At 38.9% G+C, this 60,985-nt stretch overlaps 2 protein-coding genes across 2 annotated transcripts; one reads left to right on the top strand and one right to left on the bottom strand.

Annotated features, from left to right (window-relative positions):
• Window positions 1-35,754: 35,754 nt before the first annotated feature.
• srsf10b (serine and arginine rich splicing factor 10b) lies at window positions 35,755-52,552 on the top strand. Its single transcript, XM_069895091.1, has 6 exons — window positions 35,755-35,894; window positions 38,245-38,349; window positions 45,915-46,018; window positions 47,132-47,303; window positions 47,386-47,445; window positions 50,917-52,552. The coding sequence occupies exons 1-6, from the start codon at window positions 35,830-35,832 to the stop codon at window positions 51,131-51,133; spliced, it is 723 nt and encodes a 240-aa protein (XP_069751192.1). The 5' UTR covers window positions 35,755-35,829; the 3' UTR covers window positions 51,134-52,552.
• Window positions 52,553-53,641: 1,089 nt separating this feature from the next.
• Window positions 53,642-54,082, bottom strand: pnrc2 (proline-rich nuclear receptor coactivator 2). The gene has a single exon (XM_069896308.1). It carries the CDS (start codon window positions 54,080-54,082, stop codon window positions 53,642-53,644), a length of 441 nt encoding a protein of 146 aa, XP_069752409.1.
• Window positions 54,083-60,985: the final 6,903 nt, after the last annotated feature.

The following is a 60,985-nucleotide window of genomic DNA, read 5'->3' as shown; positions in this document are numbered from 1 at the left end:
TGGCACTGTGCTTAGGAAGTGTCCAAGTGTGAGGCCAAGGTGCGGGATGCACAAACCAAGAGAGGGGTCTGGTACCTAATGGATGACCTCCATTGCCTGTTTCCAGATGTTGGTGGTAAGGGTGCTTACATTTGGCAGCCAAACTGGAGAAACTAGGCTTGCGAGTCAGTGACCAAATTTATTTTTCTACCCTCCTCTCTGACACTCTGGAGTAGCTCCACAGCACAGTGACCCTGTTTGGTAGAGAGGGGAGGGGGGAAGCTGGTGAAGTGTTGTCATTGAATTTGATTATGTGCCTTTTCCATCAAATGGAAGGCTCTTGATCAACTTGATGATATTGTTTTTCTTTTTAACATGCCTTTTTGTACATTTTTTCTCTTTTCCTTTTTTTTATAGTTAAAACATGTACATAGATTTGTTGATAGATTTAATAGTGATTACAGAGTAATGTGACTTCTGAGGGGTGGAATGTTTTGTGTGGAGGAAGTGTAGCCTCCCTGCCTGTCTGAAATATATGTATTGCAGGTGGTCATGTGTCCTCCCTGTCTGAAACTTATTTGGATGTCACATTACCTGTCAATCAAGGTTGAACTCCGGCCACCCTTTAGTGCACACCTTGCAGTTAGCTAATTTAAATCACCCATAATTTTTTAGCCAGAGCACAGATTAGCACTGTATATAACACACAGCACATTCTTTCTCTCTGCCTTGTGGTCCAAGCCCTGGACATTGCTCCACACCAGGTTGCTACTGTGGACATCGCTGGAAGTGTCGCAGGTAAGGTGTGGACTACACAGAAGCTGAGCCGTAGTATTGCGATAGATCAGTTCTTGCATAGAATCACACCATTGTTGGTACAGGGTTACTGTGTGTGTGTAAAGACCCTGTTTGTAGTGTGTGTACTCAAGTGTGGGAGTGAGTTGAGTATAGGTTAATTATTGTTGGAGTCGAACTGGAGTCCGAGCTAAATATCTATATCATTGCTTAAGTGAAATAGTGCCGAGTACCATTTAACATTCAACTGTTTGTCTCCTGCGTGTAAATTAAAATTATGTGTGATTGCAACACTTGTGTCCAGACTCGTCTCTCTATGAATCCAACAAACCTGATACTCTTCCCAACATGACAGTTTCCCACTCACCAGAGGATCCAGTTCCTGTACAATCCCCTTCCCACTCTCCAGGGGATCTAGTTCCTGTACAAACCCCTTCCCACTCACCAGGGGATCCAGTTCCTGTACAATCCCTTTCCCACTCACCAGGGGATCTAGTTCCTGTACTATCCCTTTCCCATTCACCAGGGGATCCAATTCCTGTACTATCCCATTCCTACTCACTAGGGGATCCAGTTCCTGTACAATCCCTTTCCCACTCACCAGGGGATCCAGTTCCTGTACTATCCCATTCCCACTCACTAGTGGATCCAGTTCCTGTACAATCCCTTTCCCACTCACCAGGGGATCTAGTTCCTGTACTATCCCTTTCCCATTCACCAGGGGATCCAATTCCTGTACTATCCCATTCCTACTCACTAGGGGATCCAGTTCCTGTACAATCCCTTTCCCACTCACCAGGGGATCCAGTTCCTGTACTATCCCATTCCCACTCACTAGGGGATCCAGTTCCTGTACAATCCCTTTCCCACTCACCAGGGGATCCAGTTCCTGTACTATCCCATTCCCACTCACTAGGGGATCCAGTTCCTGTACAATCCCTTTCCCACTCACCAGGGGATCCAGTTCCTGTACAATCCCCTTCCCACTCACCAGGGGATCCAGTTCTGTACTTCCCTTTCTTCTAAATGTCCATTCCTGTTAATCTTTAACACCTCAATTTGTCTTTTATCTGGTCTGAAGATTCAATCTTTCCCAATAATTATAACTTTTCAATTGTTATCTTGCAATTCATTTTTAAAAGATGATTAAAAGCAAAAAGTAACATTGGACAAATATTTCCATTTACATTCAGATAAACATTCATTCCTCAAGCCTACCTGTCACTTAATGAGAGTGAATGATCTGAATTTAACCTCAGCTCTACGTTTGTATTAACAAACAAACTTTCACCCACTTTGTTCACTAAGAAGTTTATCTACCTTTGCCTTAAACTATTCAAGGACTCTGATTTCAGCAACATTTGAAGTAAAGAATTGCATTGGTTCACAAAATTCCTTCCATTTGCATTAAAATTCTTGTTTTAAAATATGATCCCTGGTTGTGGATTCTCTCACAAGAAGTAAGATCCATTCCACGTTCATTCTGCCAAAATCTTGGCAGTGTTTGAGATCCCCTCTCAAACTAAAAACCATTGTCTTCCCTCATAAGAGTACCGATTCATTCCATCTTCTTTTCCTTCTTGGACTGCATCCACTGAAACATAAGAAATAAAATAACCTCAGCTTACCTTGGCTAAAATGTGAAATTGTTTTATTTATCATATAAAGTATCAGATGAAAACTCTTGACAGAAATACCCCAGGCTGATATCTAGCCTAGTTACCGCTCAGGAATGTTCTTGTCGGTTTTCAGAGAGATTTATTGTTCCAGGACATCCACAACTTATTCCTTTTTAATTAGCCTTGCTGACAAAACTTGCCCTTCAGGGTTCTCCAGATGATAACCTTTTTCTTTCAGGTCACCAAAGAATTCCTTTTTGTTTCTCTTATTCCAAGTGAAACATTAGACAGCCAGTCCTCTCCTCTTGCATGAACCACAAGGGCTTTGACTAGGCTTTCTTCCAAAAAGGGCTTTCCACAAGCTTGCCAGCTTGTCCTGTTCCAATCCCAGCTGCTGTGGCTGAAACACTGTAGAAGTGATCTCTGCATCTCTCTTCTCTCCCTCTCTTTCTCTCTGAGAGAAAGCCTGTTTGACTCTCTCTGCTTGCAAAACCACATGACCCTCTTAGAACAGCAAATTCTCCTCCAGACAATCTGTGGCTCCAGCAAGATCTTTCATCTGTTGCCTTTTTGTAATCAATAGTCCATTAGTGAAGTCTCCTGAGCACTCTTCAACACTCTTGCAAAAGCTGTGGAGATTATATCTCTAGCATTAGCAGAGCTCCAGTCTTTCAAATAAGATCTGTTTTTTAAGTGTTTGTATGTAACCTACTCAAATAAAACTTTCCACATTTATCTCCCAAAAACATATCTATATACTCTGTCACAATACCTTTAATATAACTAACTATTTGATCTCTCAAATATGATTTCAATGTATCTCAGAGTAGAAAGTTATAGTCAGTAGAGAGGGACTTAGTCACACAGAAAAAATCAATCTGAACCAACAAAACCACAGAACTTTGATCTTTTAAACAGCATTTGATTGAAATACCATCTATTTCATTTTGTTTGTTTATCAGGCATTTCAAATAAAATAATTAAAGGTGAATGATCCGAAAGCAGTCTAGCAGCGTATTCTGTTTGGATCAGTGGTTCTCAACCTTTTTCTTTCCACTCACATACCACGTTAAGTATTCCCTACGCTATCAGTACTCTGTGATTAGTAAGGAATTGATTAAGGTGGTATGTGGGCGGAAAGAAATGTTTGAAAACCACTGTTTCAATCGTACCTAATTGACTTGTTATGTACACGCGGTTTCATAACTCCAAAGGAAATGGGCCAATGACAATTTTTCTCAAATAAGCTATTTCAGTAACAATTGGGTCTCGAGCAGTGATTCTCAACCTTCCCTTCCCACTCACATATCACCTTAATAAATCCCTTACCAATCACAGACCACTTATGGTATAGAGATTACTTAAAGTGGTATGTGAGTGGAAAGAAAAAGGTTGAGAACCACTGATTTGGATGATGCTACTTTCCAGTTTAGCTGATAATGAAAATAAATCAATCCTAGAGTATGAATCATATTGTTTAGAATAGAAAGAGTAATCACTTTTTCTTGGATGCTACCATCTCCAAACGTCTATTAAATTCAAGTCTTTCATGAAAGCCAAGGTAGGTTTGGCCTTCATAATTTTTTTAACTGATTCCTATAAAAATAAAAATCCCCTCCAATTAAGATATTTTCATGTCCTTGAGTAAGTATCATAAAGATATTTTGAATAAATTTCTCATCTTCATAATTGGGGGCATATAAATTCAAAAGCATCCAGAATTCTGAATATATTTGACAGTTTCTCATAACAAATCTCCCAGCTGGGTCTATGGTTATACTTCCCACTCCCCTGTAGTAGTAAAGGAGGATGCTATTACGAGTGCTACTCATCCTCTCTTCAATTTTTCATGTTCTATCACGGAAAGATGAGTTTCTTGGAGGAAGGTAATATCAGCATGTATTTTTTTAAGATGTGCCAAGACTTTTTCATTTTTATTGTCCATTTACCCCATTAGCATTAAGACTTACAAATTTAATTGATCTGTTCATAATTTTTTTATTTCATTATGATGTAAATCTTCCATGATTTCCTATCTTAGTTGACATTGAGAAGAGGTTGTGAGCTGCTGTCTTCAACCACTGGAGACCTTTTGATTAAGGTTGTCTCACGGTGCTATTTGGCAATGAGTTTCAGCCTGATGAAGGACTTGTCACCTGCTGTCTTTGTCCATTGTGGTGGTGGAGGTCATGGGTTTTGAAGGTGGGCAAGTAACATCAGTAGTTTTTCTAATGGTACACACCGCTGCCTATGTTTATTGTCACATAGTGTAGTGAAAATGTTCACCCATAATACAGCAAGGAAAATATAGCATGGAAGAGCAGAGTTACAGAGAAAGAGTACAAGGCAAAACTGATATAATTTTAGATGTTAGGAATAGGATGAGACACTGGTCACTAATTATGCAGCCTCTGAACTGACCTTGTAGCTACAGCATTAATGTAGCAGATTCAGTTAACTTTCAGTTCAAAGGTGATCCCCAATGGTTAGGGGTTCAGTCATGGTATTGCTATTAATTATTCATGGTATGTGGTTAGACTCTGACTTGCTGGTGATGCCTGAATGTTGTTTGTGTCTTGCAGTAGATGTACATATGTGTGTCTTCATTTGCTGAGGAGCTGCACTCACCGATTGTTTTTAGCTAATTATTTTAGATTGTATTTTTGCTAAATAGAAAGAAACTCCAGCTGAGACTCAGAGAAAATCACTCCTGATGCAAAATGGTGCAAAAGGTAGCAGGGCTGAGTTGCCTGTTCCTTTTCATACTTTTATATTTTTCTTCACTGGATCTGCAACCTCTGATTCCTGGAGCAAGGTGGAGACATGAGGAAAATAGAGTATTCAGCCCAAAGCAAAGTACTTATACTGATGAAAAAAGATCACTGCTGCTTTCTTGAGAATTTTTTTTTAAGAGGTACAGCTACCACTGCAAGGATAAGTAAAAGAATGTGGCTAAGGTTCCATTAATTTTGATTAAAAAACTGTAATTATAAATAGAGCACTAAAATCGGGATATAAATCCAACACTCCAGTAGTTATCATGACATTCACTGACAACACTGCATTAACCAATGAACCAAAGTGGGGGGGGGGGGGGGGCCGCGGATCCGGGATAAAATTTTTTTTAATTAAAAAAAAACAATGAACCAATGAGTTGGGTGAATGGTTCACTGAAAGGTCAATTTAATTAGCAAACATAATTTGTTCCAGTAGTGGCTGGATAAGAGAAGCCAAAGAGTAGCGGTGGATGATTGCTTCTCATACTGGAAACCTAGGACTAGTTGTGTGCCTCAGGGATCAGTGCTGGAACCATTTTTATTTATCATATATATCAATGACCTGGATGATAATGTGGTAAATTGGATCACCAAATTTGCAGATGACTCTGAGATTGGAGGTGTTGAGGACAACGAAGAAGGTTTTCGAAGTTTGCAGAGGTGTGATAGTACAGATTCTATCACCAATGTGTATAGGTACAGATGAGTAGGATGTCTGCGATTGGCTGAAAGTATTCTGGACTGGTCGACCTACTTGTGATATGTTCCAGTCTTTTAGTTAATAATAGCCTTGGTTTGTATCAACAAGTCTTTGGTTCTTTTGACACGCACTATGAGGTATCTGGACCAGCTGGAAAAATGGGTGGAAAAATGGTATATGGCATTTAATGCAGACAAGTGTGAGGTGTTGCATTTTGGAAGGACAAACCAAGAAAGGCCAAGCATGGTAAATGATAGGGCACTGAGGAGTGCAGTACAACAGAGGGATCTGGGAATACAGATACATAATTCCCAGAAAGTGGCGTCACAGATGAATAGAGTGGTAAAGAGAGCTTTTGGCATTTACTTTCTTAGACATTTAGCATGGTATCAGGCCATTTCAACCCAAGAGTCCATGCCACCCAATTTACACCCCATTTAACATCCACCACCAGTACGTTTTGAACGAAGATGGAGAGAGAAAACCTCCAGAGAAATCCCATGCAGACACTGGAAGAAGGTGTAAACTCCTTACTGACAACGTGGCCTGGCACTGTAAAGGCATTATGCTAACCACTTCTCCAACTGTGCCGCCCCTTACATACATTACAGTAACAGGCCATTTTGGCCCATGAGTTCATGCCACCCAATTTACACCTTGGCCTTCAGGAATCAAAGTATTGAGTATAGGAGTTGGGATATTATGTTAAAATTGTATAAGACATTGGTGAGGCCAAATGTGGAGTATTGTGTGCAGTTTTGGTCACCTAACTATAGGAAAGATATCAATAAGATAGAAAGAATGCAGAGAAGATTTACTAAGATGTTGTCTGGACTTCAGGGACTGAGTTACAGGGAAAGGTTAAAGAGGTTAGGACTTTATTCCCTGGAATGTAGAAGAATGAGGGGAGATTTGATAGAGGTATTTAAAATTATGAAGGGGATGGACAGAGTAAATGTAGATAGGCTTTTTCCACTGAGGGTAAGTGAGGTACAAACTAGAGGATATGGGTTAAGGGTGAAAAGGGGAAAGTTTAAGAAGAACAGAAGGGGGATCTTCTTCACACAGAGAGTGGTGGGGGTATGGAACGAGCTGCCAGCTCAAGTGGTAAATGCGGGCACAATTATAACATTTTTAAAAATTTGACAGGAATGTGGATGGGAGAGGTATGGAGGGCGATGGATTGGGTGTAGGTCAGTGGTTCTAGGAAAAATAAGGTTCAGCATGGACTAGAAGGACTGAAAAGACCTGTTTCTGTGCTGTAATGTTCTATGGTTCTATGGTTCAAGAGTGGGATAAACGGAAATCACAGTAACTTTAAAAAATTCAGCATTATTTTTTCCAGAAAAATTAAATGCATAAATATATTTTATGTACAAAATACCATCTAAATCCTGGTGAAACATTACACAAGCAGATAACGTGTTCATAAAGCAGGAAATAACGAGATCGACCATATCATGTCCCACATTTCTGCCATGCCATTCAAATCGCCACTCAACTAAGACCGGTGTGACTTGTTAAACAAGGATGCCATGTATAAATTTCATAAGCTTCATCAAATATTTACAAAATGTATCTTCTCATCTCCACAACAAAAAGAATTTATCATATTTACTTTCAGCAGATTTAAAGTTCAAAGTCAAATATCAAAGTTTAGATATTTTGACCACATTGTACTACATACAACCCTGAGATTCTTTTTTCTGTGGGCTAGGCAGAATTCCCATTTATTAGTAGTGCAAAACACCGTACTCACAAAGGTACGTATACATGTAAACAAACAGAAATGTAAACAAACTGCAATACAGAGAGAAAAAAATCAATAAAGTACAAAAGTAAGTGTCCTTAAATGAGTCTCATTTGAGAAATCTGATGGTGGAGGGATTGCAGCTGTTCCTGAACCTGGTGATATGAGTCTCATTACGAGCTCAAAGGACCCCAAAACCCAGCAGCAATAGATATTCACCAAGACAAATGGATACTTTAACAAAAGTTGCTTTTAATTATCTTTAAACATGAAACAGAATCAAACTTTAACTTATCACTATTAACTTTCTTAACCCCTTCTAATTTTAAGCACACATGTATGTAATGTGTGTGTAAGTTTAGAAAACTTCTTTAGTTTACAGCCCAATATCACTTCTCCACTTTCACTGGTTGCAGGCAATTCTTATACTATCCACAGAATTTAATATTTATGAATTTCACCAGGCTTTGATGCTTGAAAGGTAAATGGTTACCACTCAAGAAGGTTCTTGTCAGTTTTCAGGGAGAGGTTTGTTGTTCCTGGACACAAGCTGATACCTTTTATTCAGCCATTTCAGTGTCTTGCCGAAGAAACTTGCCCCATCAGGATTTTCCAGATAATAACCTCTTTTTTTCAGGACACCACAAAGTTCCCTTTTGTTTCCCTTATTTCAAGTGAACCATTAGGCAGCTAGTCCTCTCACCTTATATGGACACAAGGGTTTTGACCAGGGTGAACTAAGCACTCACAACCTGTTTTCAAAATGGGGTTTTTCAACAAGCTGACCAGCTTGTCCTGTTCCAGTCCCAGCTGTTGCAGCTGAACTGTAAAAACTGCAGAACTGAATTCTCTCTCTCACTCAGCAAAAACCACATGACCCTCTTAGCAAACTGCACTCAGACAGCCTGCAGCTCCAACAAGTTCTTTCATCTATTGCTTTTCAAAACAACAATCCACTCTTGGCCACTCTTCAAAGTTTTTGCAAAGGTTCTTGGAGCCAGCCTGTCTAACTTGAGCAGAGCTCTAGTATTTTAAATGAGATTTGTTTTGAAATATTTGTATGCCATCTACACTAAAAAAAATGTGCCACACTTTATCTCCCCAAATCATATCTATATACAATATAAAACACAAAATATTCTGTCTCACTTTCCCCCTACAAAGAAATTTTAACTCTTGAGTTAAAATTCAGTTTATAACTGAACTGACTTTAAAATCAATAGAGATAATAATACACAATATATGTTATAACAATGTAACCCAATGTTAAGAGTATATATTTCTATTTTAACATCTTGATAAACAATCTGCTATCACATTATTTGTACCTCTATTATTAATTTGCAGATTATATTCTTGCAATATTAAACTCCAGTTTAACAATCTTCTGCTTTTATTCTTCATTTTATTCAAAAACACCAGAGGATTGTGGTCAGTAAATATCACAATTGGTTCATGAGAGGTACCGAGATAGTCATCAAAATTCTGCCAACCAAATATTATAGACAACAGTTCCTTCTCAATAGTGGAATAGTTCCTTTGAATTTTTTTAAAAAGTAGGCAACTGGATAGTCAATTTCATTATGTTTTTGTCATAAAACTGCACCTGCTTCCCTCTCATTGGCATCCACTGCTAAAGAAAATGGTTTGTCAAAATCTGGAGATTTTAACACAGGGCAATGGCATAGCATCTCCTTTAAAATTTGGATAATCTTGCAAACAATTTGTTCAATTCCCTTAGATGTTCTTCCCATGTGTCACTTTTTGTGACCAAATCATCAATATAAGCATCTGTATGTGTCAACCCTTGGATTACCGAATTAATCATTCTTTGGAATTTTGCAGGGGCATTTTTCATGCCAAAAGGTAAAACATTATACACATATAAACCGGATGGAGTTACAAAACCCAAATATTCTTTCCTCTCTCAGCTAGTGGCACATACCAGTAACCTTTCAACAAATCCAACCTATTAACAAATTTAGCTTTCCCAATTTTATCAATACAGTCATCTATTCTCAGAATAGGATAAGCATCTGTTTTAATTACTGAATTAACCTTCCTGTAATCTGTACAGAACTTAACAGTTCCATCTGGTTTAGGTACCAGAACTCAAGAAGTACTCCAATCTGAGTTTGAAGGTCTAATAATATAATTTTTCAACATATATTCCATCTCCTGATCCATGATTTTACTCTTCTGAATGCTTATTCTATATGGGTGTTGTTTTTTGGGACTTGCTTCTCCCATGCCCATGTCATGATAAATCATTGATGTCCTTTTTGGCACATCGGGAAACAAATTTGTATATTTCAAAATTAATTCTTTCAACTGCATCTGTTCTTGTGACAAGATGACCTAAATTTTCCAAAATTGTGACAGGTGCACAGGAACCATGGTTTCTTTAAGGTTACCCTCGCAAGATTCTGTTTCCACAATCTTATGATCCATAACTTCCTCAACTCTGTCAACAATTAAGACCTCTGATACAGATTGTTCTCCACTACCCTTATCCTCATAATAACATATTTTTGTGACAAACCTGAATTTTATTTCTTCAATCTGTAGTGTTAACAACATAGTTAACATGATTCAGTTTTGATTTAATTACATACGGTCAAGAAAATTTAGCTCTCAAACGATTGTCATGTGTTGGTAACAAAATTAAAACTTTTCTTCCTGTCTTAAAATTCCTCACTTGAGCTTTCCTGTCAAATAAATGCTTCATTTTACCCTGAGCCATTTCTAAATTCTCTTGTGCCAAAGTCCACACTTTTTGTAACCTATCTCTTACTAACCACAGAGCACTTATAGCATAGGAAACCAGGAAGAACCAGGAAATGGGTTTAATTTATTGTCCATTGTAAGGTGGCCTAGACACCATGAGAACAATGAGACCTCCTCCACTTTGGTTTCTATGATGCATTGACAAATGTATTGTGAGCTGTGTAGGTAGTTTCTCCTGCTACATTATTTATGAGTTCACTCTCAAACCATCCTGATAAGGAGATCAGTTAAAGTTTGCAGAGCAGCATACCACAGATCTCTTTTAAATACTTTATTGGAACCTCACTACAGAAATACAGTACCGCACCACAAGAAAATACAAGCACCTGCCCCAGCATCTTGAATGTGCCATTTTGAAGACAATTAAGGATAATTAATAAACAGTGGCCTAGCCAGTGACCACCTGTAAATCAATCAATAAATCATTTGAGATGTAGGGAGGCTTTCAGCAGAGTAAAGCGTGTTTCAAAGAGTACAAAGTGAAGAACAGAGTCATGCCTCACAATAACACTAACCTGGGTTTAAACCTGATCTCAGTTAAACAAGAAAGTCTGCTGTGATTGTACTGTGATGCATTAAAGTGCTGGAGAAGGGATGTAACCAACGTCCGAAACATTGCTGAGTTTCTCCAGCACTTTTGTGCATTAATCCTGACCTCAGGACCTGTCAGTGTGGAGTTTGCATGTTCACCCTGTCCCCATGAAGGTTTCTATGGTTTCCACCCAGGTTCCAATAACAGGACTATTGACCATTGTAAGTTGTCTCTCGAATGTAGGAGAGTGGTAGAGTTTTTGGGGAATTGATGAGAATATGGGGTGAATTTAAGAAACTGGATTAATGTAGGAGCAATACAAATGGGGGATCAGAACAGACATAGTGGGCCAAAGGCCCTGTCCTTCCGGGTTGCACGGTTAGCGTAGTGATTCGTGCAATGCTTTTACAGCACCAGTGACTAGAGTTCGAATCCAGCGCTGTCTGTAAGAATTTTTGTATGTTCTCTCCATGTCCGTGTGGGCTCTGGTTCCCTCCCACCATTCAAAACATACTGGTGATTGTAGGTAAATTGAGTTTAATTGGATGGCATGAGTTTGTGGGCGGATCAGGCCTGTTGCCATACTGTATGTCTAAATTTTTAAAAAATCTCTGACAGTGAACCACTTATGATGTCATATCAAATTGCCAAAGGCATGCAATAAAATGTTGCAAGCCATTACACTGTAAAAGGACATCCATATGTTGTACCTTATGCACTTTAATCCTCATATGTATCTGCTGGCCATTCTCTACAAATGGTTAATCCTGTTTGCAGTTGTCTTGCAAGCCAGCCTTTTAAGTAACTCTCATGCTGACTGATCAGGTTAACTACTGCTGATTCTTTGGAAGGTACCCTTACAACAATCTAACCCTTAACTGTAGACTCACACTCTCTCTCTCTCTCTCTCACACACACACACACACACACACACACACACACACACACACACACACACACACACTCTCTCTCTCTCACTCTCTGTCTCTGTCTGTCTGTGTCTCTCTGTTTCAGCACTCTTACAGTCCATTTTGATTAACATAATCTTCCTTTAGTTTTACTATCTAACATTCTGATATAATAATTTTTGAAGTACAACTACTTACATAATTTACACAATGCTTTCATAGGATTTTTAACCTCAGCAGTGTATAATTTGTTTGTACATTTAGAAATATCTTTTGAGGATGAAGCTGATCACATCATAGCCATTCTGTTATTTATGCTGTACCTTGTCACACAGCACAGGTGTTTAAATTAATAAATACTTCCGGATTTCACTTCCAGGATCAGTGTTTCAAAGGTTGTACCCTGACTTTGGGATAGGGATTTTAGTCAACTTTACCATTAGGTTTGGTTTATAATGAGTTATGCATTCCTTCTGCAGGCTTCTGACTGCACTGGAGCATGTGAATAGAAAAGGATAAATGGTCATGAAGGGAATCTTGTGGCTGGTCATGAGTTGACAAGTAAGATCTTTCAAACTGCCTCTCAAACTGTTCCTTCCTTTGGCTTAGTACTGATTGCTTTGATTGCATCCTGTGGAATGCCAATAATGTTTTTCCACATTGAGAGACTATTTAAAATTAAGTTGTTTTGTCTGGCTCTGAACACCAGGAATCATCTTCTGAGGAAGAAATGGAAAGAGCAGTAGCCTGAATGCATAAACATAAAGTATTTGGCCCTGAGGTTGGGGCCATAAAGTGTCTTTATTCTCCAATTTTACTTTAAACAGGAGAAATCAGGAATAATTGCCACCATCTTCATGATCAAGGGACTCGAATGGCCAACGCAAGTCCGAAGGGAATTACTGACAAGTTCAGGTTTCTACAAAATATTTGATTTTTGATTGTACAAGAAAATACAAAAAAAATGCAGATATTGAAATTCTGGAATTTTTCTTTCTTCCTGAACCATGGTTTCTTCCATTTGTGAACAGAGCTCTTGACTGCATCTCACTTATTTTCTGCACTTCAATTCTCAATCTTTATCCCTGTAGATGAAGCAAGAATAATTCCCTGGTCTTTATTTTCCAGTCCACCACTTTCCACGTTCAACAGATCATTCTTCACAAATTCGGCTAAATCCAGAAACATTCCTCATCCAAATAGCCATACTTCTCAACATTTCACAAGGATTCCTCCTTTTGAAAGTCCTTGATCAGGATTTCCATCCACTCCAACCACTTCCCCAAGCAACTGCAGGAGATACAGCAATTTACCATTCATCTCTTCTCTTTCAACTATCTGAGAACTCAATTAGTCCTTCTGGGTGAAGCAATGATTCACTTGCACTTTTTCCAAACTGAGGTACATCATTCAGTGTTCACAATGTAGTCTCCTCCACAATGGAAAAAGCAAATGCAGATTGGATCATCGCTTTGTAGAGCAACAGAATTCAGTCCACAGAACGATGCTGAGCTTCCTGTTGCTTGCCAATATAATTCACTATTCTACTGCCACTCTAAACTTTTAATGAGCGGCCTCCTGTGCAGTTACAACAAGATCAGGATTAAAGGGTGTCCACAGAGCAAAGGAATTTATTTAGCCAGAGGGTGGTAAATCTATGGAATTTGTTGCCACAGGTGGCTGTGGAAGCCAGGTTATTGGGTATACAGCACTTAAGGCAGAGATTGATGGGTTCTTGATTAGCCAGGGCATCAAAGGTTATAAGGAAAAGGCCGGGAAGTGGGGCTGAGTGAGAAAATAGATCAGCTCATGATTAAATGGTGGAGCAGATTCAATGGGCTGAATAGTCTATTTCTGCTCCTATGTCATATGGTCTTAAGCTTGAGGAAATACATCTTATCTTCCACCTGGGCATATTGCAGCCTTCTAGACTCAACACCAATCTCTCCAATTTCAGATAGTCAATCCCTCTTTCTTTCTGAAGTAAAACTAACCATTCCTCCCTGTCATCATTTTGATTCAATTTCCTTATTCTGTTCGCACAGTCTGTCTGGCCTCCTGCGCATGTCCCACGGTGTCAGCATTCACAACAGATGACCACATGAACAAGAATGTCAGGTTTGTATAGGATGATAAGTATGCACTCTGACAATAAATCTGAACTTTGAGACAAAGAAGGTTCATGTGCTGGTAACTGCCTACAGACCATAAGACATAGGAGCAGAAATAAGCCATTCAGTCCATTGAGACTGCTCCACCTTTGTGCTACCTATCCTCCTCCATTTTTTTCTCCCACTGGAGAGCTTTTCAGTTCTGACAGAGGTTCCTGGACCTGAAATCTTATCTCTAACCAGCATGATTTAAAACCATGCTTTAATGTTTGGGACCAGCCATATCCTTCCTTTAAATCTGGGGAATGTTTTGATTACATAACCATTATATATCAGGATAGATTTAAGAAAGGGACAGCAGGACATTAGCATTAGCTTCAGCAGTAATAAGAATCCTGCTGATGTATATCTATGCCAGTAAAACTGCAGTGTTGTAAAACAAGGTGCTTTGTTTTTTTTTTCTATTGTTAATACATTTGGTAAGTAGGTGGAGATGATGTCCCCTTTTTGTTCTCCATTATTGTTGAATAAAGGATAGAGGATGATTTGCTTATGTTCCAGTTTTGAGATGGCTGATAGGACCAATGTAGAAATGGTAGACTCCTCCACAGATGCGGCAGGAGACAGGTAAGTGGGTCATTTGTGAGGAGGTGTTCTCCTTCTACTGCTTATGTACGGCTATGTTGTACTTCTGATACATAGCCTCAAGGTTCTCGATAACATTTCACTTGTTTCTTCTCCATTTTGAACAATGAATAATCTCAGAAGCATGCAGAAAAGTACACTTCTGCCTGATAGACAATGAGTTTTGTGCCAGATCTGAGGTTTTGATATTAAACCCCCGTCATCTTTTATGATATTTGTCCAAATGTTTCCTTACCAAAACATTGAATCCATAAGAAAAGTTCTAAAATTTCTTAAAGCAGTCACATGTAGAATCTAATATTTCAATAGATGTTCAGGTCTGCCTTTACCCTCAGTCAGTTCATCTTCAATAAGGTTCTGTTCTCTGTTGGTTAGGATTTATATGAAAATGCTCACTGTTAGTTCATATCAAGGGTTGTGTTGTAAAATGGTGCAGAAAATGTCTTCCCTGTCTGGGACAAGAACATCACAGACTAAATCCTCCCACCATCAAGAACATCTACAGGGAATGCTGCCATTGGAGAGCAGCAGCTATCATCAAGGATCCACACACCTTGAACACGCTCTGTTCTCACTGCTACCATCAGGAAAAAGCTTTAGACTATGACAGAATATGTTGTGTTTTATATTGTATATATTTATAGATATGATTTTGGGAGATAAAATGTGGCATGGTATTTTTTAAGTGTAGGTCACATACAAATATTTAAAAACAGATCTCATTTAATATACTGCTCTGCTCAAGCTAGACATGTCAGCTCCGAGAGCCTTTTCAAAAACTTTGAAGAGTGGCCAAGGGACTTCACTAATGGATTGCTGTTTTGAAAAGCAACAGATGAAAGAACTCGTTGGAGCCACAGGCTGTCTGAGTGCAGTTTGCTGTTCTAAGAGGGTCATGTGGTTTTTGCAAGCAGAGAGGGAGTCAAACAGGCTTTTCTCTGAGTGAGTGAGAATTCAGTTCTGCAGTTTTTACAGTTCAGCAGCAGCAGCTGGGACTGGAACAGGACAAGCTGGCAAGCTTGTGGAAACCCCCATTTTGAAGATGGGTTGTGAGTGCTTAATTTAGCCTGGTCAAAGCCTTTGTGGTCCATATAAGGAGATGACTGGCTGCCTAATGTTTCACTTGAAATAAGGGAAACAATAAGGAACAGTGTGGTGACATGAAAGAAAGAGGTTATCATCTAGAAAATCCTGATGGAGCAAGTTTCTTCAGTAAGACACTGATGTGGCTAATTAAAAGGTATCAGTTTGTGTCCAGGAACAACAACCCTCTCTCTGAAAACTGACAAGAACCTTCCTGAGCAGTAACCATTTACTTTTCAAGTACCAAAGCCTGGTGAACTTCATAAATGTTAAATTCTGTGCAAAGTATAAGAATTACCTGCAAGCAGTGAACTTGGAGGAGTGGAGAAGTGAGGTTGGACTGTGAACTAAAGAACTTTTCTAAATTTACACACACATTACATACACTTGTGCTTAGAATTAGAAGGAGGTTAAATTAGGTTAAGTAAGTTAATAGCGATAAAGTTTGATCCTGTTTTCATGTTTAAAGATAATTAAAAGCAACTTTTGTTTAAGTAACCATTTGTCTTGGTGAGTATCTATTGCTGCTAGGTTTTGAGGTCTTCTGGGCTTATAATATTTTGGGGACTTGTCCTTTCGGATTGAAAATTGGAGTTTTTGTAATGTATTAGGTTCATTGTTTTTATCAAGCTAATTTATAGCTTGTGTGTGCAGAAAACAGCAGCAATGGATGTTAGCACATTTTTGTCACAGCCATCACCTGCGCAGCTGCAGAGCAAGAGAAAAGAGGAACTGAACTGATGGTTATTTCTGAGGCATTAAAGTTGACTGGTCAAGCATCGGATGAGGAAAATACAAATATAGAGGATTATAGCAAAATATTATATAGGTGAGGGAAAGTTTGTTGAGAAAAACTCACTCTAACACTGTTAGAAGATAGAGAGAAACGGAACTTTGAGTTGCAGAAACAATATGAGGCAGACTAAGCTGAAAAACAGAGGATATATGAGTTAGAGCTAGGTGAAAAATGGAGGGAGGAAATTGAAAGGGACAAACAGTTTCAGTTAGAGAAGTTAAAAATTGAGATGGAGGGTGGTAAGAGAATTCAGGCTGTAACTCCTGGCGAGAGGTTTTTAGCTAGTAGAGAGGTAAATCTCATTCCTCCTTTTGATGAGGGAGATATAGATACATATTTCCAGCAGCAGTAATCATCAAGGAGCCACATCATCTAGCACACACTCTGTTCTCGTTGCTACCATCAGGAAAGAGGTATAGTTGCCACAGGACTCACATCATCAGGTTCAGCTACTACCCCTCTACCATCAGATTCCTCAACATCAAGCTCAATCAGGGACTTTTACTTTTGCACTATATTGATTTTTTGCTCTCTGTATTGCAGTCAGCTTGTTTACATTTATTTATTTGTTTACGTGTATATGCATCTTTTGAGTTTTTTTTTGCACTACCAATAAGTGGTAATTCTGCCTCGCCCACAGAAAAAGAATTTCAGGGATGTATCTGATGTCATGTATGTACTCTGACAATAAATCTGAACTTTGAAAATGTTATATCCCTTCAATATGACAATCATAGTACTCTTTTGATCTTTGTCTCCTGGGTTCGATTATGGATCTATAAAATATCAGTTTAGTTTTGAAATTCATGCATGGCCTGATAAAAAGCTTATCAGAATCAGAATTTATTGTCATGAACATATCACAAAATTTGTTGTTTTGTGGCAGAATTACAGGTCCAAATATAGCTGATTGTGAGCCTTCTTTGTAATTGCATCAGCATGGAGACTCCAGGGAAGATCTTCAGAAATGTTGACACCCAGAAATTTGAAGTTCTTAACCCTTTCCACTGCTGATCCCTTGATGAGAACTGATTTGTGTTGTCCTGATTTCCCTTTCCTGAAGTCCACAATCAGTTCCTTAGTTTTGCTAATGTTGAGTGCAAGGTTGTTGGTGTAACATCATTCAACTAGCTGATCTATCTCACTCCTGTTTACTTCCTCATTGTCATATATGATTCTGTTGACAACGGTGATGTCACCGGCAAATTTGTAGATGCCATCTGAATTGTGCCTCACCACACAGTCATGGGGTAGAGTGAGTAGATAAGATCTTTCTCCCATCAGCAGCTGTTGCTATTATAATTCTAGTGTAAATATCATGTTTCAAAAACTTTTCCTGTAAACAGAATGGCAAGAAATTCAATTACTACCTTTTTATTTTAAAAATAGCTGTGGCCCATCTACATGTTAACAGAGAACACCAGATTCAGGAACAGTTAGTACCCCTCCATTCTATATCTTCGCAATGTATTATACTGAAGATTTTTTAATTCATAAATTGTCTATACTTCTCCTCAGAGCCTTTTCTTTGAGGGTCTTTTTCCAAATATAGTATCTCTTTTTCCAATTGTTCTACCTCTCTTATATTAGCCTTCTTAATTTTAGAAGTATTACATAATTTGTCCTCTTAAATGTGCTTTTTGAGCATCCCATTTAATATATTTATTATTAACCAAATTAAAATTAGTCTCACAAAATATTTGAATTTGCCTTCTAATGAAATCACAAAAATCTGATTTTTTAACAATGAAGAGTTGACTCTCCATCTATAAACCAATTTTTCTTTGTCAGGCATTTTAACTGTTGTTAATAAAGGTGATTGATCTGATAAATTATATTCAACATCAATAATCCTACCTTGTAAGTGTGCTGACATTAAAAATAAATTAATTCTAGCACAGAAATCATGTTTGTTTGAGTAAAAAGAACAGTTCCTCTCTCTTGGATGTATTTTTCTTCTTGCATCTACTAAATTCAGTTCTCTCATTACTGCCAAAGTGGCTTTTGCCCTTATCACTACTCTAGTTGACCTCTCTAATGCTGGGTCTAAACAAAAGTTAAAGTCTCCATCTACTAAAATATTTTCATAAGCATCTGCTAAATTGAGAAATGTTTTTTTTTTATTTTTTTAAATTTTTCACACTGTGAATCATGTCAATCAAAATATGTACAAACGTTTCTCATTAAATTTACACAGTGACCTTTTCTCCCTTTTTCCCCCTTTCCCTCCTTCCCCTCTACCCAACCCCCAAAACCCATTAATATTCAACATATACAATACAATAAAACCATACAACAATATCTTCACACAAAGGAAAATAAGCAAGAAAAAAAAGTGTCATCTATTTATTACACACTGAATCTAGTCGTTTTGTCTTCTTATCATTTTCATTCTTATTTTAGAGGATGGAGGTTATAGGCAAGCTCTCTCTGATATGTTCCATGTATGGTTCCCAAATTTGTTCAAACATTGTGACTTTGTTTTTTAAATTATATGTTTTTTTTTCCAATGGAATACATTTATTCATTTCCATGTACCATTGCTGTATTCTCATGCTCTCTTCCATTTTCCAAGTTGACATTATACATTTTTTTACTATTGCTAAGGCTATCATAATGAATTTTTTTTATGCTTTGTCCAATTTAAGGCCTAATTCTTTACTTATTATGTTATTTAAAAGAAATATCTCTGGTTTATTTGGTATGCTATTTTTTATAATTTTATTTAGTATCTGATTTAGTTCTTCCCAAAACGTATTCACCTTTGCACATGTCAAAGTTGCATATAATGTTCCCATTATAAAAAAACATCTATCTGATAGTGTTGAGTCCCATTTTAAAAATTTTTGATTAGTAATATATACCCTGTGTAACCAATTATACTGTATCATACCTTGTGTTTATTGTATTCTTCATAGTTCCAGTACATAACTTTTTCCATACTTCATTTTTGATCTTTATGTTTAAATCCTTTTCCCACTTCAGCTTAGGTTTATAGTTTATTTCATCATTCTCCTTATCTTGCAGCTTAATGTACATGTTGGTTATAAATCTTTTGATTATCATTGTGTCTGTAATCTTGTATTCAAAGCTGCTTCCTTCAGGTAATCTCAAGCTGTTTCCCAATTTATTCTTTAAATAAGCTTTCAATTGATGATATGCAAACATTGTACCATAAGTTATTCCATATTTGTAGATCAACTGTTCAAACGTTAATAAATTATTTCCCAAAAAACTATTTTCTATTCTTTAAATTCCTTTTCTCTCCCATTCTCTAAAGGAAAGGTTGTCTATTGCAAAAGGAATTAGCAGATTTTGGTCAATAATAATTTTGGTATTTGATCATTTGTTTTTTCCTTTCTATGTGGATTTCCTTCCACGTATTAAGTAAATGATGCAATACTGGTGAGTTTTTATATTTGACCAGTTTATCATCCCACTTATAAAGTATATTTTCTGGTACCTTCTTGCCTATTTTATCTAGTTCTTAGTCCAGTCTGGTTTTTCCCTTGTCTGGTAAAAATCTGATAAATATCTTAATTGGGCAGCTCTATAATAATTTCTAAAATTTGGTAACTGCAAATCACCTTGATTATACCCCTCTGTTAATTTACCTAATGTTACCTTGGTTTCTTCCCTTCCACGAGAATTTCCTTATTGTTCTATTTAGTTCATTAAAAAAATTCTGTTAAGGGAATTGGTAACGTTTGAAATAAGTATTGTATTCTTGGGAACACCTTCATTTTAATGCAGTTCACCCTCCCTATCAACGTTAATGGCAGTTCTTTCCAATGTTCTAAGTCTTCCTGCAATTTCTTTATTAGTGGCTGATAAGTTAGTTTGTACAGGTAGTTTAAATTATTATCTAACCTGATCCCCAGGTATCGGATTGCTTATGCTTGCCATTTAAGTGGTGATTATTTTTTAAGTTCTGTATAATCTGCTGTATAATTTGACATAACCATTTTCATTTGCGTTGATCTTGTACCCTGATATTTCTCCATATTCTTTCAATTTCTTAATTTAATTCTTTTATTGATATCTCTGGTTCTGTTAAGTATACTATAAAGTCATCTGCAAATAAGCTAATTTTATATTCCTTCTCCTTTATTTTTATCCCTTTTATTTTATTTTCTATTCTTATTAGTTCTATCAAAGGTTCTATTGCTAAGGTGAACAATGAGGGGGATAGTGGACATCCCTGTCTAGTTGACCTACTTAATTTAAATTGATTCAATACATATCCATTTATTGCTACTTTCGCCAATGGTTCATTATATAATGCTTTAATCCAATGTATATATTTTTCTGGTAGACTGAACTTCTGCAATACTTTAAATAAGTAGTTCCACTCTACTATGTCAAAAGCTTTTTCTGCGTCTAAAGCAACAGCCACTGTTAGTTTCTTATTTCCTTGAACTGTGTGGATTAGATTAATAAATTTACAGACATTATCTTCTGTTCTTCTTTTCTTAATAAATCCAGTTTGATCTTGTTTTACTATTTTAGGTACACAATCGGCCAATCTGTTTGCTAATAATTTCACTATTATCTTATAGTCTGAGTTAAGTATAGATATTGGTCTATATGATGCTGGTGTTAATGGATCCTTCTGCATCTTTGGTATTACTGTAAATATTGCTGTCTTACATGAATCTGGCAAGTTTTGTGTTTCTATCTGCTTCATTACTTCCAGGAGAGGAGGAATTAATAACTTTTTTAATGTTTTATAAAATTCTATTGGAAATCCATCCTCTCCTGGTGTTTTATTGTTCGGCAGCTTTTTTAATGAATCCTGTAATTCCTCTATTTCAAATGGTTTTATTAGTTTGTTTTGTTCCTCTTCTTGCAATTTCGGCAGTTCAATTCTAACTAAAAATTCCTCTATTTTATCATCTTTCCCCTCGTTCTCAGTTTGATACAATTGTTCATAAAATTCCTTAACATTTTCATTAATCTCTGTTGGGTTACATGTAATTAGTTTGTCCTTTTTCCTTGATTTCCTTGATCATTCTTTTAGCTTGTTCTGTTTTAAGTTGCCAGGCTAATATTTTATGTGTTTTTTCTCCCAGTTCTCCATCTATATGTTCTTGGTGGGATGTCCTCCAGTTCTATTGCTAATAATAGGGGTGAATGCTCTGATAGTAGTCTAGCTTTATACTCAGTTTTTCCAACTCTCCCTTGAATATGGGCTGACAACAAAAACATATCAATCCTTGAGTAAGTTTTGTGCCTACTCGAATAATATGAAAATTCCTTCTCTCTTGGATGCTGCCTCCTCCATATATCCATAGGTTTCATTTCCTGCATTGATTTAACCATAAATTTGGCTACTTTATTCTTATTACTTGTATTTTATCCAGTTTTATCCAACAATGGGTCCAAATTAAAGTTAAAATCTTCTCCTATCAATATATTTCCTTGTGTGTCTGCAATCTTCAAAAAAAATCCTGCATAAACTTTTGATCCTTCTAGTTAGGTGCATATATATTGAGCAAATTCCAAAATTCTGAGTATATCTGACATTTTATCATTACATACCTTCCTGCTGAACCTAATATTTCATCCTCTATTTTAATTGGTACATTTTTGTTAAATAGTATGGCTACACCTCTAGCTATTGAATTATAAGATGTAGCTATTGAATTATTCATTATGTTCTTCTCCACCTCGTATGTTTGTAATGTTTTTGATATGTTTTTGTTGTCAGCCCATATTCAAGGGAGAGTTAGAAAAACTGAATAAAAAGCTAGACTATTATCAGATCATTTACCCCTATTATTAGCAATAGAACTGGAGGACATCCCACCAAGAACATATAGATGGAGGTTAAACTTCACGCTACTTAAAAGACATGAATTTAGGGAGTTTATTGAACACCAAATTAAAACATATTTTGAAATAAACACAGGATCAGTGAAAGACAAATTTATATTATGGGACACAATGAAAGCCTTCATTAGAGGGCAGATAATAAGTTAAGTGACTAAGATGAAAAAGGATTACAATCAGGAAATAGAGCAGTTGGAAAGGGAGATAGTAAGTACAGAAAAGGAATTAGTAAAAAGGGATGATATAATGAAAAGGAGAGAATTGGTGGACAAAAAAAATTAAACACGAAACATTACAAACATACAGGGTGGAGAAGAACATAATGAAAACAGCAAAAGTATTATGAACTGGGAGAAAAAACACATAAAAATTTGCCTGGTAACTTAAAACAGAAGCTAAAAGAACGATACTGGCATCAAGGAAAAAGGACAAACTAATTACATATAACCCAACAGAGATTAATGAAAATGTTAAGGAATTTTATGAACAATTGTATCAAACTGAGAACGAGGGGAAAGATGATAAAATAGAGAAATTTTTAGATAGAATTGAACTGCCGAAATTGCAAGAAGAATAACAAAACAAACTAATAAAACCATTTGAAATAGAGGAATTACAGGATATATTCAAAAAGCTGCCGAACAATAAAACACCAGGAGAGGATGGATTTCCAATAGAATTTCATAAAATATTTAAAGAGTTATTAATTCCTCCTCTCCTGGAAGTAATAAACCAGATAGAAGAAACACAAAACTTGCCAGATTCATGTAAGACAGCAATAATTACAGTAATACCAAAGACGGGGAAGGATTCATTAACACCAGCATCATATTAACCAATATCTTTACTTAACTCAGACTATAAGATAATAGCAAAATTATTTACAAACAGATTGGCCAATTGTGTACCTAAAATAGTACAATATGATCAAACTGGATTTATTAAGAAAAGACGAACAGTGGACAACAGTTTGTCTGCAAACTTATTAATCTAATCCACACAGTTCAAGGAAATAAGAAACCAACAGTGGCTGTTGCTTTAGACGCAGAAAAAGCCTTTGACAGAGTAGAGTGGAATTACTTATTTAAAGTATCAAAGAGGTTAAATCTACCAGAAAAATATATAAATTGGATTAAAGCATTGTATAATGGACCTTTGGCAAAGGTAAATGGATATGTATCGAGTCACTTTAAATTAAGTAGGTCAACTAGACAGGAATGTCCATTATCCCCCTCATTGTTCACCTTAGCAATGGAACCTTTGGCAGAACTGATAAGAATAGAAAATAAAATAAAAGGGATAAAAATAAAATAGGAGTATAAAATCAACTTATTTGCAGATGACATCATAGCATACCTAACAGAATCAGAGGTATCAGTAAAAGATCAACCAAATAAAAGTGAAGTGATGCCAATGAGTAACACAGACTATACAGAATTTTTTTTTAATGGCAAGCACAAGCAATCCGATACCTAGGGATCAGGTTAGATAATAACTTAAGTCACTTGTGCAAACTAAATTTTCAGCCACTAATAAAGAAATTGCAGGAATACTTAGAACATTGGAAAGAATTACCGCTAACATTGATAGGGAGGGTAAACTGCATTAAAATGAACGTGTTCCCAAGGATACAATACTTATTTCAAATATTACCAAATCCCTTAACAGAAAAATTCTTTAAGGAACTAAAGAGAATAATAAGGAAATTTTTGTGGAAAGGGAGGAATCCAAGGGTAGCGATAGATAAATTAGCAGAGAGGTATAATCAAGTCATATCCACACTCCTGTTCGGCTCCGAATCATGGGTCCTCTACCGGCATCACCTACGGCTCCTAGAACGCTTCCACCAGCGTTGTCTCTGCTCCATCCTCAACATCCATTGGAGCGCTTTCATCCCTAACGTCAAAGTACTCGAGATGGCAGAGGTCGACAGCATCGAGTCCACGCTGCTGAAGATCCAGCTGCGCTGGGTGGGTCACGTCTCCAGAATGGAGGACCATCGCCTTCCCAAGATCGTGTTATATGGCGAGCTCTCCACTGGCCACCGTGACAGAGGTGCACCAAAGAAAAGGTACAAGGACTGCCTAAAGAAATCTCTTGGTGCCTGCCACATTGACCACCGCCAGTGGGCTGATATCGCCTCAAACCGTGCATCTTGGCGCCTCACAGTTTGGCGGGCAGCAACCTCCTTTGAAGAAGACCGCAGAGCCCACCTCACTGACAAAAGGCAAAGGAGGAAAAACCCAACACCCAACCCCAACCAACCAATTTTCCCCTGCAGCCGCTGCAACCGTGTCTGCCTGTCCCGCATCGGACTTGTCAGCCACAAACGAGCCTGCAGCTGACGTGGACTTTTACCCCCTCCATAAATCTTCATCCGCGAAGCCAAGCCAAAGAATAATCAAGGTGGTTTACAGTTACCAAATTTTAGAAATTATTATAGAGCTGCACAAACCAGAGATATTTCTTTTAAGTTACATAAAAAGTAGAGAATTAGGCCTCAAATTGGATAAAGTGCAAAGAAATACATTATGATAGCTTTTATACCAAAAAATGTATAATGTCAACTTGGAAAATGGAAGAGAGCATGAGTATACAGCAATGGTACATGGAAATGAATAAATGTATTCCATTGGAAAAAAATAAGATATAATTTAAAAAATAAAGTCACAATGTTTAAACAAATTTGGGAACCATACATGGAACATATCAGAGTGCGCTTGCCTACGACCTCCATCCCCTAAAATGAGAATGATAATGATAAGAAGACAAAATGACTAGATTCAGTGTGTAATAAATAGATGATGCTTTTTTTCTTGTTTATTTTCGTTTGTGTGAAAATAATGTTTTATGGTTTTATTGTATTGTATATATTGAATATTTATGGGTTTTGGAGGGGGGTGGGTAGAGGGGAGGGAGGGAAAGGGGGAAAAGAGAGAAAAGGTCACTGTGTAAATTTAATGAGATACGTTTGTACATATTTTGGTTAATATGGTTCACAGTATGATAATTTAAAAAAATTTTTTAAAAACTCAGCCTTTGGAGACATTGATAATGCGTATCAGAAGGGAAGATAGTAAGTATCAGGTGGGAAAGAAGGTTTGGATGGGGCAACACTTTTCCAACATTGGGAGGGGATACAGGAACTGATCAACAGGGAAAGGTAAAACAGGTTAGGACTTTATTCCCTGGTGCATAGGGAGATAGACAGAGTAAATGTAGATAGGCTTTTTCCAATGAGGGTAGGTGAGATACAAACCAGAAGACACGGGTTATGAGTGAAAGGGGAAAAATTTAGGGGAATCATGAGGGGGAACTTATTCACTCAGAGAGTGGTGGGTGGGAGTGTAGAATGAGCTGCCAGCTGAAGTGGTGAATATAGGGTCAATTTTAACATTTAAGAAGAATTTGGAAGTTTCTTGGATGGGAAAGGTATGGAGGGGTATGGACTGGGTGCAGGTCAGTGGGACTAAACAGTAAAATAGTTTGGAATAGACTAGAAGGGTTGAAGGAGCCTGTTTCGGTGCTGTTATTGTTTTATGGTTATATGGAATGACGGGAAGCTGCAATTATCAGCATAGAATGTATGGGGGAATATCGTTTAGAAGGTGCTTCAAGGAGTAAGAGGAAGCTGCAATAATTGATAAAGAATGCAGTTATGTTCTTACATTCAGTTGGGAATGTCAACTAGACTGTCCATCTCAGCATGTCTAACATTATCAATGGCTGGCATCTTTGTGGCGTGAAGTTCATTGTCACTTATCAGCAAATGGAATTGAATATAATGAATTCATCAGCAAACATCCCCATTTTGACCATATGATGCAGGTAGTTCACAAAGCAGCTGAAGCCATGATGCAGTCACAAGGAACCCCTGCAGTAACTAGCGTTTGGAAACAATTTTACAATCTGATACATAACATACTGTATAAGAGGGAAGGCCATTTAGCACGCAACTGAACTGTCAGAGAAAGTTCACCATCTAGTTCTTTGACTCATGAATCATATCTACATTTTCTTTACATTGTGCATTTTACTATTGCCAATCATCTTAAATGTTTAAATTTAAATTTAGACATAGAGCATGATACACCGCCCAATTACACCCAATTAACCTACGGTCCCGGTACGTTTTGAGGAAATTGAAGGAAAAATGGGGAATAATATCTTTATTCAATAAAAATTACATTATAATCTTTGTTTCCATAACTTTTGTGGTGTAACGATTTTCATTAAAAGGTTAGCAGAATAAACAAAGTAATTCTACCATTCACTCATTCATCCTCAATGCAGTTTTTAAAAGTTACCATGTTGTGCTTCTTTCTTTGGCTTGGCTTCACGGACGAAGATTTATGGAGGGGGTAAAATGTCCACGTCAGCTGCAGGCTCGTTGGTGGCTGACAAGTCCGATGCGGGACAGGCAGACACGGTTGCAGCGGTTGCAGGGTAAAATTGGTTGGTTGGGGTTGGGTGTTGGGTTTTTCCTCCTTTGCCTTTTGTCAGTGAGGTGGGCTCTGCGGTCTTCTTCAAAGGAGATTGCTGCCCGCCAAACTGTGAGGCGCCAAGATGCACGGTTTGAGGCGATATCAACCCACTGGCGGTGGTCAATGTGGCAGGCACCAAGAGATTTCTTTAGGCAGTCCTTGTACCTTTTCTTTGGTGCACCTCTGTCACGGTGGCCAGTGGAGAGCTCGCCATATAACACGATCTTGGGAAGGCGATGGTCCTCCATTCTGGAGACGTGACCCATCCAGCGCAGCAGGATCTTAAGCAGCGTGGACTCGATGCTGTCGGCCTCTGCCATCTCGAGTACTTCGATGTTAGGGATGAAGGCGCTCCAATGAATGTTGAGGATGGAGCGGAGACAACGCTGGTGGAAGCGTTCTAGAAGCCATAGGTGATGCCGGTAGAGGACCCATGATTCGGAGCCGAACAGGAGTGTGGGTATGACAACGGCTCTGTATACGCTTATCTTTGTGAGGTTTTTCAGTTGGTTGTTTTTCCAGACTCTTTTGTGTAGTCTTCCAAAGGCGCTATTTGCCTTGGCGAGTCTGTTGTCTATCTCGTTGTCGATCCTTGCATCTGATGAAATGGTGCAGCCAAGATAGGTAAACTGGTTGACCGTTTTGAGTTTTGTGTGCCCGATGGAGATGTGGGGGGGCTGGTAGTCATGGTGGGGAGCTGGCTGATGGAGGACCTCAGTTTTCTTCAGGCTGACTTCCAGGCCAAATATTTTGGCAGTTTCCGCAAAACAGGACGTCAAGCGCTGAAGAGCTGGCTCTGAATGGGCAACTAAAGCGGCATCGTCTGCAAAGAGTAGTTCACGGACAAGTTTCTCTTGTGTCTTGGTGTGAGCTTGCAGGCGCCTCAGATTGAAGAGACTGCCATCCGTGCGGTACCGGATGTAAACAGTGTCTTCATTGTTGAGGTCTTTCATGGCTTGGTTCAGCATCATGCTGAAGAAGATTGAAAAGAGGGTTGGTGCGAGAACACAGCCTTGCTTCACGCCATTGTTAATGGAGAAGGGTTCAGAGAGCTCATTGCTGTATCTGACCCGACCTTGTTGGTTTTCGTGCAGTTGGATACATTATAATTAATTGCCATCCTTGAGTTTTTCCAAAAGTAAACAGGATTTTTCTGAAAATTATAAAATAACATTTAGAGTTCACTTTAATCTGCTGATATGCATCAAGTAAAATTGCTGATAAGATGAGAAATAAGTGAACAGTCAGAGAAATTGTTACGCTTGCTTCCCTAAATAAATGGTAATGTATAAGTATACAGTACTGTACAAAATTAATAGCCTCTTAAACTCCGATGATGAATAATTGCAATGATCAAAAAGGAAACCAATTGTAAGTGTACACAGAATACTCTGACACTGTGAAAGAATCTCACCAATAGGTTATCCCAGTAATTTAGAATCTACAGGGCCATAAAAGTGGCAGAGAGGAGTCTCTCTCCTTGGCAATGATGTTATCTACTGGGATCGTTGTCTGAAGAGGGCACGCAAAATCATTATGGACCCTTCCTACAAATGTAGATTCCTGTCTACATTTTGCTCATACCTTGATAGAAGGCTCAGCCCTAAACATCGGTTATGTATATTTATCTTTGCTATATTAAAAAGTTTGACCTGTTGAGTTTCTCCAGAATTGAGTTTTTACTTCAACCATAGTGTCTGCAGACTTTCGTGTTTTAACCTTTCTCACTGTACCAGGTATAATGTGACAATAAACAGTGATTCTGAATTTGAGACATGGCAGAATCTAGTTAAGATCAGAGATAAAGCCTTAGATTCGTAAAGGCATGTCTTAGAATAGCAGTGTATAAGAAAGCAGGGGGTAGAAGGCAATTGAAAAAGACAATTGAAAAGGTCTTTCAAACTCGTAAAGGATTCCCATCTTAAACTTCAGGCAGCTACAAAACCTTAAGATTAGCATCTCTAGGCTACATTGTTGGAACAGATCCAATAGGTTGTGACATCTTGCTGTCCATAAAATGGCTGCTCTATCCACACATTAAGGCAATGCTTCGAGAAATATCTCCCTGGTTGAAAGTGGCTTTGAGATGTTCTGGCATTGGTAAATGCTCTATAGATATTTACATGGTAAATACTCTATGGATGTTCAAATGTTTGTCAGGAAGTAATGTCTGATAATATGGTTGTGGGCTGTATAAAAATGAGTGATGAGACAGCACCCAGGAGGGAGATCAAAAACTTGGCTGAATGGGGCACTAACAACAACCTCACATTCAATGTCACCAAAATCAAAGAGCTGATTGTTGGCTCCAGGAAGGGAAAACCAGAGGTCTACGATCCAGTGATCATTGGGGGATCAGAGACGGAGAAGGTGAGCAAAATTGAGTTCTCAGAGGATTTTTCCTGGACACAACGCATAAATGGCATTGTGAAGAAAGTATGTCAGCACCGCTACTTCCTCAGGAGTTTGTGAAGGTTTGGTATGACATCAGAAACCCTGGCAAATTTCTACAGATATGTGTGTGATAGTACAGATCTATCACCAATGTATATAATGTATATAGTTACAGTATCTAGACTGTGCTTACAGCGATTGGCCGAGAGCTTAGCCACGCCTACTGTCTGGGCCTTAAAGGGTTGTGTCCCTAGCCAGGTCGGATCATTCCGGACTGGTCGGCCACCTGTGAAGAGCTCCTGTCTTTTGCTAATAAAAGCCTTGGTTTGGATCAACAAGTCTTTGATTCTTTCGACGAGCTCTACAATGTGATAGAAAGTGTGCTGACCAGCTACATCATGGACTGGTTTGGGGTCATCAATACCCTGAGGGTAAAACCCTGCAAAAGATAGTGGACACAGCTCAGGATATCACAGGCACCCCTTCTCACCATCGAGAACATCTACAGCACACATGTCAAACTCAGGCCCGCAGGCCAAATTTGGCCCATGATATAATTATATTTGGCCCGCAAGATCATATCAAATATGTATTAGAGCTGGCCCGCTGGCTGCTGCGCCAGTATAGCACACACACAGCTAATACTACAAATCCCAGAATGCTTTGCAAATGCGTTGCCGTCAGCCCGCTAATCGCCCCCACCTCCTCTCTTTACTTTCATTAGCATCTGCGACCTGTCGCCCAACTCACATGTAATAAACCCCTTACGAAAAATGGCCAAACCAAAGACAGAAAACAGGACCTTTCAACACAGGTGGGAGGAAAACTCTGATCCCAGAGTTTGATGAACTTGCATCTAAGAAGAGATGCCAAGTATCTGGTTTAGACCCAGGTGCATCAGAGTAAATCACAGTGTAGCAAGCTAAGCTTGGATTAATATTTTCTTTGGTTAACTTTGGACTGTTCATAGTTGAAAGATTGGATTTTCATTGAAGCAAGTTGTTATTTTTTTTGACTTGTTGGCTTGTGAAAAAAAAACATTTAAAAGGAGCTTAAAGGCTATAGAGAAATATTATTTATTGAATATTTTATTTCTCATTTGTTAATGCTTCTTCTGGAAAAAGTTTAACCAAAACTATTATAAAACATTTATTTTAATAAGAAAACGTTTAACATTACATATGTTGAAAGAAGAGAAAACATGTAGATGTTGTTGAAAATATTCAATAAATATTTAGTTTGGCCCACGACTTAGTCCAAGTTTTTAATTTTGGCCCTCTGTGAATTTGAGTTTGACACCCCTGATCTACAGGGAATGCTGCCGTCGGAGAGCAGCAGCAATCAACAAGGATCCCCATCAACCAGCACAGGCTCTGTTCTCACTGCGACCATCAGGAAAGAGGACTAAGTGCCACAAGACTCACACCACCAGGTTCAGAAACAGCTGCAACCCCTCCATTATCAGCACCATTAGACTCCTCAATATCAAACTCAATCAGGGACTCATTTAAGGACTCTTATTTTTATTGATGTTTCTTCTCTCTCTCTCTCTCTGTCTTGCCGTCAGTTTATTCACATTTCTTTATTTGTTTACATGATTACAATGTGTAGAGTTTTTTTTGCACTACCAATAAGTGGCAATTATGCCTGGCCTGCAGGAAAAAGAATCTCAGAGTTGTATGTGATGTCATTATGTACCCTGACAATAAATCTAAAAAAGAATCAGAATCATAATTTTATGTCAAGAAACAAGTCATGAAATTTGTTGTTTTGTAGCAGCATCACGTGTGAATATTCATATAGACCACCGTACAAAAATAATTAAAAATAGTGCACGGAAAGACGAAGTAAGGCAGTGTCTTTGGTTCATTGATCATTCAGAAATTTGATGCAGAGGGGAAGAAGCTGTCCTTGTGCAACTGAGTGCTCGTCTTAATGCTCCTGTACCTTTTTCCCGATTTTAGCAGAGTGAAGAAGGCATGGCCTGCATGGTGGGGGATCCTTGAAGGATAGAGACTGCTTTCTAAAGATACTGTGACTTGTAGATGTCCTCGATGGAGTGAAGACTGGTGCCTGTGATGTCACTGTCCAAGCTAACAACCATCTGGAGTTTTTTTCTTGCCCTGAGCGGTAGCACCTCCATACCAGAGTGATGCAACCAGTAGAATGTTCCCCACACCACCCCTGTAGAAGTTTTCGAGACTTCTGTGACATACCAAATCTCCTCAAACACCTCGCAAAGTATAGCTGCTGGTGATCCTTCTTGATGATTGCATCGACATGGAGGCTCCAGAACAAATCCTCTGAGATGTCGACACCCAGGAATTTGAGGTTCTTGACCCTCTCCACTATTGAGACCTCAGTGAGGACTGGGTAGTATTCTCCTGACTTCCTCCCGAAGTCAACAATCATCGTCTTGGTTTTTCTAAAGTTGACTGTACTCTTCCTCATTGCCGTTTGTGATTATGCTGACAATTGTGGTGTCATCAGCAAATTTATATAGTATTGGTATTGTGCCTGGCCACAGACATGAGTATAGTGTTACGAGCCCAAAGGACCCCAAAACCCAGCAGCAATACATATTCACCAAGACAAGTGATTTTCAAAACAAAAGTTATTTTAAATCAACTTTAAACATGAAAATAGAATCAAACTTTAACTTAACTCTATACTTATACTTAACTATACTCTATACTAACCCAAATTAACTCACTTCTAATTCTAAGTGCATGTGCATGCAATGTGTGTGTAAATTCAAGAAAAGTTATTTGATTCACAGTTCAATCTCACTTTTCCTTCTTCCAAGTTCTCTGGATGTAGGCAACTCTTACACTGTGCACAGAATTCAACATGTATAAAGTTCACCAGGCTTTGGTGCTTGAAAGGTAAATGTTTACCGCTCAGGAAGGTTCTTGTAGGATTTGCAGAGAGATTTGTTGTTCCAGGATTTCCACAACTGAGGTACCACCATTAGTCACCTCAAGGTCTCGCTGATGAAAACTTGCCCCATCAGGGTTTTCCAGATGGTAACCTCTTTCTTTCAGGTTTCAACAGAGTTCCTTCTGTTCCTCTTATTCCAAGAGAAACATCAGACAGATAGCACCCAGCCATCCACTACTTTTGGAATTTTTCATCAGGTCTTCCTTGATTGCACTGTGTCTCACACACACACCAGCTGAGAGGGCTTCTCTTCTCTCCCTCCCTCTTTATCCAACTGGCTTCCAGAAAGCCATGTGACTCACTTGCAAAACCCCCTCCTTCTCCAGCAAACAACATGAGTTCTTTCTTCTGCTCCCATCTGTTGTTATTAGATAAACAAAACCCAGGATTGACCTTTCTGTGCACTCTGTCAAAACCCTTGAAAAGAGCTTCCAACAGCCAGAGTGTCTCTCCAATCCATTCATTTTATGACGTCAGTTCAATTAACACCTACTTGTGAAAGGTGCTTACATTCTCCAGAGATTTTCAGTATTTCTACAGTCTTTCAAATAAGATCTGTTTTAAAATGTGTGTATGTATGTAACCTACCCTAAATCTTACAAATTCCCCAAAATATTATAGTCATTACAATAGAGTGAGTAGATAGCATTGGAATTGTGCTTGGTCCAGATGGAGTATCTGGCCAAGTATTAAAAATCTGTGCTGACCAAATTATTAATGTATTCACAGATATCTTCAATATCTCATTCCAGCAGGATATTGTACCCACCTGTTTCAAATAGGTATCAATCATACCGGTGCCCAAGAAGAGTGTAGTTACCTACCTTAATGACAATGAAGCAGTAGCACTTACATCAACAGCGAAGAAGTGTTTTGAAAGGCTGGTGATGAAGCATATAAGCTCCTGTATGAACAGTGACATGGACACATTCCAGTTTGCCTATCGAAGTACCTGTAACAGATCTACGGCAGACGACATTTCACTGGATCTACACAAAGCCCTGGAAACCTGGACAGCAACGATGCATATATCAGGATGCTCTTTATCGATTAGTTTGGCATTTAACACCATCATCGCCTCAAAACTCATCAACAAACTCCAAGACCTGGGAGTTAACACCCCACTGTGTAATTGGACCATGGATTTCCTCGCCTCCAGACCACCATCAGTGAAAATTGGTAAGAACTTTTTCTCTACGATCTCCATCAGTACTGGAGCAGCACAGGGCTGTGTTCTTAGCCCCCTACTCTACTCACTTTACACCTACAACTATGGCTTGGTATGACATTAACATTATCTACACTTATGCTGATGGTAACATGGTAATGGGTTGTATAAAGAAAGGGAATGAGTCAGCATACAGGATGAAGAGTGAAAATTTGGCTGAATGGTGCACCAACAAGAACTTTGCACTCAATGCCACCAAAACTAAGGAGCTGATTGTTGACTTCAGGAAATCCAGAGTTATACAATCCAGTGATCATTGGGGACATTGAGGAATCAGAGGTGGAGAGGGTGAGTAAATTCAGTTCTTGGGAGTCACTATCTCAGACGATCCTTCCTAAACCTAACACATCAAAGGTGTAAGGGATACTGGAATGTGAGGAGTCAAGCAAGTGCTCATTAGAAATGAAATATTATGGGTTAACTTAAGGTGAAGGAATACTGGAATGTGAGGAGTCAAGCAAGTGCTAATTAGAAATGAAGTATTATGGGTTAACTCAGGGTGAAGGGATGCTGGAATGGGAGGAAGGGTTATAAAAGTATAATAAAATAAGGATCTTCAAAACATGATAGCAAGTAGATAGCTTTAGCAAGTCTTGGGGATTGATTAATGAGTAAAGAACAAAGACATGATATTTCCTGGCTAACAAGTTTGCAGGAAGGCACATAAACTGATAAGAAGTTAGAATCCACGTGGGCAGAATTACCTAATGCTAAACCAATCCAGGAGGCAGAAGAATGTTAGGGGGAAGGTATCTCTGTACTGAAATGAAATGTATAAAAGTTGGGTCAGCCTCAGTATCTGTGTGTATTCCCAGGGTAAGGGGAAGCACCCAACTTTGCATTGTTGTAATAGTATAATAAAAGTTCTTTGTTCTCAATTTTTGTCTCGAGGAAATTATGTGAAGTTACTTCTGTTTCTCACAAAGGCATCTTGAAGAAAGCACGTCAGCACCTCTACTTCCTCAGGAGTTCGCAGAGGTTTGGTATGACATCAGAATCCTTGGCAAATTTCTACAGGTGTAGCTGCATCACAGTCTGGTATGGGAACACCAATACCCCTGAGCTGAAAGCCCTCCAAAAGGTAATGGACACAGCCAAGGTCATCACAGGCAAAACCGTCACCACGATCGAGAACATTGACGGGGAACACTGCCATCAGAGGACACCAGCAATCATCAGAGACCCTCACCGCCAGGCTCAAGCTCTGTTCTTGCTGGCGGCCATCAGGCAAGAGGTATAGGTGATACAAGACTCACACCACCAGGTTCAGGAACAGCTGCTACCCCTCTACCATCAGACTCCTCAACACCAACTCAATCAGGGACTCATTTAAGGACTCTTTCTTGTGCACTTTATGGATTTTCTTATTGTTCTCTGTATGGCAGTCAGTTTGTTTACATTCGTTATCTGTTTAGTTCTTTTATTTGTTTATATGTTGACACTGTAGTTCTTTTTGCACTATTAATTAATTAATTAATCATCTACGGCTCCTAGAACGCTTCCACCAGCGTTGTCTCCGCTCCATCCTCAACATTCATTGGAGCGACTTCATCCCTAACATCGAAGTACTCGAGATGGCAGAGGCCGACAGCATCGAGTCCACGCTGCTGAAGATCCAGCTGCGCTAGGTGGGTCACGTCTCCAGAATGGAGGACCATCGCCTTCCCAAGATCGTGTTATATGGCGAGCTCTCCACTGGCCACCGTGACAGAGGTGCACCAAAGAAAAGGTACAAGGACTGCCTAAAGAAATCTCTTGGTGCCTGCCACATTGACCACCGCCAGTGGGCTGATATTGCCTCCAACCGTGCATCTTGGCGCCTCACAGTTTGGCGGGCAGCAACCTCCTTTGAAGAAGACCGCAGAGCCCACCTCACTGACAAAAGGCAAAGGAGGAAAAACCCAACACCCAACCCCAACCAACCAATTTTCCCCTGCAACCGCTGCAATCGTGTCTGCCTGTCCTGCATCGGACTTGTCAGCCACAAACGAGCCTGCAGCTGACGTGGACATTTACCCCTCCATAAATCTTCGTCCGCGAAGCCAAGCCAAAGAAGAAAGAATTAGTGGTAATTCTGCCGCAAGAGAAAGGAATCGCAGGGTTGTATGTAATGTCATGTCTGTCCTCTGACAAGAAATCTGAAATGCACATTTTCGCAGATAGCTGGAACTTTACCAAGATCCCCGATCTCGTTCCCTCGCGGCCCGGGAAGTTGTGGGCTTCAAATGCACGAGGAGTCAGGCCAGAAGAGCCGAAGCACCTACGAGCCGATTCCCTTTCAACTTCGCCAAATGGCGGCGCCCTTCGCCGCCTGCACCAAGATGGCGGCGAGCCGCCGCTCTCCCATTGGTTGGAGCGGCGTGATGACGCGCGTTCTAGTGGGTTCCATTGCCGCGGGACGGTTGGGGTGCGCCTGCGCACTGGCCTCTGTGCTGCCGCCCGCCTCGTTCGCTCGGTGCCACGGCCGCCATGTCTCGGTATGCTCGTCCTCCCAACAGCTCGCTGTTCGTCAGAAATGTGGGCGATTGCACCAGGTGAGGGGCAACAGGGAGGGTGCGGCGGCTCCGGGTCAGGGAGGCCGTGCGACGGCCGGGCTCCGTGTTTCTCACATCCCTGGGCCAGGAGGCCTAGCGCACGCAGCAAGGACGCGGGCCCAGCGCTCTCTCCCGCCCGATTTCTCCACATGTGTTGCCGGCGGCCCAGGGGCCTCAGAATGGGGCTGGTAGGCCCGTCCTGGGAGTGGCACGGGGGAGGGGGGGGTAGGTAGTGGCGGGTCCGACCCGAGGGGAGGGGGTAGGGGAAGGCAGCGGGCCCGACCCCGAGGGGGGGGGAGGGGAAGGCGGTGGTGGGCCCGACACACGGGAAGAGGTCTGACGGGGGTGGGGGTGGCGAACTCGACGGGGGAGGGGGGTGAGAAAGGTGGCGGGCCCGTTCCTGGGACTGGGGGCTGATGCTTTGTAATCTCTCTCCTTGTGAGCGATGTGAAGCTTTCTTAAGCTTAGTTCATTAAGTTTTTTTGGAAATGAGAATCCAATCTGCATTGCGGTTTAGATCGGTTCCAGTATATGCCTTTCGAGTCACGTTTGAGTTGAATCTGGCGATTAATAGTTTTCATGTTGAGATAACCCTTTAAAAGTTTAGCAAGGCTAAATGGATTTTTTTAAAAATTGGTTTTAAAACATAAAATGGTGAGGGCTTTTGTACATCTTGAAAAATTGCATTCTTTAAAATCTTTTTTGATGCAAATTTAGATCATGAAGCGATATTGGAAACAGGAGTGCAGAAGATATACATTTGATTTAAATCAACATTTTAATGATTTTATGCTTATTTGAATTTGGATCTACTGTTCAAATAGAAATTTGTATTTTGGAAAAGCTAACATTTAACAAATTCTATGATTTCACTGGTGAATTCTCATAGCAGATGTGTATCATATTAAGTCTAAAGTTTTGTATACAATCTAAAGTTCTCTTGATTCTTTGATCTCAACAGAATAACATGAATATTTATTAAATAAGTTTGTTTTGGATGTATCAGTTCCATATAGTACTGAATATATTGTAAAAGCTAACAAACGGAGGAAAATGTGGTTTTATTACTCGTAATTTTTTTAAAAAAAACCCAAGGTTTTTTGTATCAAATTGCTATATGCAATTTAACACTATCAAGTGAAAATGGCCAGTGGCTGTAGATATTAAAATTCCATGGCTGTTTCCCATATACTGCTATTCTTAATAACATGGCTGTTTATTGATCCTTTGTTTCTAAGGCTTCAGTGAAGAAAATATTCATAATTTGTGGATAGTTTTTAATTAAGTAAAATTTAATAACTTGATGTGGGTGATATCTATCCTTGGTGGTTATTCAGGATGGAATGAACTAATAGGAATAGAATGTATCATAGTTGAACCAACAGAGTTGACAACGTTATGAATGTTATCTTTGGTAGGAAGGCAACATATGATGACTGGAGTGGAATCCTGGTCTGGATTGTGCTTGCAGATTATCAACTGATACTTGGTATCTTGATAAAGTTTTAAAATATCTAGTTTTTGGGTCTCCTTCCTTACTAAGCATAAATAAAAAGTTGTGTTCAAGAAAATCAAAACTGCTGGAAATGTGAAGTACGGTACAAAAACACCCAAGAAGTCAGTCGTCACATAGAAAGTGAAAGTTAATATTTTAAATCTACGGTCAAGTCTTGTCTCAAATCACTGGAAATTTGGAAATAATGAAAGTTGGAGGATTTTACAGTGGAAATTTAAAAGAATATTGTTAGATTAATTATTTTTAAAATGGCCAAATATGTCCCACGGGGAGCATCAATGCAGATAAATAGAACCCAGTTGCTGGATGTAGATGAAGTGTTCTGTCCATTCCTTTGTTCCATTTATGGTATAATGAGATATCAAAGTACATACATGCACAGCTAATATTGGTTTCTGATCTGATACCTAATTAAGATTAGTAGCTAAAAAAATTAATGCTGGTGCAAACATTAATGATACAGAATATTATGTTGTGGACGTGTGAAATTTCAGGAGCTTGAGCAAGGATTGGGTAGCTAGCAAAGAAAATCAGATAGCGTTTAGAACTTAAAATGTTGGGGGTCAATAAATCTATTGGAACAGATAATGTGTCTTGTTAAACCATCACTAAACAATCTAAAATGGCTTTTGTTGAGCCATTCACTTGTTTGTATACTATCATATTGACTGGTTCTGTTCTCATCTGTCAACAATTGACATGTTGGTTTAATGTTCTAAATTTTGAGAGTAATGGAATCTCCTTTCAGATGATTTAATCAGTTTTTTTGGACACCACGTGGACAATGGGCAATTCGTATTACAAATCAACTATATCATTTTTATGGTACTTTAGGCCTGAGGATTTACGTCGTGAATTTGGTCGCTATGGCCCAATAGTAGATGTTTACGTTCCCCTTGACTTCTACACTCGACGTCCAAGAGGATTTGCATATATACAATATCCTTTCTTCAGTTTTCCTAAATGAGTGAAGCAGAGATACTGAGTCTTTTCATTTTGATGCATTTTAATGTCTTATTGATTTTAGTTCAGTAAAACGTTTTCTTTGGAACCTTGGTGGAGCTTTATAAGATACAATGTTGGGCTGTGTGTGCAATGAGGTTCCACTGCTTATGGAAAGCATATTCATATTTTGATTTTGTCCATTATCTGGTGTAGTGGTTAGTGCTGTATGCACTATTGTGAGTGAGTGGAAATACATCATGGCAATTTTAAAGTTTTAATTTTTAAATTTTAGAGATTTAAACAAAATATTTTTGCTAACTCTAGTCCTTCAGAATACAATTTTCAGAGAAGCACTAATTTGGGATCATAGGAGCAGATACTCCAAATGTTCCTTGCATGTAGACCATAAGACATCATGTTCCGATCCATTTCAGCCCCTTCTACCCATATCCTTTCCCCTGACTAATCAAGAACCTATCAGTCTCTGCCTTAAATACACCCAATGGCCTGGCCTGCACAACTGTGACAACAAATTCCACGGATTCACTGCCCTCTGGTTGAAGAAATTCTTCTACATCTCTTCTAAGAATGCAAGTTAATAGTTTTAAATTGGTCTTGTTTACAAATGTGTAAGCCCATCTCTCCTCATTTCCTGTTCATTGTGCACAGTAATAGCTCATAAAATACCTCAAGTTGTTATATGAATCGATATGACTGTTTAGGGATGCTAATTCCAATATGAAAGTTGGGCATCTTGTTAAATTTGAATCCTATAATTCACAGGAACCACCCAGCTTACTTAGTGGAGCTTTAGTTAATTCACACCAAAAGTGGGTTTATCAGTATGTTTAAATTGTTGGATCATTAACATGCCTGTCAAAAGGGTATTTTAAATTTTAACTTCAGATTGAAATTTGGTATTTCAATAAAACTGATTAATTTGGCAACCTCAGATCTCTGAACTGGCAAATTTTTCTGGACTATTGGATATTATTCCTGCTAATACTGTACCCTAAACACTTTTTAGCTATTACACTATTCTACAGTAATGCATTTTCCAGTGAACCCAGAGAGCTTTGAGGGAACTTTGGCTCGGGCCCCAGTGAGGTTAAAGGGAGTCAATCAGATAGTTTATCAGCATTTTCTTTTGCAGAACAGCACAGTAATAAACATGGATATGAAGTGATGGAACTGTACAGTTGTCTTGAATGAGACAGTAGTCTTCTAAAGAAGAATTTAGATTGAAATTGAATTTTGATTGTTCTGCTGACTAACGTGGCTTTGTTTTACCTGAAATTTTGATAACACCACCTTGCGATTAAATGCGGGCTCAGTCAATAATAAAATAGTGAGAAATAAAGCAACATTTTGGGTTAATGCTCAGACATTCCAAAGCTGCACAGGGTTGGTAGGTTAATTTGTCACATGGGTGTAATTGGGCAGCATCAGCAAGAAAGGCCTGTTAATTCTGCATCTGTGCAGATTTGTGCTCTAGTAAGATAGACTTTGATAGGTTCCTTGGAAGTGAGATGTTAAATGCTGCTTCTTTGCGGGTTTTTTTTATTCCAGAGACAAGTTTGAAAGTTACTAATGAGGTAAATGTGTGCAGTAGCTCAATATTCCAATGTTAGTGAAAATGATTATATAGTTCATCTTTAGGAACAGCCATTATCAACCTTTTTTTTGGCTATGGCCCCCTTTAGGACTTTGCTCAAAGTTTATGGGCTCACTTGCCTTTGAAGTAGTCTGGTTGGTGTTTTTCATACTTTTCTACTACTGACCACATTTTAAAAAAAATGATTTCTGTCTGTCTGTCCCCCTTAAAATGGCCCCCGTTGAGAATGACTGCTTTAGAATATCTTTAACCTTTCAGTGATTTGGTAAAGGTTGCCAGGTGTTGCATTATCATGAGAATAGAAGAGTGCTTTATTTTAGTGTGTTGGGGAGGGGGTATAATCTTCTTGCATAGCTTTTTATCCTAAACTTTGACTTTGGTTTTGTACCATTTTGTAAAAGTTGACATTTGGCTGCTTGTCAAATCTAAATTGCTTTGAATGCAAGTTAAATGAATGGCCTGAACTTTGGTATTTAAATTTCACCTGCTCTATTTTGTTTAAATGCCATATCTAGCCTATTGCTAAAATGCATGTTTGAAATATCCTGCATGAAATGAGTTGCAGTGCTATATTTCATTTTTACCAAAAAAGTAGCATAAGAGCATTCTGAGGTAGCTAATACTTACACTTGATTAGAAATAATGCCATTAAGCCCAATGTAACAGTTATGACAAAAAAAATGCAACTGGCAAACTCTGCCCAAATATCTTGACAATCCCTTAAAGTCAACATTTGAACAGACCCATCTTAACAAATGTACTTATTTTAGTTTTAGATTTTGGGAGTCTGGCTACTTTAGACATTTAAATGTACTTGCAACTCTTGCTTTGTTAATAAACTTCTCTGGTGCCAGAGCAAGAGTGTGGATTTAGTTCTGCAAGTATTTAAAGTGGAAACCAGCAAAGAATGAAGGCAGTACTAGGAAGCTCAACTGATTACTGAACTTGGTGGCATTTTATTAATTGATGAGAGGGGATCTGTTCTTAGTGACAGCTAGCAAATGTGCCAATGGGAATCAATCTTCAGCCCCTAGGAGGTATGGGGGGGGCGGGGGTGGTGTATGTGGGTGTATATGCACATAGCTTTGTCCTGGATACAAGAATATAACATTTTTAGAATATTGAATGGGATGTTGAATTTTGAGCATTCAACTTCAAGCCTAGTGTGAATTTTTGAATATAATCTAGCTTTGCTACTGCATTAATTTACTGCAGAAATGATCTTGATGTGTTTCCTTGTACTGCCTGCCCACGTCCTTTAAAATGTTAAAAGTGGATTGGCAGAGTGGCGGCAGAGTAACTGCAATTATGGTGGTAGGCACAAGACACGGCAATGGGAGCTGAGAAGATCGATGCTTAAACTAAACTCAGTTGCATTCGTGCAGACTGCTTTGCTCTTCATGGTGTTGAGCTTTATAATGCAATTGCATCTGGTGATTGGAAGGATTTGAGGTGAGCTGCTTTTTAAAGAATCCAAAACACTTCAGCACAGAAATGGGCCCTTTTACCCTGTCTAGTTTGTATAACTATTGTCACTTAATCTCTATGACCTGCACCCAAGACCTCCATACCTCCCATTCAAGTACCTGTCCAATTTTTTTATTAAATGTCAAAATTAAGCCTGCATTCTCCACTTCAGCTGGCTGCTTGTTCCACACGCTCACCACTCTGGGTGATGTTCCCTTTAAATGTTTCACCTTTCACTCTTAACCCATGTCCTCTAGTTCTTTTCTCTCCTTACTTCAGTTGAAAGAATGCTTATATTTATTCTTTTGTATAATTTTGTTTATCTCTATCAAACTACAATGCTCAAGGGAATAAAGTCCTAAATTATTTAACCTGTAACTTGCTTAAGTGCCAGCACATTTTTTTGGAAATCTCTGCACTCTGTTGCATTGCTATCTTTCCTGTTAGGTGACCATAACTATACATAATAGTCCAAATGTGGTTTCACCATAACTTCCCATCTCTTGTACTTTAATTTAATTTATGATGGTGAATGTGCCAAAAGCTCTCTTGATGACCGATCCTATCTATTTGTGACACCAGTATTTGACTTGGGCAACTACAGTCTGTGTAACTGATCCATTGGAGTTCTGATCCCAATAGCATTAATCAAGTTCTGTCATGGAATTTGTCGTGTGAATAATGCTAAGCTCAGACTGGTTGTTCTCCAGACATTTGCGGCACAGCTGAGCGCTGGCGTTAATGAGTGCACTATATCTGAATTTGTAATAGAGGGAAGATGTGACCATATTGGCTTCAGAAAGTCTGGTTTAGGGCAGAATCTGAAGAAAGTTCTTGCAGTGATGCTCCAAGATCAAAATGATTTGCTTGCAGCACAGGAATAGCCTTTGGTTCAACAAGTCTTTGTCAATTGTTGCACTCTCTATACATATTCTTTTCGGTAGTTGACTTCTCTGCCGTGGCAATTTAAATGCTTGTTTAATTATTTCTTAAACATGAGAATATCTGCTTGCACCTCAGGCAGCACGTGACAGATTCTGATCACTGGCTGCATAGAAAAACAATTCCCCTCAAATTCCCTCTAAACCTCCTATTTCATAATTATCAATGTGCTCAATATGACACTTGATCTAATTCACGGTTACCTATTTTGTTGCTATAATTGCTCGTGTTAGTGAGGTTGATGTTAAACTTGTCTCTGGAATCTAAAAAGAGTATTACTTGGTAATTACTGTAACTGTTTAGCTGTTGAAAACTTGTTGATTACTTTTTGGATGATTCATAACAGGCTGATTAAGCCTTAATTGAATAGTATGGACATGTCCTGGTTTTTGTAAGCAAAATGCATTTGAGGGTCCTGCCTCATTTTATATACCAATGTAGAATTAAGGGAAACTTCCTGGCTACAAGCATTGCAAATTTTGTATTCCCAAAGCTTGAAGTGTTATGGCTTACTCTATATTCCATTTAAAGCATTATTTTCCTTTTAAGAATGGAAAGTCATAGGTAATAAAAATTTACATTGAGAAATTTCAAGTGTTTGTAGATCAATGGCTTGTTAGTTCCTCAGTCTTGTAAGAAAACCTAAGTGGTCAGGTGTGCAGTACCAGATTTCACTAGAATGTAGCTACTGGTGTAAAATGAGTCAGGTGCTTTAAAACTGCTTAAGACTTCAGTTTCACTGCTTATGGAAGCTTTGACATTTATTGTTCTACTTGAGTTATCTGCGTATATCATAAATTGCATTTGTTCTGAGTTGTATGCATGTGTAAAATTACTCTGTATTAATGATTATAATAAAATTTGAAACTGATTAGGCTTAAACAGATTAAAATTTCTACTAATGTACATCACTGAAATTTTTGATAATTTTTTATTAAAAGAAACTTGGCTCTGGCAAGTTCTATGGATTAACGGGCATGACTTACCGTTTGACACATTTACATGTACATTTAGAAGTGTATTATGGGATATACTAATCAAATTAAGAAAAATTGAAATCTAAGCAAGATTGGCTTTGGGAATTCTTGTTCTCAAAACTTTTCCATGTTGCCATTTTTCTAGTCAGCTGATGTGTGCTGTAGATTTGGCTGCAAGTGCAACTACTTCCAATAATGATGATACTAATAGGTTTAATGCAGAGATTTTTTAATATCCCTCTTTAGTTAATTTAATGTAAATTTTTAAGCATCAAAACTGGAGTGGCAGATTTCACTTAGGGAGTTTTTTTATATGTATAATTTCCTTGAAATGATCTAACTGATTTATGCCATGCTCTGTTTTGGGAATTGTCAAACCTGTTAAAGTATTCAGGATTATACTTGATAAACATTAAAGTTAAACATTTTTGACAACTTAGAAGTTCATATCACTCATCCTTTTTATCCCGTTAAGTTCATCAATCCCATAAACTGTTTAAATTCAGAACATTTAGGCAAATTATGAAATTCCTCCTACAAATTTGGCCTCATGCCAAACAAGATTGCAGGGTATTTCATTGGGACATCTGACCTTGAATAAATTTTCATTTTTAGTTAAATTATATGGACTAAAACTAAAACCAAGAATCTTAACTGAGTATGTCTATAGAAGGTTTAATCTTGCAGTAAGAGGTAACTTTTATTTCATTCCCTGTTACCAAATGTGGTTTGTGGTAAGTATTATTAGATTGGCCATCAAAGTACAGCTAATTGAAGGTATGTATATTTAAATGGTCAATAACTTGGGTATTGAAATAATCATAAATGTTAGTTTACTCTAAATCCTGTGATAACGAGACGAGGAAGCTTGCGAAAATTTCTAGGAGGGATGATATAAAAATGTACAGCTATCATATTGTTTGTGGCTTGTGTTCTATTGTTGAGATAGTTGTTGTAGGGGACTGCTGGTTCTGGCTTAATGTATTACACTCCAGTGTTGCATTTCTAACAATATTTGCTATTTGTATTCTACTGTAAATGCGTGCCTAACCAGAAGTTCCGATAATGGAAAATATGACGGCTAGCTTTACGCTGTTTGTAAAATGTACTTGCTGGTGTCTTTTACGGCTAGTTTTGGAGGTAGTCAAAAAAAAAGTGATTTCAAACCCTGCATGTTTGTCTCTTTATACCCATCCCCTGACATAATTTTTTTGTTGTTGTTGCCTCAGAAAATTTAAAGCAATCCGCTGTAACTGGCGATCCCACAAAGAGTATGAAAGAGCCTTTTAGATAGAATCCAAGCATAAGACAAGCAGACAAGCCAAAGACCTCTTAAGGATCAGGCTTGAAGAAAAGAGAGGGAGGGTGAAAAAAGATTAAAGCTTGAAGAGGGAAAAAGTCAAGGCTTCGATTTGTCCGCAATTGGAAAAAGGTTGTTTTGTCAAAGTCAAGTGTCTTATTTGGGCCAGCGCCTCATGTCAAGTCCTTCTGGCAAGCACTTAAAGAGTTAAAGGTCAAGCTGACGGTGCAAGGTCAAGTTGACAGCCAAATTTAAGGTAACCAGCCAAGTCCTGATATTGTATCCTACTGTAGTGAAACAGTTCATTCTCTTTAAATGTTTTGAATGTGATTTTTTTTTTACTACCTTAAATGATCCATGTGTAATGCAGATTTGTATTAAGACCGTTTAACTCGTAATCTTGGTCTCATCTCAGTGCTGCTAAAAAAAAAAAAAAAATTCTTTTTGAGAATTATTTTTGTTTGAGATGTTCACAGCCTTTTAATTTCTGGCTACATTGACAACAGAAAATGATGGGTCAGAATGCTCTTAAGATTGAGTTCATTTTCCCTTCATTTGTTACTTCCCAAGAAAAATCCTCAGTTAATGCTCTCCTTAAAATGGTACAATTTTATTTCTCCAACCTGGAGTAATGTTTTTTTGTTTAACCTCCACTCCTAAATCAGATAGGTGCTGCAAAAATATTGCAGGTGCCATGAAGTGTCTTAACCATGTAAATTTAAAGCAGGGGTTGACATTCATTGGTGGATGCTTGCAAGCTGTGAGCACCTATATATTTTGGGAGGCATTTGCCTTCTAAGCAGGTTTTTTGTCCTTTTAACTGTGACCACTCTTGTGGCACATGATTGGTGTCTCCATCTCAGGTGACTTTTACTAGATGCTTTGACCAGCAGTACGATATTTTGATTTATATTTGTTCTAATTTTTTTGAAGCATTTTGCTAAATCTGATTAATGAAGGTGACAGTGGTGATTGGATAACTAGAATCTAACAATTACTTTGGGATATATTGTAGACTAGTTTTAATTTTATAATTTTGATATAAATTGATGTAGAAATTTTGACTTTTTGTAAAATTAGTAAATGTATTTTAAGGAATAGACCAGATCACGGAGTTTCGGCATCTTGTGCAATTTTATTGAAGAACTAGCTTTCTAGATTTTTGGTAAAACAATGTTGTGGCTGAAAATGTGTATTGAAGATTGTAGGATTTGTTCGAAACCTGTGAAAGTGAAAAGACCCCTTAACAGCTTAGCATGTTTGAAGATGTCCGTGATGCAGAAGATGCACTCCACAACCTGGACCGAAAGTGGGTATGTGGCCGTCAAATTGAGATCCAATTTGCCCAAGGTGATCGAAAAAGTAAGTATATTTCAAGTGAAATTTCGAAACCATCTAGCAAGTTACATATTGATGTACCATATATACTTGTGTAATAGTCGATACCATGTAAAAATAGACCCCCTCCCCCTACTAATTTTGGCCCAAAAATCTGATATTTTGTCATGTGTAATGCTCCAGCTGCTAACACCCCAAACGCGGACTTAGCACCTGGTCCCGGCCACCCGCCTGACCATCTGAGCTCCTGATGCCTCAAATCACGCAGGTACTTGCGGTCAAAATTGGTATTCGTGTAATAGTTTACCCCCAAAATTTGATTATTACACTAGTATAAACAGTAGTTAAGAAACCAAGGTGGTCATAGTGCTTCAGTTGAGGGCTATATTGTTTGAAACTGGGCAAATGTAATCTATTGTTGAATTTCAATACAGTATGTTTCTGATTATCCAAAAGCCACTTTACCGAAATTACAAGTTATCCCCTAAAATTTTTGGCGGCGACATGACCTCCAGTTGAAAAAAGTTTACATTTTTTTTACCTGCAATGCTCAAGTGGGACTCTTGATGTGCTGTTAGCGCCATTTTGAATCCAACGGAGCTCTCGCGTACTCAAGGTAAGAATTAAACTATTTCATGCTTGAAAAGTTTCCCTAGTTCTTTATTTTAATTGCTGATACCGTACAAGTATTCTGCTGATGCTATTGGGCTGGGATCAGAGCACGGACTTGGGGCTCCTGGGCAGGTTCCGCGACAGCGGTGAGGAGGTGTTGGGGATCCAAGCGGGAACCTCTGGCGCCTGAGCAGGTTCTGTGACAGTGGTAGGGAAGTGTTAAGATCGGCTAAGGCTGATTATAAGTATTCTGCTGAATAAACAGGGCTGCAAATCAGATATCCAGAAAATGCAGTTAACTGATACACATCTGGTCCCGAGCATTTTGGATAATCGGAAACGTACTGTATTACACTTTTCTGAGTTACAAAAGATTTTTATCTAAATCCCTCTCCAGCATAGTTGCAGAACAGTAAGATGCTTTTCATCTCTTGGTTTTAATACTTGCTCATTATTTTTAAAATGTCATTTTGATTCTTTATTTCTTGCTTTGCAATTCTGAAAGTTTTGGCTTTATAATTACAGCGCCTGGTCAGATGAAATCTAAGGAACGAAGATCCTCGCGGAGTTCACCTCGATATGACCGTTATGATGACTATGATCGAAGGAGGAGGTCTCGAAGTCGAAGTTATGACAGGAGGAGATCACGAAGTCGTTCTTATGATCGCAGTCACAGGAGGTCTGACAGCCCTAAAAAGTATGTTGTAACACACATTGTACTTGGTTTAGCTTGAATCTAATGTTTTTCAGCTGTTTAATTCTTCCTTTCTTGTGTGTAGTTCCCGGAGCAGGTCAAGCGGAAAGCGTAGACGCAGCCGTAGTAACTCCTTCAATGACAGGTATGATCAAGTGGGCTGCGTTCACTGTTGCATGTTTGTTGAAGTTTAATAACTAGCACTATTACTTATTTAGCAACGAGCAGTAATCATTGATGCTTTAATTATTCTGAACAATTCCTCAATTTGATCTCCGCCTTGTTAGAATTTGATGGAGGCTGAATTTGTGAAATATCAGATGTTTCTAGATTAATATACTAGTTAGCCATCTAGGGATTATGGATATTTTAAGTTCTTGCAGTAAAAAAGTTGTTAATATTGTACATGGACTTTAGGGGAGATTGATTTAATGTTTGATTGTGGAATAATTGTAGGAAACTAATCCCCTTCATGTTAAGAGAATTATTGGGAAAATGCATTCAAAGGCTTGGTGGTAAATCGGCAGTGCTCAAAAAATTATGGCATTGCCGAAGGAAGTTTTGAAGTAGCAGCATAAGGATTGGTTGCATTATGAAATTGGTGATGGGGCTAATTGGAATGTAAGAATACTGGTGAGTAACTTACAAATGGACTAAAAGAGCTTCTGTTTGAACATAAAATGTAACAGACCAGTGAAAGAAAATGTGATTCCCTCATCAATTCTCTTTATAATGTTCAATAAGGAAATTGCAGTGAAACTTACTTTTGGTCTTCACAAGAGAAGATGCCTGGTATTTAAAATTTGGGGAGATAGACACAGTAAAGGTAGATAGGCTTTTTCCACTGAGAGAAGGTGAGATACAAACCAGAGGACGTGGGTTAAGGATGAAAAGGGGAAAAGTTTAAGGGGAACTTCATGCAAAGAGTGATGGGAGTGGAATGAGCTGCCAGTTAAAGTGGTGAATGCGGGTTCAATTTTGACATTTAAAAAAAAAAAAAAATCTGGACAGGGACATGGATAGGAGAGGTATGGAGGGCTATAGACTGGGTGCAGGTCAATGGGTAAAAAAAATGGTTCACAGAGTTGGGGGGGGGTGCTGTTTCTATGATTATCTTCTATGGTCCTATGGAAATGTTAAGAGAAGCAAGCCTTGAGTAACAATGAGAAACTGAAGGAAATTAGAACTTGACAAGCTAAAGTTGATCAGCTTGAGAGCCAATAAATTACCAAGCATCCAATAACCCCAGACTATTGTTTAAACGGTTTTAAGGAGAGAAAACTATATTGGGTGGTCTGGTTATCATCCAGGATTCTTTAATGTGAAACTCTGAGGATTAGTGGGTCACCAAATCTATATTTTGAGGATTGGTGGATCACCAGCGTGATTGCATTGATCATGCTTGTGATCAAATGGAGGAGTTGTCTAGGATTCTATGGATTTGTGTACTGAGGATTAGTGGGTTATAAATGTGATCATACGGATCACGGGGAAAGATAATGAAGAGAAAATAAACCAAGTGGGGAGAGGGGAAGAATTGGAATCTAATGAAGCATGTGATAACAAAATATCTTGAAGGACAAAAGAATTTAGAGTTGGATTTGTAACAGAAAATGTTTGACTAAATCTGCTGGAATTCTGATTGTGAAATAAGATTGAACAAGAATTTGAATTTTCAGAAGAGTACGTCAAATCGTTTTTGTCCCCTGTTTGGGGAAGAATATTCATTGGATGCAATTCAGTGGATTTACTAGAATCTTGCAGGATTGTAGGGGCAGAAAAGTGGGCAATTAACCATGATCCTGTTGAACAGCAGAGCAGGTACAAAGGGCAGAATGGTCTGCTTCTGTTCCTACTTGAAATCTTATGGTTGGAATGTGTAGTTTCTGGGGTCATGGTGAATTGAAAATTAGTTGTAAAAAGCCAAGTGGGAATAAATCAAATCTTTCCAGGTTGGCAGGCTTTAGTGGGTAGGGTACCACAGCAACTGTTGCATGGGTCCTAGCTATTTGCAATTTTTAGTGGCTTAACTGAGGGGACCAACAAAGATAAAATGTGTAGAAAGGTGAGGATATCTGCTTTGTTGCAAAGTAAAGGTTTTAAATGGTAAGAGATTAATGGGACTTGAATGAACACAAATCAATTAAAACATACAACTGCATCAACAATAGGCTCTATTTGAATGCAGATTAAAGAAATGGAATGAAGATTCACTGGATAGATAGGGATGATTGGTTGGCGTATAAGAAGAGATTGAAACTTGATTTTTTTGGAGATTGATAGGCTCGATGTGGGAAGGACTTCCTGTGGCTGATGAATGTGGAACCAGAACTTCGTGTCAAATGGTTTGAACAAAACCAATTTTTAAAAAATATTTGGCAGATGGTGAATATGGAGGAAAGTTGTAATGGCTTGTTCATGAAGGCAAGTGGGATGTTGACCTTAATTGCTAAAGGAATTGAATTTAAGAGCAGGTAGGTGTTTCCACTGGCAAGTGAGTCTGGAACTCCGACAAAGCCTTGAGATTCGGTTGGGGGAGGGGTGGGGGGGGGGGGCAGGCAGTAGATGTGAGACACAAGGAAGAACTGCTTCCAAAGTAATGAATCTAGAATTCTCTATCCAATGTCCCATTAAATATATTTAAGATAGATTTTTGAATAATAGGGTAATTTGAGATTATGCAGAGCAGGCTCTATGGCTATTTCTTTGTTCATTGAAATCTTTCAGATTTGATAAATTTCTGAATGTTTGGTGAACTAAATATATGGTGGTCGTGCTAGAAAATGGCACTAAGGTAGATTAACTATGATCTTGATCATTTGCAGAGCAACCTTGTTGGATTGAAGGGCTACTCTAATTTGTGTTCTTCATTGCTCTTTAACTAGACCTAAATTGATTGGAACCCCCCCCCCCGAGCACCTCCAAGGTTCCTATTTTAATTTGGCCAAAATTAAATTCCAGTTAATTCTTTGATTTTGGCCTCCAATGGTAAAATATCATAATTCCATGTGCCCATTTGTACCTGATATTTTCAATCTTATTTTCCCCGTCTACTCATTCTGATTGATATTTTGAGTAATTGGGAATAATACTTTGGCTGTCTGAAGATCCTACTGCAAGTTGTCAAGTCCTCATCTCAGGAATTTTCTCCTTTGGATTGTTTTTTTTCATGTGTTCTTGAAAATCCACCTCATTTAGCATCTTTTGCCCTTGGGATGTCCCAATTTTTTTGTTGCTGCAGTGAAGGTACAATGCAAGTAAAAATTGTATGTTTCCTACCCTTGCACTTGTATTTTCTGCTTTATCATTGTTCTTCATCCCAGTTCTTTCCCCTCTTATGAAATTTCTAAGAAATGCTATTCCCTTGGTACAAGCAAGAAGCCAAATATGAATAGCAGCAAAAGGCTGCAAAATTAGTCTTTTTTTTTAAAATATTCGATGCTGTAAATTGCTTGGAGGTTTTAGTTTGAAATATCAACCAACCATTCTTTTTCTTTCTGCTGTTTGACCTTCTGAGTTTGTGCAGCAAATTCTGTTTGCCTATAAAAAGTACTTACTGTAATGATTACATTTGAGTTTTGAAGATGCTATAGAAATGCATTTGCATTTTTTCTAGGCATAGACGTCGTCACCGTTCTTACACTAGATCAAGATCCAGGTCAAGATCCAGATCCAGGTCCAGGTCTAAATCAGTATCAAGATCAAAATCCGCATCAAGGAAGGATTCCAAGACACGATCACAATCAAGGTCCTGCACCCATTCGAGATCTGGGTCTAGGTCTAAATCCAGGTCTTTGAGTGGCCACAAGTCTGACAGTCACCATGAAGACTGAAGCGTAGTTATCAATTTAAAGCTTCTATTTGTGCTTACTTTTTTCTTTTTTTTGGGGGGGGGGGTCTTGTAGATGTTGAGAGGTGGGTACTGTTATGAATACAAGAAAACTTCATGTGCAAGACTAATTTGTTGATGGTGTTTGAAAGATTTCAGTCCTCATTTTAAACCGAATGGTGCAGTAACTAAGGCTGGTTTAAAAAAGATCTTAACATTGCCATGTTAATCATTAGTTCATTCAAACTCAATTTTCACATTTTTGCTTTTATGGCAAATTTAGAATATTTGATCTGTGGCTAGGTTACTATTAATTTTTATAAAGCAGTGCCCTCTATACTGTGCAAAGAAAAATGCTAAATTGTTTTCTCAGTTAATATCCTAATGGATCAATAAAGCTGCTGATACAATTCAAACTCTGTGAATTCCAAATTTGTAAAGGCAACTGTAACAAATTTTCAACAGTGCTGTATTCATTAATGTATTTTTTTAATTTGCCGGAAACTCAATTTTGGGAATTAGTTTGCAGAAATCCCCTTTATTTGCTTGACTGATCACCTTAAAGCACAATCCTATTTTTGGCAATTTGCTGCCCACAATCTTTCTCAGTTTGTGTGCATTCATGCAATGCAGTGGTCTGGCATGCTCTGTAATATTGATTTGTGTATTTTGCATGAGGAAATCTTTTCATTCTTAGCTGTAAAGAAACTTGCTAACGTTATCAAGAAACTGCATTTATTTAAATGCAAGATAAGTCCAGAAACTGGGGAATTTAGTTTTCCAGAACAGCTGAGCAGTATTGTGATCAAACCTTCTTTCATGTAGAAGCTTGTAAAAAAGGATTTTTATACTGTCTTTTTAATAAAAGCTGTTTGTAAAAGTTCATAGTATAAATGTTTTTAGTTACGCTTTAAAAATGTTGTAGGTTTTTTTGCATGTGTAGAAAAATGTGATATTTTAAAATCAAAGTATTGATCATTCTAGCCTCTGCTTTAAACTACAAGTAACAATAGTATCATACTATGGAAGCCCTTGAAGTTGTATTTAGCCATTTACATTGGCTGAAATTTGTGCAACTGTACTTGTTCCTGCTCATATCAGGGCTCTCTGACTACAACTAAAAGTCTATTGTCCTTTCAATTTTCCAGTTTTGATGTCTGTCCATCAGATATACAGGAAGGCAAGATGATCTGTACAACTCCATTCTCCATATTTTTGAGCTTGTAAAGACCACATACAGGGTACACATTTCATTACTTTCTCAAATTTTGGTTAAAATGCAGTACAAATAAACTTGCAAATTTAGCACAGGTTTAGAATTAAAACTAACTACAGCAAATTTTGGGCACAGATGTGGATGTTGTACTCATCCTTTTGTTCATAGCTGACTGTAACTTGTAAATAAATCTGCTGTATAATAAAACATCTGCAAGTTCTCTTTTTTAGACCATTCTCTTGGTGCAGTAGCAGTATTGATCCAAGTGCAGCCTGGATTGGCTAACTGCTTCAAGACCAGTTTCTTACAAAGAAAGATGCCACTGTTTCAATATAACCAAAGTACCAAAATACTTTAACAAGGAAGCCCAGCTTTAAAATATACATATACTACAAGTTTTACATTTGTATGGCTCTATCTACATATTAAAACATGGTTTTAAGAATCTAGCCATAATAACTTGCACATTAAGTTAAACCAGCTTAGTCCATATATGTATCAGAAGTTGTCAAATTAAACTAGGCAAAAAAATTTTTGGCAAGTGATAAAACCAAATTAGGGTTTTAGTTTCACATCAAGATGAATTAACATTTTCTTGCAAAGTCCATGTTAGAATGTAAGTGACAAAATAAAATATTGCACCACAGACCTTTTAAAAGATCTGCTTTAGTCACAGTAGAGGCAAGCAATGTAACTGCTTGACAATTTTGTTAATGAAATTGAACAGGTATTTTAAGTGGTTGCTGCTCAAAACAAAACTTGAAGTTAGTTGGCAATAATGAAAATGTATTTCTCAATAAAAAATCAACATTAAAACAAGAAAGCCATAGATGTGATTGATGCTGGCTGTTGTGGTCGTAAGGTGCATTGTGGGTCTCTTCAATCATGACAGGTTGCAAACATCACATTGAATGAAATATGTAATGAATAACATGAACTACACATACTGCCTACATGATTAAATATAGCTGGGTAATTCAGAAAGGAGGGCAACGTAAAGGCTGCCTCAGTACTTTGGACCCATACTACAATGCGCGCTCTTCAGAGAAAGGTATGAAGTATTCAATGAGAAATTGTGAACTGAAAAACTAAACTAGTTCCTCTTCGAAAAGGGGGAAAGAAAACAAATTATCTAACACTAGTCCTAATAGGACCTAACCACAGTGGCTGAGCAAATGTATCCACCCCAGAAGGGTAGTTAAAGGCAGTGGTATGGTTGAAAAATTACAACTAAAGGAAAGAATATTTTTAAAAAAAGCTTCCAGCTCTGTATAAACCTCCATGTTAAGCTACAGGTTATGCTTGCACATTAAGTAAGTTCTTCAACTGAAAGGCCATGTCTCTGTGTTCAGAAGCTTTCCGTGGAATACGTACCCAATGGCTTGGAGGTTTGGGTAATACACTTGGAGATGGGGGCTCACTGAACTTAGCTCCAGCATAATTTTGGTCACACTGTGATCTTAGGAGTGGATTTGAACTGCTCAGAACTGCCTCCCAGCTCTGATTATTTGTAGTAAAGTGCATTACATTTTTTACTTCCTTCTGCATAACTTGGCATGACTCCGCGATACATGAGCATCGTCTGTGGCCCTTCTCGCCTTTCTTTTGTGCAGTCGTCACATGGCTGAGATTGTCGTCTTTGCCTTTCTGCCGGTTATTGCTTGAGTGCTGATTTCTCTTGGGGGTGCTGTTACTTGGCTGAGATATTGGAATGTTTACTCTTTCAACCCCTCCCATGTTCTTTTTCCAAAGAAACTATCTCCTGTTTGGGCTGAAACAAAAAGCCAACTCTAGTCTTTCTGCAACAAGCTTGAATAAGTTATTAAAGTACAAACACATTTCTTAATAGCATAATTTCATACAAGATGAATGATTTACAGTATTTTAAGCAGGGCTGTAATGCTTTATAGTTAGAAATGTTAGAATTAAACCGAGAAAGTGCAGATTCTGTGATTGAAGTAAAAACCATGCTGGAGAAGCTCACCAAGTCAAACTGCATGACCAATATTTTGGGCTTGAGCCCTCCTTCAAGGTATGAGCAAAATGTAGGCAGGCACCTGTCCATCAAATCCACCAACCATTTGCATTAATCTCTTAACAATTCCTTTCACATTCAACAATACAAATGCACCCCCATATAGTGATTCACAGCAGCCACTTAATATGTTTGGGAAGTGAGAGGAAATCCAAACTAATTTACTTGAGTCATGCACTTATTTTTAAAGCACTGAACTAGGTGCCCCACATCATGATGTTATGACATGCCGGTTCGCTAGATTTCTAGGAGTTGTATTTTACCTATAGCTCCACTACACGCCCCGTTCCCCCCATAACAGCACTATCACCTGGTAGTCCCTTCATTGGAACTGCTGACTGTTGAATGGGGCAGGTTTGAGCCTGGCAATTTGTTCATCTCATCACCCTGTATGGTCCCTTGTATGGCACCTGCAAGGGCTGTCCCTTAGTTTGCTCAGCAGCTCTGGAATTCCCCTGGGACTACCAAAGGCATGCTGTATACAAGGTCTGCAGATGAAGTGTGAAGATCCTTTTGGAGTTGTCCTAATGATGATGGAATCATTCAACCATCCCGTTGAATTGTGGGTGATAGGCACTTGCATTATGAAGCTTAGAGCTGAGCAGCCAAGATAAAGCCATCCATAATTAAGATGTAAATTGAGGTACTCTATCAGAAGTGATGTGCGGCAGTAGGCCGAAGTGAGCCACCTAGGAATCGAGTCCGTAGAAGCATCTGCCATGGGGACTGCCTCAGGCCATCTTGTAACCTATTGATCACCGTGTAGAGATAGTAGTAGCTTCGTAACACTGGAATTGGTCCCACAATGTTCACATGGACATGGTCGAAGCAGCAAGTTACCAGTGGGAAGGGTTGTAGCGGTTCTTTTGTATACCAATGGATTTTGATAAGCTACATAAGATCTGGCCATTTGCGTGATGTTTTTCTTCACACCATGCCAAACAAATCTCTGAAATCAGATGAAGGTTGATCTGATGGATGGATGAGAAAGACCATGGACAGAATCAAAAATGTGACGTCTCTATGAAGCTGGAACCACTGACCGTGGATGTTCTGTTGACACATCGGCATCATTTTACAAATCCTTCCATTGCAGGCTGGTTATCGAGGTGTGTTACGAGTCCATCTCACCATCTTGTGGTTAGGCAGCAGCGAGAGACTCGTGGTCCATAGCTGATGCCTCGCGCACAACTGAGTGGGAAAGTGCATCAGCCACTACATTGTCTTTTCCTGAAATGTGCATTATTCGAAAGGACAACTGCCACTGTTTTCAACCTGTCCGGGGCTCTGACACCTTTGAAAACGCGAAGGTCAAAGGTTTATGGTCTGTGAATATGAAGTGTCTGCCTTCCAAAAAGTTACATAAGTGATAGATGGACAAATATATGGCTAGATGCTCTTTATCAAAGGTGCTGTATTTTTTTCTCGGGCTCACAGAGGTGGTGGCTAAAGAATGCCAATGGCTTCCATTGTCCATCGACATACTGCTGCAGCCCCCCCCACCCCCCCCTCCCTCCCTCCTATGGCCACAACAGATGCATCTGTTGAAAGGGTGCTGTGACTGCGTTTAGGACTGGATAACTGAGCATGGTTGCTTGAGCTAATAGTTCCTTTGTCTTTATGAAAGCATTTCGACTTTCATATGTCCACTGAAGAGATTTGGGATTACCAGATAGCAGATTGAAAAGAGGTTTCAGAATGTGAATTGCTGCTGGAAGGAATCGACAATAAAAATTTGAAATGCCCAGACCCTTGGTCTGGAATATTCAGTAACGGCATCAATCTTGGGAGGCAGCTGAACTATACCCTTGTCAGTGATTGTATGCACAAGGAATTCTATAGACTGTTGTCCGAAAACACATTTACTTGGATTGATGGTCAGTCCAAATTCTCCCAGGTGTCTAAAGTGTGTACACAGATGGTCCGACATGTTCTTTAGTTTTGCTGGCGACTAATGTCATCTAGATAAATGAAGACGTTGGGCATGCCACGCCCTATTTCATCCATAACTTGATGAAAGGTCTGAGCTGTATTTTTTAATCCAAAGGGCATACATAAAACTTAGAGCAAAACAAAAGGAGCAATTATTGCCATTTGCGGGATGTTGTCTGGTTCCACTGGCACCTGGTGATATCTACACAAAGTCCACTTTCAAAGATTTTTGCCCCATGTAGATTCAATGATAAATCTTGAATAGGGTAGTGATCCAGTATAGTGGCGTCGTTGAGCCATCTATGATTTCCACAAGTTCTCCACCCTCTGGTGCATTTTGTACTAAATGTAATGGAGATCCCATGGGGTGTCAGATCTGTGAATTATCCTCAGTTCTTCCACTTTGTGGAATTCTTTTTTAGCTATTTGCAGTTTCTCTGGAGGCAAGCGACGTGTCTTAGCATGAATGGGAGGACCCTTGATAGAAATATGGTGAGTTACTCCATGTTTCGCAGTGGGGGTCGAAAACTGTAGTAATTTTGGGAAACTTCTACAAGTCTGGCGAACTTATCAAAAGTCTTAGGCAGGGCTTGAAGGCATAGAGCAGGAACATGTGATTCTGCCAGGCGAATAGTTTGAAAGGTGGTACGATCCACCCTTTTAAATCCACTACGAACAAATGAGCTTGAAGGAAATTGGACCCTGAGTAGCGGTCGTGATACTGCCGCTATAATAAAAGGCCATGTGTAAATGTTCCCCTTGAATTGAACATACATTTTTTTTGGTGCCACATGTGGGTATGTTGGAACTATTGACTGCTGTGAGTTGGAAGCTAGTGGTAGAACATGCATCAAAACCGATTGGTGGAAAACACTAACCTCCAATCCTGTATCCACCAAAAATTTACATTGAGAGAGCTGATCCCAAACATACAGAAAGCTCATAGATTTTCGGTCAACTGTCACAGCCATTAATGACGGTCAGTCAGGGCATTTCCCGAGAATGCACAAGGTGGCAGGCACCTACGTTCATGGATTTCCCAAAGTCAGTGATAACACCAGGGGTTAAGTGTTGACAGACTGCCTGACTTGAGACGTGGCCTTATTATAGGAGCTGGTGCATTGAGAGCATGGGTTTCAGAAGTAGTATCAACAATGGAGGTGCTGGGTACGGACAGCTGTGAAGCAGTGGTATTGTCTGAAGACCTTTTGGTGTGTTTTTTTTTGCCAGCCACAGGATGCCTGCCTCTGCAGCTACTGCCCTGGAGTCTTTGAAATAACTCTGCGATAAGAGTCTAATGTCTTCTGGCATCCTCTCCAAGAAGAGCTGTCCGAACAACAGTATGTTGCCCATTAGTTCAGACAGGGCACAATTACCCAACTCCTTCATGTGAAATAGTCTGGTGGCCTTCTCTCTGTGGGACATGCTGTAAATACACAGCAGGAGCACTTTTAGAGTGTCATACTTGCATTCTCCAGGCTCTGGTGGAGCATCACTGACTCACTTGCCAGTGGCTTGGTCCAAAGCACTGATGAGGTGATAATAGCTAGTCACGTCCGCCTCAATCTTCCTGAAGTGAAACTCTGCCCCAGCCTATCGAAACCATAGCTTTGGTTCAGCTGTCCAGAAGGGCGGTAGCTTATCGGCAATAGCTGCAGTATCCATATAATTCAAAAGCTCGTTTTGGACCTGTCGAGGTCGCCAATTGTAGCCACTGAAAATGCAATGGTTTCCAATTAACGTGAAATAACAACACACAGTTTCAGGTAAATCGGAACTAGTTTACTCAAGTCACACGCTTATTCTTTTTAAAACACTGAACCACGCGTGCCATGTCAGTTTGCCAGTCTTCTGGGAGTTGTAGTCTATCTAAAGCGCCACTACACCACCAGAAAAATCCATGTGACCACAGGGAGAATACTCAACCTGCACCAGGAGTCAGTTTGCATGGCAGTAGCTCTGACACCAAGAAATAACTGCCTGCGTGTGAGGTCCTGTTGGAAATCAGCATGCAGCTCTCCTGTCTACTAAATAAATGGTTTCACCAATGAAGCTACCAAGCCAGAGAAGAAACAGATTCTCTCCAAAGCAAAGCTCTGCCCAAAGAACTGTGGAAGCAGCCACTGAAGGCAGAACCAGGCATTAGTCAAAAAGAGAGCAACGGTTTCTCTTCAAAGCAAAGCTCTGCCCCAGAGTGCTGTGGAAGCAGCCACTGAAGGCAGAAGCAGACATTAGACTAAAAGGGAGCAAGCAGGAGAGGGATACTGAGGTTGAGTGGACCAGCCACGAGCTGACTGAATAGCACAGCAGAAGAAAGAAGCCGATATTTACTAAACACAAATAGAGATGGTGTCAGTGTTTAGCAGCACAGGCACAAGATTCAAATTTATTGTCAGAGTACACACATTACATCATATAAAACACTAAAATTCTTTTTCCTGCGGGCCAAGCAGAATTACCACTGATTGGTAAACAAATAAAGAACTGTAAATAACTGACAGTGCAAAATAGAGGGGGAAAAAAAACAAGTACAAAAGTAAGAGTCCTTAAATGAGTCCCTGATTGAGTTGGTGTTGAGGAGTCTGATGGTGGAGGGGTAGCAGCTGTACCTGATCCTGGTGGTGTTAATCTTGTGGCACCTAGACCTCTTTCCTGATGGCAGCAGCGAGAAAAGTGCATGTGCTGGGTGGTATGAATCCTTGATGGCTAGAAATAACACATCGAATGAAACTTTCTTTTTTGGAAATCACTGTCATCCTACTTTATCAAAGTTAGAAGTAGCCATGGGTGCCCACATGGGCCTTTTTACTGGCTACAAGCTTACACAGGCAAGGCTTCTCAACTCTTCCTCCGTGACATCAACCTTATGCACCCATGATGAATTTGTTGGCTTCATCCACCCTGACCTCAATTTCAAGGTGCATCTCTGGCAGCACTCTCCCTTGATCTCGGGAGACAAAATTTCTAGATAGTTTCCCACCAACTGACCAATTCCCACAGTTCGACTACACCTCTTCCCACCCTGTCCCCTGTAAGGTTTCCACTCCTTTCTCTCAACTCCTCCATCTCCATCACATCTGCACCCAGGACGAGGTTTTCCATGCCAGATCATCTGAGGTGGCCTCCTTCTTCAAAAACCATGGCTTCCCCTCTACAACTAACAATTCAGCCCTTACTCATATCTCCTCTATTTCTCACACATCCGCCCTGAGACACAAGGACAGAATTCCCCTTATCCTCACCTACCATCCCACTAACCTCCACAACAAACATATCCTCCACAATTTCCGCCATCCACAACATAACCCATCACTAGACACATCTTCTCCTCTCCCCCCTGCATTTTGCAGGGACCACTCCCTCCACGACTCTCTTGTCCACTCCTCCTTCCCCACCAATCGTCCCTACCCTGTGAACGCAAGCGATACTCCACTTGCACCCACATTTCATTCTTCACCCCAATTCCGTGACTAGAGGGATGCGGACTAGAGTGCCGCATTGGGTGACACCATCAGAGGGGGTGACACCAAAATGACTGTCTATAAAATTTTGTGCAGTATTTCAGCCGAAATTTATTACTTTTTATAAATTATCCCTGTAGTTAGTTATAAAACAAAAACATTTTTTGTAACCCCAGCTTACATGTATCAATATACTTACAAGGCTAAAACTATGCTAATTTACTTTTTGAACCTTCTAATGCGTTCCGGTCAGAGCTGTCATTATTACCTAATTACAATGATGCTTTGAATTGTGGTTTCATCTGCACGCGCTACAAGCACGTGCTGTTGTTTTCATTTCTGCTAGTGTTTTTATAGTTGCTGCTTTTGTCAAATTTTCTGGTGTTTTAGCTACAATATTGTGGTAATATTTTTATTTCAAATTCTATTGTTTTCTTACCAAATTTTCACTTTAACTATATGAAACCATGTAAATGTAAATACATTTAGGCTGTACGATGTTGTAATTTAAAGGTGTAATTTTAATTTTGCTAAATGTTTATCTCACTACTATTGCCATTATAGTCATTGATAATGGGAATTACGACTTATGAATAACATTAGTACAAAAAAAATTAAGGATTCTGTACAGCCTGGTACGGGAGGAGGTGGTGGGGGTAACACCAACACTAGTGATGCCACTGGCTCACCACCCCCCTGGGGCCCCAAAGAGACTTTCCCAGTGAATCAACACATTACTTGTCGATCTGCAGGGGTCATCTACTGCATTCTTTGTGGCCTCCTCTACATTAGAGAGACATAGACTAGGAGATCATTTCACTGAGCAACTTTGCTCTGCCTGCTGCAATAACTGGAACCTCCCAGTGGCCAACTATTTTAATTCCACACACTATTCCCACATGCACATGTTTATCCATGGCCTCATGCACTACCAAACTGAGGTACCCGCAATTTAGAGGAACACCATCTTGTATTCCATCTGGACACCACCCAACCAGACAGCATTATCATCAACTTCTCTATTTTCTGTTAACTCCCCCCCCCCCAACTCCAAGCTTCTCTCTTTCTCTATCTTCTTTCCTCCAACTCCCCACCCCTTGCCTCTCCGTTCACCATCTCCACTACAACAACAGCTATTTTTTCTTCTACCCTCCCACCTACATCCACCTGTGACTTGTTGCCTGTTAGCCTGTATCCCTGCACCTTCTTCCC

Source organism: Narcine bancroftii, chromosome 8 (assembly GCF_036971445.1).
Source record: "Narcine bancroftii isolate sNarBan1 chromosome 8, sNarBan1.hap1, whole genome shotgun sequence".
Classification (NCBI taxonomy): domain Eukaryota; kingdom Metazoa; phylum Chordata; class Chondrichthyes; order Torpediniformes; family Narcinidae; genus Narcine; species Narcine bancroftii.
Note: the sequence above shows the minus strand (reverse complement) of the source record. Positions and strands in the feature narration are given on the sequence as shown.

What these genes read in the sequence shown, in the direction of transcription:
- srsf10b (XM_069895091.1), top strand. Translation starts at nt 35,830, where the DNA reads ATGTCTCGGTATGCTCGTCCTCCCAACAGCTCGCTGTTCGTCAGAAAT. An exon ending in AGAGGATTTGCATATATACA is followed by an intron (nt 38,350 to 45,914) that starts ATATCCTTTCTT and finishes ACAGCTTAGCAT; the next exon opens with GTTTGAAGATGTCCGTGATG. An exon ending in TGCCCAAGGTGATCGAAAAA is followed by an intron (nt 46,019 to 47,131) that starts GTAAGTATATTT and finishes TTATAATTACAG; the next exon opens with CGCCTGGTCAGATGAAATCT.
- pnrc2 (XM_069896308.1), bottom strand. Translation starts at nt 54,082, where the DNA reads ATGGGAGGGGTTGAAAGAGTAAACATTCCAATATCTCAGCCAAGTAAC.